General features: G+C 59.3%; 3 protein-coding genes across 4 annotated transcripts; all 3 read left to right on the top strand.

Moving 5' to 3' along the window:
* Positions 1-3,272: 3,272 nt before the first annotated feature.
* On the top strand, positions 3,273-33,141 carry LOC138416198 (immunoglobulin-like and fibronectin type III domain-containing protein 1). Of its 2 annotated transcripts, XM_069545002.1 has the most exons (25): positions 3,273-3,308; positions 5,367-5,403; positions 5,800-5,922; positions 6,959-7,098; positions 8,016-8,115; positions 9,668-9,712; positions 9,985-10,030; positions 10,490-10,667; positions 11,372-11,485; positions 13,223-13,391; positions 14,362-14,634; positions 15,338-15,397; positions 21,698-21,805; positions 22,257-22,381; positions 22,953-23,094; positions 23,384-23,683; positions 24,183-24,482; positions 24,904-25,077; positions 25,847-25,975; positions 27,178-27,480; positions 28,336-28,424; positions 29,740-29,935; positions 30,723-31,031; positions 31,524-31,850; positions 32,596-33,141. In XM_069545002.1, exons 2-25 carry the CDS (start codon positions 5,397-5,399, stop codon positions 32,847-32,849), a joined length of 4,011 nt encoding a protein of 1,336 aa, XP_069401103.1. In that variant the 5' UTR covers positions 3,273-3,308; positions 5,367-5,396; the 3' UTR covers positions 32,850-33,141. The 2 variants fall into 2 exon arrangements, with proteins under 2 accessions (XP_069401103.1, XP_069401102.1); XM_069545001.1 differs by lacking the exons at positions 3,273-3,308; positions 5,367-5,403; positions 5,800-5,922; ... (7 more) ...; positions 14,362-14,634; positions 15,338-15,397 and having other exon boundaries at positions 20,156-21,805.
* LOC138416267 (immunoglobulin-like and fibronectin type III domain-containing protein 1) lies at positions 15,964-17,455 on the top strand. Its single transcript, XM_069545095.1, has 2 exons — positions 15,964-17,235; positions 17,351-17,455. Exons 1-2 carry the CDS (start codon positions 15,964-15,966, stop codon positions 17,453-17,455), a joined length of 1,377 nt encoding a protein of 458 aa, XP_069401196.1.
* LOC138416268 (uncharacterized) lies at positions 18,040-19,951 on the top strand. Its single transcript, XM_069545096.1, has 2 exons — positions 18,040-19,726; positions 19,941-19,951. The coding sequence occupies exons 1-2, from the start codon at positions 18,040-18,042 to the stop codon at positions 19,949-19,951; spliced, it is 1,698 nt and encodes a 565-aa protein (XP_069401197.1).
* Positions 33,142-67,984: the final 34,843 nt, after the last annotated feature.

Here is a 67,984-nt window from a genome sequence, read left to right on the forward strand (position 1 = left end):
AGGTGGGGGATGGAGGAAGGGCATTAAGGGGTTCCATCTCCAGCTGTAAAAAGGCAAGCAGCAGGGCCGGAAAACACAAGGCACCCAGCAAACAGGACAGGGATGACTCTGGGGAAAGCTGGCTTGTCGTGGGGAACGTTTCATGACGGAGCAAATGTCAGGCCCTGGAGAGGCTCAGAGTAGCTATTGTGCGGCGGCCGTGTTCACGTAAAGAAAGACGGTGCAGATCGAGTCGTCAAAGACTCGAGTGTCCCACCAGAAGGGAGCTCGTCTTGTTGCTGCTGGAGGCTCTGGAAGGTTCTGTCCGGCCCCGAGCCCTGGGAGGCCCCACCTGCCCCAGGAGACGGGGCGCGCCGAGGCCTGGAAGCCAGAGAGGGGGCTCTGCCCGCCTGTGGCCTCGGGTCTGCAGGCCCTTTCGCATGACAGCGTGGGCCCAGGCTCACGTCTCCGATGCTGAAAGCTGCCTTTTAAGCATGAAATTGTCCTCGGGGCCGAGGGCTTCATTCCTGGAAGGCCACAGGGGTTCGTCACAAGCAGGAGGTGAGAAAGACGTGAACTGAGCTTGACCGGTGGCGGGCTGGAACTGGGGGGGTCGGGGAGGGGCACAGACAGCTGCGTGCTGGGGGTGGGTATGGACGGGTCCGGAGAGCAGCTGGGGGCTGGAGGGAGGCGGGGCAGGGGTGTACGCCCACGAGCTCTCAGCTGTGCCTCCCCAGGGACGGAGCGGTAGAGTGGAGTCCTAGGTCCGACCCCGGCCCATCCGTGGCCCAGATTCTGGGGCCGTCTCCGCAGGGCTGCGTGTGGCCTTTCCCTTTCTGCAGAGTCCTGTCTTCTGGTGTCACTGTGATATGTGCATGGGGGCACGTGTGTACAGGTCGTCAGTCAGAAGCCTGTCCAGCACATTCGCTTGCACCCCCGGCCGGCAGAGATGGTCCTAACCCAGCCCGCACAGAGGCCCTGGCCTCTGAGTTCAAGTGCTCCCTGGCGTCAGAGGAAGTCACCCGGCCTCCAGATCCATGGGCCTCACCCCAGGAACCCACTCAGGAAGCAGGTCACAGGACTCCAGAAGGTTCCGGAGATCATCCCACTCGCCCCAAGCCATGGGGAGCAAGAGGGGTCCCGTGGGGGCCTGAGCTCTGCACCCTGTGGCGACAGGAGAGCAGTAGTGAGCTGGGCCGTGTCTTCACCCAGAGTCACCGAGGGAGAAAGAACAGCACAGCCCCCGCCCAGAGCGCTTCTGGGGCTGGGGGGAGCCTTCCGCTAATCAAGGGCCCCGCAGGCTTGCGCCTCCATCCCTCAGGAGGGCTGGGAAGGCCATGCTCGGCGAGGGTGTGAGATTCCCTGGCTCACTGGGAAGGGTCCTGGAGGACAGTCAGAACACCGACGTCAGCGAGCGTGGTGGCCAGCAAATACCACGGAGGGCTGGGCTGGGGGCTCGGCGACCACATTTGTGCGCTTTTCTCACCCTGCGCCATCACAGAGGCCCACGCCACTGCCTGGCCCCGGACGGGTGATGCAGGGAACTCTCACCTTCACGGTGTGCGTGGCTGACTTGGCTGCACATCACGTTCCTTTGACAGAGGGCATAGGACGCAGGACAGAGGGTAGAGGACGCGTGAGAGCCGTGGGCCCGACTCATCAGAGTCCTGACATTTCAGCTGCAGCCAGTACAGAGCAGACCGGCTTGTCCCAGCAGGCCTGGGGGCCGCCTCAGGCTCTGGGGAGACTACGAGCTACCCGCGCTAGCCCAGACGACCCAGCACTGCAGTCCAGGAGCCCCTGGAGAAGGGCCGCAGGGCCCCACGAGGCAGAGCACTTGGGGCAACCGGACCCCCTCCTGGGAGCCGGGCTCCTGCCTCTGACTCCCAGCTGCCTCCAGCCCCTTGTCTGCCCTGCGGCAGAGCGGGCTGCTTGAAAACTGCAAACGGATCCTGTCCCCCGCCAGGATACAGATCACGTCTCGCCACGGCCTCCAAAGCTCGCCTGTCCACGCCCACCCCCCTGGTCTTTCCTGGCTCCCGACCTGCTCGGGGTCCCTCTGGAGCAGGCAGGGCACTTTGTCACCGGCTAGATGGCATCTGTCTGCCCGTTAGACCGACATGAGGAGCACCCCGTCTCCACTCACCTGTTTCCCCAGAGCCCACCACAGCGCTAGACCCAGGGTCCCAGGCGTGGGTGGGGCATTCAACACCTATTTGTTGAATAAATAAAGCACCAACTTCTGATACCCAGAGTTAGAAACAGGCAGGAAACACACAACCCGTGTGTACGTCCCCATGCGCACACACACACACACCCCCTGAGTGTGAGAGATCAGACACCTGCCCCCGAGTACACACACGGGCGAGCCCCGGGTCCGCGGTGTGCTGGGGTGTGTGTGACTGCCGTGCCCTCCCCTGAGAGGAACCTTGGCCCCTCTGCCTTCCACTGTGTCCAGATCTGCAATCAAGCCTTGCTTACTGGAGGAGACAAACCGGTTCCCTGTCCTGAAGGAGCAAACGGGTGTTGCCCCCAAGCAGACGGGGCGGCCCTGTGCCCCGGCTCCTTCTGGGCCCACCGGCCCCCCCATCCTAAAGGAACCTATTATCAGCCCCCCACCCCGATGCCTGCCTTCCATCTGCATGTCCCAACACCCAGGAGTCTGCCCTGCGGGCCTCAGCCCCCAGCCCGGCTGGCAGGGCCCGCTCTCCCACCTCAGGAAGCGCACCGCCTCCTGGGAGGCCTCCTGGCTGTAGGCTCCCGGGGTCTCACCCTGCCCCTGGCCCCCTCAGGGGTTACACCCTCTGATCTGTCAGGGGCTGAGACTCGCTCCCCAAGGCTGGGCTTGTTTGGTGCCACTTCAGATGCCGATTCCCGAGGGCAGTGGCTTTGGGTGTCTGCGTGCCTTACGGTGTCAAGGGTCCCCAGGGGTCAGCTTAGTGGAAAGATTAAGGCCCTGGATGATGAGAAGGCGCCCGCTAAGAGGATCATATAAGCGAGGCCACGCGGGGCGGACTTGACCAAGCCAATGTGAGAGGTTAATGCTCCGCGAGGAGTTGGATGAGTCCATGTCACAGGGCCTTCCATCTCTGACCTCCCGGGAGGCGAGGGCGGGAACCCCGGGGGGCCCTGCCCTGCCAAGCCCAGGCTGGAGGAGGAGGAGGAGGGAGGCGGGCTGAGTGGGAGGGGCGGGGGCAGCGGGAGTCTGCCGTGACCTACATCTGTCCCGGCGCCACCGGGCCACCAGCAGTCCATTCAGAGCCTCCGGCAGCAGCTGGCTGCGGGGAGGCGGGAGCGGCTGGGAGGCCGGAGGCCGGCTGTGCACCCAGGTCAGTGGGCCCTGCACACCTGGCTGCCCACCGGGGCGGGGGCAGAGAGGGCGAGGCTGGGATCCCGCTGCCCTTCTCTGCTCAGGAAGGGCAGGCAGGGGGCAGGAACCCAGGAGCCCCCTGGGCGGTGCATCCCCTCCGATGGCTGGGGACACTTGGAGGACGGAGCTGCGGCGAGTCTGTCGGGGCAGTTCTGCTCCAGGCTCAGACTCTCCCGGCGCTGCTCAGCTGGCAACGCCGACCAGCTTAAATACTCTGAGCAGCTGTCCAGAATAAGGACCTCCGGTCTGGAACTCGGCACATCTTGATTAATAACACGGTCAAACAGGGAGAAGAGCCCCGGGTGTCTCTCCCTGCCCTGACTCCTACGCGTTGAGAAGCTGGAGGCAGCAGGAAGCGGGAGGGCTGGATGAAGCTGGGGTGGAGGCGGAGGGCTGAGGGCCTGGGGGAGACCGGGAGACATTTGCAGGGACTCAAGCTGCCGTTTGGTGCAGAGAGTTAAAATTCTTCTCCAAAGTGGGAGAAAGCTTGGAGCAGAGCGTCTCCTCCCCAATGCCTCCTCCCCTCCATGAGGACCACGACCCTCTGGTCTCCAACCAAACGGATCTCTCGCCCTTCGCCTTTGACCTTGCCCCTGATCTGGCTTACTCCTGAAGAGGCAGAGGTCGGAAAGGCGAGCTGGTCAAAGTGGGCCCCAGGGTGCCCGTGGGGGCTCAGTCGCTCTCCCGTCTCAGCTGGGGTCTGGAGGCGGGAGGCTGGAGGGACAGACGCGGGAGGATTATACTTCTTGGCATGTGACGAACCGCTGAGTAAGTAACCGAGAGCCGCTCGAGGGTGATGGAGACACAGGGTGAAGATGCTGACTAAGAGGTCCGCGCTCGCTGCGCCAGGGTGGAGGCGGTGGGCAGGCTAGGGGTGGTGGTCCTGGGCGTGGGTGGGACAGAGCCCCCCACCCTCACCCCCGCCACGGCCAGCTGGGTTCCCCGCCGTCCCCCTCGCCCTGCCCGGCGACTCCCCGCGGAACAGCCGCTGTGGCCCGTGACCGCCCCAGAACGCGGCTGGCGCACTGCGGCATTCCAGCGCGCTGGGGCAGTGGCTGGGCTGGGGGGGACGCCCCGGGGCCGGGGTGCCAGCGGGTGGGCAGTTGTGAAACGGAGGCTCCTTGCTTGGAGGACGGAATGTGCCCTGTCATGTGATTCTATACTGAGGGCTCTTTGGGCAGGAAATGGAATCTCCAAAATGGAACCCTTGGCCACGGGCCAACCGCACCAGGGGTGGGACTGCTGGGAAGTTCTTTCAAGACACCCCTTTCCTGCTCGACTCACAGCTCTCCTTACTACTCTCAGCCCAGCCCAGCCCCAGGCCCCCTGCCCTCTCCTGGCAGCCCGCCCCGTCAGCCTCAATGGATGGCGGTTGGATGCTGTTGAGCGGGAGTCAGAGGGGTGCTGCTGGTGGTGGAGGGGGTCTGGGAGGCACTCTTGCCCACCTGACATTATAACTCACTGGCTTTGGAGGGGGTGGATGGATTTATGGAGATCTGGATGTCCTGGGCTAGAAGACCTTACGGGCAGCCTAGGGATCCTTGCCCACAGGCCTGGTGATCTGGATTCCAGATTGGGTGGGGTGGGAGCTGGAGGGCTGTGGGCCCTGCTCGAAAATCTCCGGGCTGGTGGAGGGGCCCAAAGTCCCAGGGGATGCCGCTGGAGAGTTCTCATCCCCAGTCAAGGGGCCAGGGAGGAAACAGCTGGGAGACCCTGAGGTCTGGAGTTAGCCTTCCTGACTTGGGGATGGCTGTATGCCGCCCTCTGAGCGTCCTCTGGGCCTGGGGCCCCACCAGCAGGCCAGATCTCCAGCACAGCTTGTAGCTCACCCACGGTTTCCTTTCCCTGGATGAGATTCCACGCGGGCAGTGCCCTACCCTCCCTGGTCTCCAGGAGGTGGGCCATGCTGGGTCAGCGAGTGGGGGAGAGGAGCTCCCGGCCGGCCGGGGTGCCGAAGTGTGGGAAGGACCGGGTGGCCAGCCTGGACCTTTCTCAGCAACCCCCCTTCTGTTCTCAGATCAGTCAGCGCCGAAGAGGAGCCGGAACCATGGCAGGTGGGAGAAGCGCGCCCTCCACTCTGCTCACCCCACATGGCGCCCACCAGGAGAGGGCGGGGGGCAGGGCAAAGAGCATGTGCCTCGTTAGTTCCGGATTTGGGTTTGAACTTGTTTTCCTGAATCCGGGGTGCAGAGCCCCCTCATGGGCCCCGATTCCCACCAGGAGCCCTTCTCCACTCTCCCTTCCCCACCCCCCTCTCCTGGGACCCTCCTGGGGTCTCCCCAGGGCACCCATGGCCACTCCCCTGGGGCGGCACTCACACATGGGAAGACCACCGCCACACCCGCTAGAAAACCCCGAAGCCCTTCTCCCCAGAGGAGCTGAGAAGCCAGCTGCCCCTCCGGCGACAGGTCTAAGCTGAGGCCCACCTCCCTTCCCGTCACCTCATCCAGGGAAGTCCCTCAAGAAGTCCTCCACGCCGGGCGTGAACATCTGGCAGCTGGTGGAGGAGGTGCCCAAAGGCTGCAGCACACCCGACTTCGTGCAGAGGCCCATCGCCTTGGCGCTGCAGGAGGGTGAGGCCCGGGAGGGGACTGGAGGGGACGGGGGACCCCGGGCCTGCTCCAGCCCAGCCCCCAACCGGTGTCCGCCACTTCACCCTACACCTGGGGGTGCCGGGTCCCCGCAGGGCACGGGGCCTGAGGAGAAGGGAGGTAAAGGGGTGCAGGCCTACCCCGGGACAGGCATCTGGGAAGGAGGGTGGCGGTGTGGTGAGCCGGGGAGCAGGGGCTCATGAGGCGGCCCTGGGACCCTCCCTCTCCCGGCCCACAAGCAGCTCTGCAGAGGCACCCTCGAAACGAAGTGAAATGGGGCTGCCCTACAGCAGCCCCAGGGCCCACAGCCCGCAGAGAATGGAGCCCGGGAAGCAGAGGGAACGGGCCGTGGGGAGGGGTGAGCGGGCACCCTTTCCCCAGCACGGGCCCCCAGCGGGGTTCAGGGCCCCTTGTTCTCGCCTAAGGAAAATAACGCCCCCTCCCCGACTAGATCTGACTCTGTCTCCAACAACGCTGTCACAAGAAACTGCGTCTCTCATGGGGGAGGGGGGGGACTTGCATCTTTACTCCAAACTGTTCTCTGCTGAGACACTCCCAGCGGGGCTGGGGGCCTGAGGGCAGGAAGCACCCCCCTCCCACTCCCCGCCCCACCGGCTTCCAGGCAGGGACGGAGCTGGGCTCTTTCCCGAGGCTGGAACCTCGGGTTTCAGGACCGGACCCTTCGAGCACCACCACCAGGCTTTTCCAAGGTCATGGTCCTCCCCCCAGAGAGTGGACACAGGACCCACACAGGACTCCCCCTTCCGAGTCCTCGGAGAGTCCTTCAGGCCCCTGCCCCGCCCTGGCCCTCAGGGGCACACACAGACGGGGGGAGGGCGTCCTTGGGGTGCCTGAAACTGCGCTCCTGCCTGGGGACCTCGGGTCCCCAGGACCCAGGGCAGGCACCCCTCTTGGAATGAGCAGCTGAAGTGCCCAGAGCAACACAGAGAGCATGCATTAAAATCCCGTCTGTCCTCCCCCAACCTGTCAAACTGCCCGCCCGCCTCTTCGGTTGCAGGGAAGACCGCCACCTTCCGGGCTGTGGTCTGCGGGGAGCCCAGGCCCAGGGTGCGCTGGCACTGCTCCAAAGGGGACCTCAGCAGCTCCAGCAAGTACCAGGTCTCGTCCAGCACGGGCAGCAGGGAGCACGTGCTGCAGGTAGGGACTGCGGTCCTCCCGGGCGGGGGTCCTCGCTTCTCCTCCCAGAGCCAAGATAGACCAGCAGGCCGGCCAACCTCTGCTGACAGAGAGCTGGAGCTTCCTTTAAGCCCTGGAAGCAAGCTGCCTGGGTTACCACCCCAGCCTTGAAAAGTCACCTTATTCTCTCTCTCTTCCTCTGTGAATTGGGGTGATGATAGCGCCTCCTTCATGGGGCTTTTATGAAAATTGAAGGTTTAGCTAATAAACCTCCTCCAGGCCCGACCTGCAGTGAGCACTCAGTTGATATAGGTCAGTATCAGTAATATTTACAGTTACACATCACAGAACAGCTACTACGAGCTGCTCCCGGGCTAATCGTCTGACCTAGACTGTATATTTTAATCCTGACCACTCGCCGCTTTGGGGTATTATTATTTCAGCCACGCTGCGCAGCACGCAGTATCTTAATTCCCTGACCAGGGTTCAAACCCACACGCCCTGCATTGGGAGCTTGGCGTTTTAACCACTGGACTCCCAGGAAACTGCCAATTTTTTTTGTTTATTTATTTATTTTATTCATATTATTTGCCACACTGCACAGCTTGCAAGATCCTAGCTCACTGACCAGGGTTCTATATGTTCTATTATTATCCTCATTTTATAAGTAAATAAGCTAAGGTCCAGGAAGGTTAGGTAAGGGGCCTGCAGCACACACCAGAGACGGTAGTTAGTCCCGGATCCGCTGGACTCCGGGAAGCCACCCTCTGCCCACCGCAGCCCTGACCTAGGTTTGGTCTCGGGGTCTGCTTTCCTGATGAACACGGTGAGGTCCATGAAGACAAGAGCTTGCCTTGTTCATCTTTATGACGTAGTTATGTCCAGTGACTGGAGGAAGGGGGGCTAGCCCTGTTCCCCTGCCCTCGGCCTCTCTGCAGATCAGTAAGCTGACCGGCGAGGACACGGACGTGTACCGCTGCACTGCCGTGAATGCCTATGGAGAGGCCACGTGCTCAGCGAGGCTCACGGTCATCGAAGGTGGGCCTGCCCGCCCCCCGCCTCTGCCCCCCTCCCTCCTGCCCCACTGGAGCTCAGGGTGTGGGAGAGTCCTAAGGGGGTCAGGCCTCAAGGCTGGGGGGGTGTGGGGGGCCATGGAGGCCGCAGCCCCGCCAGGTGCGGGGCCCCAGGCTTCATCCGCTGCCTGCAGCCTCTGCCCCTGGTTGGGGAGGCTCACGCCCGCAGGCAGCCCTGCAGCTGTTCTGGGTGACATCCTCTCGGCCCTGAGGCGTGAGGTCGAGGTCTGAAAGTTGGTTTCTAGTCCAGTCTTCTGCTAACTTGCTCAGGGGGCTTCGGTTTCCTCTCCTGGCCTCTGCTGCTTTGCACAAGTCTGCGTCGAGTGGGGTGAGATGGGGGGGATGGGTAACACAGAGGCCAGATCCTACCTCAGATATGCTTTGCTTTGGTTTGCTCGTTTCCGAAATTTCAAATTAATTGTCAGCAAGGAATCGAAAGTAAACGTGTCTTGGAAAGTGGATCTCATCTCTCAGTTGGTTATGCTTTTGTGCATGAGTAACAGAAAACCCTCCTCGGTGTGGCTCAAGAAGCAGAGCCACTTTCCCAGGCCCACAATGACAAGTCCCAGGGTGGCATCCAGGCTCCGGCAGAGCTCGGGGCTGCTGGAGGGAGCCAGACGCTTCCCGCGGTGTGCCACCCCGACCTCGCAGGCTGGCTGCTACAGACCCAGCTAACCCACGTGCAGGCAGGAAGCCGGGAAGGAGTGGCCCTGGGACATCTGGTCCTTTTATCAAGAAACAAAAGCTAATATATTACTGTAGATCAACTATACTTCAATAAAGAAGAATCTTACAACTGTGAAAATAGTACTTCCAAGGAAAGAAGCATGAAATTCATATTGTCCTGTACAGTGTAAATTCTTTGTTCTTCAGTAAAAGTTTTAAGGTTTTAGGAAAACTGAGTTAGAGAACTTCTCCCCTGGAGACAGAGGCATAGGTAACTTGTCTTGTTAAGGTAACCAGTGCAAAACTCAGATGGGAAACCTGCAGCAAGCTAGGGTTTTGAGGAGAGATTATTATTTAAACACTCGTTTATTTTGTGTGTTCCTGCTCTCTCAACGTCCACTGCCCAGGTCATGCCTCCTGGCCATCCCCGGTTTCGAGGGCAGCGGGGAAGGCGAGAGGCCTGCCCTCCGGCCTCCCCGGGGGGCGTATTTGATGCCCCCAGGCCGGGGCCCTGAAATGGCAGCTCTCAGGTGGAGGGGGAGGACAGCTGCCCCTTAGATGCCCTTCAGTGTGCAGTCACCAGCGGCTCCCCCCCACATTCACGCCACCCCCAGCCCTGTCGACATGTGAGTGGGCCGCCCTGAAGGATATGGGGAACAAGCTGCTTCCCTGGGTCACGCTCTGAGCGGGAGACAGCCCGACCCTCGGCCGTGTTCTTCCTCTTCCTGGGTGGCCACCAACCTTAGAGAGGACTGGGGGTGGGCTCCGCTGGTTCTCGAAGCCCACCAGGGTTTCTCCTTTCTCTCCCCGCCTGCCCACATTAACCGCCTCCTCTCTTCCTGATGGTCTAGTTGGCTTTCGGAAGAATCGGAAGAGGCCCAAGGAGCCCCAGGAGGGTAGGTGGAAAGTTGTCCCAAACCTCCTTAGGGTTTTTTGGGGAGGGGCTACTCCCTGCCAGCTCCCCGCACCTGGTCAAGCCCTCGGGGTGCTTCACAGGACATCACCAGCCCACAGGAGGGGGCTCTTTTCCAAAGCCCGGTGGTCTGTCACGAACCCCGAACCCTTTCCAGCCCCCTTCCCCCCGCCCCCCGGGGTTCCTACAGAGAAGCCTGTGGGAGCCCCGCGGAGCCCCACCTGAGGCTGGGGCTCCTTCCTCTTCCTTTTCTAGACTTCAGGAAGGAGCTGGTGGACTTCCGCAAGATGTTGAAAAAGAGGTGGGCCTGGGCCTGTCCTGGTGGGGGGTCTGGAGGCCCCGCCCCTGCTGCCAGCCGGGAGCGCTGGCCCCTCCCCCCAGCGCCGGCAGGCAAGCGGGGCTTCTGCTGGCCGTGGGCTTGCTGGGAGCGCTGCCCCTAGGCACCAGTGCTAAGCTCTGTGTCCTTGAGTAAATCATCTCCGCTCTCTGGGTTGTTTGTAAAATGTGCTCCACTCGAGCCACAGAATAATGTCCCCTCAGACACCCTGGTCTGAAAGCCGCAAGACAGTCGTTAGGAGAGAGTTTCTCCTGGGAGCTGGAGCGGCCGCCTCTGGGCCCCTCCAGTGCCGCCGGCGGGCAGTCTCCGCGGCCTCTTCCTCCAGGAGGCCAGCGCAGCGCTCACCCGCTCAGGGCGCCGGCCTGGTGGGTGACCAGCCCCTGGGGGCCCCGCGGCCTCTGACCTGCCCACCCCGCTCCCCAGGGACCCGCCTCCCGCCCCCAAGAAGAAGGTGGACATGGAACAGGTGTGGCAGCTGCTGATGACGGCGGACAGGAAGGACTACGAGCAGATCTGCCTCAAGTACGGCATCGTGGACTTCCGCTGGATGCTGCGGCGGCTGCAGCGGATGAGCAAGGAGCGCGAGGAGAAGCTGGCACCGGTACCGCCCGCCCCGCGGCCCCTGCCGGTGGGGGCGCCCGGGGGGTGGGGTCGGGGGAGCTCACGTCTGGAGCGCCAGCCGCGGAGGGGCTGCCCCCAACCCGTCCCCACGTGGCGTCAGCTTAAGGACCTGCGTCCTGGCTTTGAAGCCTGGCTCGGACACTCGCTGAAATCTGGGGCCTTGGAGAAGTTAGGGCTTCTGGGTCTTGGTTCCCTTCCTTGTAAAGTGGGTGTTGCAGGCCCTTACTGAGCGGTGGTCAGAGAATGTGCTTAAAGCACTGAACTCCGCAAAGGCTTGAGGTCCACCCACTGCCGTCAGCACACCATCACCCGACGCTAGGGGTCTGTCTTATTTCGAAAGGCTTCCGGGGAGACGGCTTCGGCCGCTTACAAACTGAAAGAGAGCCGGGAAGTTTTCCCTGGGTCTAATATAGCCCTAGTAGAAGTCTGCTCTCTCTTCTGGAAACACAAAGCCCCTTGCTTGCATCACCTTGAGAACAGTGTTTTCAGCTTGAAGGCAATTCATCCAACCTTCCATCCAGGGGCCCAGCTTTCCTGCTGAGCAGACAGCCTTGATGCAGGACCCCGCCTCCCCCTTGTAACCCAGCACACGCGGGCTCGGGGGCTGCGGGGGGGCTGGGGCCTGGGGACCCAGAGCCCCGAGGAGCGCACTCAGAGGGCCCCCGACGGGTTCATCTCGCCTAGTACCTCAACACCATCGCCAACCTGAGACATGTCCGAGTCAACAAGGAGGGGATCGCAACCTTTGGCCTGGAGCTGGACCTCAAGAGTCCTGAGAGCAAGATTTACCTGTACAAGGTGAGCGTGGGGCATCACGGAGGGGGCCTGGCAGGGCTGCTGCTGGCCTGGGGAGGATCTGTGCGAGGGATGGTGAGGACACGGGCGGTGGGCCCTGCGCCCCGTGGAGCCCCTTCCGGCTTTGCTGTGGTCAGGTCCAGGGTGTCCAGCCAGGGCACTGGGTCAGAAGAGGGTTCTTAGAAGTGCACCCCTCGCCTCTGAGCTCTCTTCCAGACACACCTCTGCATGGGCCCCACGAGGAGTGACCCAGGTGGGGGTGGGGCAGGGATCTAGAGGGGGTGGGCTGGGGGTCACACTTGCCGGCTGTGTGACCTCAGGCAGGACACTTGCCTCTCTGTGCTGGCTGCCTCATTTGTGGCACCAGCATAATGCAGGACCGGCCAGTCTCTCGGGGAGTCTCGCTGACAGATGAGCGTGTGTGCGCCCTGCCCCCAGCTCCCTCCTCCTGCGCGCCCTTCCCCATCTCTCACCAGCCTCGCCTCCTTCCTCTGTCCCTCTGTCCACCATGGCCTTCCCTGCCATCCACATGGCTAACTCCGCCCTACAGAGACTCCCTGGTCCCCCATGTAGTGCTTTAAAAAAAAATTATTTTATATTGGAGTATAGCTGATAATCGGAGGCACCCCACTCTAGTACTCTTGCCTGGAAAATCCCATGGATGGAGGAGCCTGGTGGGCTGCAGTCCATGGGGTCGCTAAAAGTCAGACACGACTGAGTGACTTCACTTTCACTTTTCACCTTCATGCATTGGAGAAGGAAATGGCACCCCACTCCAGTGTTCTTGCCTGGAGAATCCCAGGGACGGGGGAGCCTGGTGGGCTGCCGTCTACGGGATCGCACAGAGTCGGACACGACTGAAGCGACTTAGCAGCAGCAGCATAGCTGATAATGGTCTTCCCTGGTGGCTTAGATGGTAAAGCGTCTGCCTGCAATGTGGGAGACCTGGATTCGATCCCTGGGTCAGGAAGATCCCCTGGAGAAGGAAATGACAACCCACTCCAGTATTCTTGCCTAGAGAATCCCACGGAGAGAGGAGCCTGGTGGGCTACAGTCCATGGGGTCGCAAAGAGTGGAACACGCCTGAACGACTGAGCAGGCATGCCTGTACCCAAAGTGAAAAACAGACGATGGCCTAGTACAGGGCCGTTCTAAGTGTCTGGGTGGGTCACCTTTGTGACCCGGCCATGGGGCTGCACTGCCTGTCGCTAGCCTGGGAAAGATCAGAATTCCAAGCAGCATTTCTACTGAACGTGCATCGCTTTCGCACCAAAGTCAGAAAATCGCCAGGCGCGCTGTGGTGGGTCAGGATGACCAGCAAGGAGCCAGTCTGTCCAGGGCTTGGCTGAAGTGGGCGTGTGCACGGGCCGCCGGTAGTACTCTGGTTCCTCATGAATGAGAGCGCGGGGGACCAGCCACCGTGCTGCCTCCCTGCCCTGCTCAGGAAGGAGGTCCGCTCCGCCAGCCCACCTGCCGACTCAGCGCTCTCTCGGGTGTCTCTTGCATAATGCCGGCAGATCGTTTACTCAGAGCCATGGATATTCCTAGAGCATGTATTTCCCTCCGCCACACGCTCCGGGCCTCCTCCCCACCCCTCTCTGCCCCACCCCTCGTGGTCCCACGTCGTTTGGTGCCGAGGCCAGTGGGGAGCACGGCTGGTCGTCGGCAAGCAGGATGGGGGCAGGAGGAGCCGTGGTCCCACGGAGGCCTTGCGCCCCCCTTTCCCTCCCCTGGCCCCAGGATGGCAAGATGGTCCCCTGTGGCTTCGACAACCAAACCAAGCACTGTCTGCGGCGTCTGGGGAAGCACTACCAGTTCCAAATTCAGGACCTGCAACCAGAGGACGCCGGCATTTACCAGGTCCGGGTGGAGGATGCCCACGTCTTTTCCACGGAGCTGGAGGCCAGCGGTGAGTGGTCTGCCCTGAGCGTCTGGGTGGGCACACGCACACCTCCCAGCGGGGCTGCTGGATGGTCCAGGAGAGGAGCCCGTGCCCGACGGTTAAATGTTGACGATCCCTTTTCAAAAGCTGCGGTCCGTGTTCTCTTGGTGCTGGGCTGGGCGCTGAGGGTTTCGGATGCGGGCTCTCGCCCTCGCTCACGGTCCGTCCTCAGCATCCACTCCCTCTCAGGCCAGAGCTGCCCAGTTCCACAGCCTCCCTTCTGAGGCATGGCCCCCCAGGACCCCCGGCAAGAAGCCCCTCTGTCTCACCCCTCCCCTCCCTGCCTCCCCCCCCCCCCCCAGGAATGGTACTTCTCTCCATCATCAAACTCTGTCTCTTTCCACCACACCACCCCCCTCCCAGCAGCTGGCAGCTCAGGGGCATTGGAGGGGGCTGACCCTTAGGGTGGGGGAAGCTTTCTGCAGATAAACCGTGGAGGATGAGGCTGAGTCAGGCTGACAGGATGAGACCTCCAGCTGGCCCGGCGCGGTGGACAGGGAAGGGGGCAGGGACCCTGGGCTCAGCCAGGCCTGCCTGTGAATTCTGGCTGGACCACCTCTTAGCTGCAGGAGCCATTTAGCTTGTAAAGCCTCAATTTTCAGACCTCATAGAGGGTAATGGCAACACCTGCCTTGGAGGTGGTCGTGAGGATCGGTCGGACGACAGGTATAAGGCTCCGTACTCAGCCTGTCCGTCTCCTTCCTGAACCTACCTGCCCCCGGAGAGAAGGCTCAGATTTAGAATTCCAGAATCTCACAGCCGCGTCTCACTGTTCACAGCCTAATTATAACTCCTCACTTTATGTGGAGAATCTGACACCTGGGGTGAGGGGTGACCTGTCCGAAGTGAGGCAGGCAGCTGTGGCCCAGCCGGCCTGCCCCGGGCGCCCCGGGCTCCCGGTGCCCCGCGTCGGCTCATGCCCCGCATCTGCCCGCAGCCATCCCGCCCCGCGTGGTGGTCCCGCTGGCCGACGTCCGCTGCGAGGAGCAGGGGGACGCTGTCTTCGAGTGCACCCTGTCCAACCCCTGCCCCAGCGCTGCCTGGAGGTTCCAGCACCAGCCTCTCCACCTCAGTGACAAGTACGAGCTGTTCGTGTCCCCGGACGGGCGGACCCACCGGCTGCTGGTGCGAGGGGTCCGCTTCTCCGACATGGGCCTCTACTCTCTGGGCACCAAGCTCCACGCCTCCAGTGCCTGGCTGGTGGTGGAAGGTGAGCAGGGACCCCGGGCTCTCCCCGCCTCGGCCAAGGCAGGCCCCGAGGCTCAGGGGCCAGGGCTCCCCTCTCAGCGCTCTGCACTGGGGACCCCTTGTCCCCAGAGGACGGGAAGGCCCCCAAGAGCCATTCTCCACGCCTGCAGTGCGGGCCCTCCACAGCAAGCCCACCCTCCCTAGTGGCGTCTGCTCCACTGGGCACAGATCCAAGGTGGCCCTGGGGTCCTGGCCAGGGCTGAGGATAGTGAGCTAGGTCCACTACAGGTGAGGAGCCCCTGGGTCAGGCCAGAGAACATCCTTAAACCCCCTTAGGGTTCTGGATTCAAGGTGACCCCAGGAAACTAAAGTTGACATTCATAAGACAGGCAATAGAACAAGTTGATTCAAAGGGGAAGAAAAAACAGCGAGGCAGCTGCCGGTGGCAAATGGCTTTTGGCTTTTGTATTTTCTCCCAAAGTCCTCCTGAACCACCGAGAAGGGTGGGCTGGGGCCTCGGGTACAGGACCGGGGAGGCGGTGATGGGGTGAGCCACCAGTGAGCTGGCCCGCCTGGCTTCCTCCGGAGATGGCTGGCTTGCTTCTCTGTTGGGGAAACTGAGGGTCAGGCAACTGGGGAAACCGCTGGGGTCTGAGAGGCGCCTCGGCCTGATTTAACAGGGCTTTTCTCTTCTCTCTCTCCGGGGGCGTGACCTCTTACCAAAGCTGGGAAGGATAAGAGCCTTCTGACTGCAGACGCTGACCACCAGAGGCAGGCACAAGAAGGCCAGAGCCCAGAAGATTTCAGGAGCGCCCATGGGGAGGGGGACAGATCCAGAGAGGGGGGCCCCACAGGGAGCTTCCTCCAGAGAGCTGGGCTGGCCTCTGGGGCTACAGCCGGCCCGGACAGGGGCAGCCTGGGAGGGCCTGGTCACTCCTCGACGGGGGACGAGGAGGCAGCTCATGCAGCCTGGGGCCCTGGACAGGCCAGAGAGGGCTTTCTGGAAGAGGAGGGAGGCAGAGTCCCGGGTCTTGGGGTCGACCAGCTCCACGGAGGGAGAGAAGGGGACTGGAGCCTTCCGGGGGGCTTAGGAGGAGGCTGGGAATCCGGGCTGGGACTCACGGGAGGCCAACAGCGAGGTCGCCACAGAGACAGTGCAGAGCCAACGGGAGCCTGGGAGGCGGGGTCCTGGCAGCCTAAGGCTGGAGGGCTGGGGGAGCGGGCCCCGTGGGGAGCCCAGGCTGGTCCTGCGGGGGCTGGCTTAGAAGGGCAAGGGTCAGAGATTCTGCAGGGGGAGAGCCTGGGTGAGCTGAGGGGAGGGCACGGCCTGAGCGGTGGGGTGGGGAGAGGCATGGCAGGCCCAGGGTGGGGCCACAGGGCTGGCCCGGGGGGCGCTGGAGGCGGCCACGGGGCAGGGGATCCCGGAGCGCTGGAGCCTATAGGAGGACGGGGCTCTGGCTCCACGGCAGGCGGGGGCCCTGAGTCCCAGGACTCTGAGAAAGGGAGTGCTGCTGACCACGGGGATGCAAGGGGCTCCTGGGGCTCAGGGGCGTCTGCAGGCCGGCACCTCCAGGAGCCACCTGTATCTGGGGGTGAAAGCTTCCTCCAGGGGCGCGGGGCTCCTGAGGCCAAAACCGGGACAGAGGCAGATGACGGAGGCCCAGGGGGTCCCAGGGGCTGGGGAGGCGGCCCACGGGGGCTCAGGGCAGGGGAGGGCCCAGAGTCAGTGGGGTCCTTGGGTGAGGTGGGCCGCAGCTCCAGTGGGGCCCGGGATCCCCGGGCCTGGACCGCCGGTCGGAGGGCTCCAGGCAAGGCTGTGGGCCCAGGCCCTTGGGATGAGACTGGGTCTGACCCCAGCAAAACCGGGTCCCACGGCAGGCCTGGAGTGCTAGTGTCCGGTGGGGAGCAAGGGGGTGAGGGTGGCCCCCAGGCGGCGGGGCTGACCGGGTCTGATGCCAGAAGCCACAGGCTCAGTGAGTCTTCAGGCCCTGGTGGGACCCTGGAAGACACAGACGGGTTGAGAGGCTCAGGGGCCATGGGGTCTGAGCCAGGTCTCTGGGATGGGTCCCAGAGCTCCAGAGAGAAAGCACCCAGAGGTGGGGTGGGCCACGTGGGTGGCCTCGGAGGCCCAGGGGGGATGGAGTCTGGGCTGGGTGAGGGCTCCGGGTACCCCGGGGGAGCAGGCCCGGCCTATAGAGCTGGTTTCAGTGATGGCTTAGGTGGGCCAGGAGCCGCAGGATTCAGCCATGCTAGGGGCCCGGGAGGAGCGGAGTCTTGGGACAGGGCTGCTGGCAGCTGGGGCTCAGAGGTGCCCGGGGGCATGTGGTCTGGAGGCAGAGATGGTCGTGGTCCTGCAGGAAGGGCGTCTGAGGGACCTGCAAGCCTCAAGGATGGCTCGGGCAGCCCAGACGGGGGCCCCATGGGCGGGAGCGGGGTGTGTGCAGAGGCTGGGGGCACCTCCAGAGGCTGGGGAGACAGCGGCCCTGGGGGCAAGCATCTTCCTGGCGGCCTGGGCCAGCCTGGGACAGCGGGGTCAGTGGGGAGAGGTGGCCTGGGGGCCTCAGCTGCAGCAGAGACTGTTGGGGAGGGACGCGCAGGGGCAGAGCCGGGGGACTGGCGGGGAGTGGGGCCTTGGGGTCAGACTGGAGATGATGGGAGCTGCAGAGCCCTGGGGGGCCTGGGGGCTTCTGGAGAAGGAGCGGGTGAAGACGGCTCTGGGGTGTCCGGGTCTCTGCGAGGGGCAGGCCAAGTGCATGACAGGGGTGGAGCCAGAGGCCTCGGTGTGGGGGTCTCTGGAGCTGGGGCTGGTCCCGGGGGCACTCACGGGGGCCCCCAGGTGGTAGCATCTCACGCTGGGGTGGCCGTTGAGGGCCGGTGGGCTGATGTGTCCGGTGAACCGCTGGGCTGTGGGGATGGGTCAGGCGCTCTAGGGCCTCAGTCGATAGGAGGCGGGTCAGCTTATGGAGGAGGGTCCAGGGGTCTTGGGCCTGGTGGGGTAGAGCTAGTCGGGGAGGCGGCCTTCAGAGATGGTGTGGGGGGCCCTGGAGGAATAGGGGCAGGGGCTAAGGCAGGTCACAGGGGTGGTTTGGGGGGTTCTGGGGAGTCAGGGTCATGGGGTGAGGCAGGCTATAGAGAAGGTTTAGGGGGTTCTGGAGGAATGGGGGCAGGGGCTAAGGCTGGTTATGGAGACGGTTTAGGGGGTTCTGGGGGTTTTGATTCAGGGGCTAAGGCTGGTTATAGGGATGGTTTAGGGGGTTCTGGGGGAGTTGACTCAGGGACTAAGGCTGGTTATGGGGATGGTTTAGGGGGTTCTGGGGGAGTTGACTCAGAGGCTAAGGCTGGTTATGGGGATGGTTTAGGGGGTTCTGGGGGAGTAGATTCAGGAGCTAAGGCTGGTTATAGGGGTGGTTTAGGGGGTTCTGGAGGAATGGGGGTAGGCGCTAAAGCTGGTTATAGGGATGGTTTAGGGGGTTCTGGGGGTGTTGATTCAGGAGCTAAGGCTGGTTATGGGGATGGTTTAGGGGGTTCTGGGGGAGTAGATTCAGGAGCTAAGGCTGGTTATAGGGATGGTTTAGGGGGTTCTGGGGGAGTTGACTCAGGGACTAAGGCTGGTTATGGGGATGGTTTAGGGGGTTCTGGGGGAGTCGACTCAGAGGCTAAGGCTGGTTATGGGGATGGTTTAGGGGGTTCTGGGGGAGTAGATTCAGGAGCTAAGGCTGGTTATAGGGGTGGTTTAGGGGGTTCTGGAGGAATGGGGGTAGGCGCTAAAGCTGGTTATAGGGATGGTTTAGGGGGTTCTGGGGGTATTGATTCAGGAGCTAAGGCTGGTTATGGGGATGGTTTAGGGGGTTCTGGGGGAGTAGATTCAGGAGCTAAGGCTGGTTATAGGGGTGGTTTAGGGGGTTCTGGAGGAATGGGGGCAGGCGCTAAGGCTGGTTATGGGGATGGTTTAGGGGGTTCCAGGGGTGTTGATTCAGGAGGTAAGGCTGGTTATAGGGATGGTTTAGGGGGTTCTGGGGGAGTAGATTCAGGAGCTAAGGCTGGTTATAGGGATGGTTTAGGGGGTTCTGGAGGAATGGGGGCAGGGGCTAAGGCTGGTTATAGGGGTGGTTTAGGGGGTTCTGGAGGAATGGGGGCGGGCACTAAAGCTGGTTATAGGGATGGTTTAGGGGGTTCTGGGGGAGTTGACTCAGAGGCTAAGGCTGGTTATGGGGATGGTTTAGGGGGTTCTGGAGGAATGGGGGCAGGGGCTAAGGCTGGTTATAGGGATGGTTTAGGGGGTTCTGGGGCTGTTGATTCAGGAACTAAGGCTGGTTATGGGGATGGTTTAGGGGGTTCTTGGGGAGTTGACTCAGGGGCTAAGGCTGGTTATGGGGATGGTTTAGGGGGTTCTGGAGGAATGGGGGCAGGCGCTACGGCTGGTTATGGGGATGGTTTAGGGGGTTCTGGGAGAGTTGATTCAGGGGCTAAGGCTGGTTATGGGGATGGTTTAGGGGGTTCTGGAGGAATGGGAGCAGGCGCTAAGGCTGGTTATGGGGATGGTTTAGGGGGTTCCAGGGGTGTTGATTCAGGAGGTAAGGCTGGTTATAGGGATGGCTTAGGGGGTTCTGGGGCTGTTGATTCAGGCACTAAGGCTGGTTATGGGGATGGTTTAGGGGGTTCTGGGGGAGTAGATTCAGGAGCTAAGGCTGGTTATAGGGGTGGTTTAGGGGGTTCTGGAGGAATGGGGGCAGGCGCTAAGGCTGGTTATGGGGATGGTTTAGGGGGTTCCAGGGGCGTTGATTCAGGAGGTAAGGCTGGTTATGGGGATGGTTTAGGGGGTTCTGGAGGAATGGGGGCAGGGGCTAAGGCTGGTTATAGGGATGGTTTAGGGGGTTCTGGGGCTGTTGATTCAGGAACTAAGGCTGGTTATGGGGATGGTTTAGGGCGTTCTGGGGGAGTTGATTCAGGGGCTAAGGCTGGTTATCAGGATGGCTTAGGGGGTTCTGGGGGAGTTGATTCAGAGGCTAAGGCTGGTTATGGGGATGGTTTAGGGGGTTCTGGAGGAATGGGGGCAGGCGCTAAGGCTGGTTATGGGGATGGTTTAGGGGGTTCCAGGGGTGTTGATTCAGGAGGTAAGGCTGGTTATGGGGATGGTTTAGGGGGTTCTGGGGGAATGGGGGCAGGCGCTAAGGCTGGTTATGGGGATGGTTTAGGGGGTTCTGGGGGAATGGGGGCAGAGGATGGTTTTGGGGGTTTTGAGGGAGTTGACTCAGGGGCTAAGGCTGGTTATCAGGATGGTTTAGGGGGTTCTGGGGGAGTTGATTCAGGGGCTAAGGCTGGTTATAGGGATGGTTTAGGGGGTTCTGGAGGAATGGGGTCAGAGGCTAAGGCTGGTTTAGGGGGTTCTGGGGGAGTTGACTCAGGGGCTAGGGTTGGTTATGGGGATGGTTTTGGGGGTTCTGGGGGTGTTGATTCAGGGGCTAAGGCTGGTTATCGGGATGGTTTAGGGGGTTCTGGAGGAATGGGGGCAGGGGCTAGGGGAATGGTGTCAGGGAGTAAGGGAGGTTACAGGGGAGACTCAAAACGACCTGTGGCAATGGGGCCAGAGGATAAGGTGGGCTTCAGGGATGGTTCAGGGGGATTTCGAGGAGTAGGCTCACTGGCTGGGGTGGGAGAGGACGGTGGACGCAGAGGCCAGGAGATCATGGGGCATGGCTCGGGATACTGGGCGGCCTCAGAGGGGCCTTACAGTGGCACGAGCCCCAAGGATGGTCCAGAGGGGGGCAGAGGGACGGGGCTGGTGGGAGGCACAGGTGCAGGGCTGGGCTCTGGCATAGCCGGACGTCCGGGTACCGTGGATGGTGTAGCTCATGGGGACGGCCCCAGGGGCCCAGGGATGCTGGGGGTTCCGGGAGGCCCATCGATGCTTTCAGATGGGTGGGGTTCCGAGAGTGGTTTGAGGGGCTCTGGACGCACAGGCACCCCTGAGGCATGGGGGGCTGTGAGTTCTGAAGGGAAGTCAGGTATCACAGGGCAGCGAGATGGCTCTGGGCTCCCGGGGTACCCCGGGGAAAGAGGGGCTCCCAGTGGGGAGGGCGGGGCTTCCGGGGTCCCTGATGGTCGGGGGGCATTGCAGGGCGAGACCTGGGCAGAGTCAGCTGCTCAGGAATCCACGCGTGACCAGGACTCCTGGAAATCAGGTCCAGGGGCGGCAGGCAGGGGTCCAGCATCTGCCCCGGGAGCACTGGCCCCTCAGGGTGCCGGGGCTGCACAGCTGGGTGGCAAGAGGGCGGGGGCCGGACGAGGGGCCCCTGTGGGCACAGGCCAGGGTCTGGATGGCAGCCAGTTGCCCGCAGAAAGGGGCAGATCCACATCAGGGCCCGCCGGTGGGCGTGGGGAAAGACACGTGTGGGGCCCAGGCAGGGAAGACTGGGGGTCTGGCCAGGACAGCTCTGGAGCCTGGGACCAGCCCCCAGGCCCCTGGGCTTCGAGCTCCCTCCAGGGGGAAGATGTCATTCGCAGGGGGACCCAAGAAAGGCCAGAAGGCTCCTGGGGCTGGGAGGGGGCTCCAGATGGAGAGGAGGCTGGTGGGGGGCAAAGCCCAGGCTTCTGGGATAGCAAAGCTTCAGATCTGGGAAGGAGCAGGGCTAGCGGCCCAGGGGACTCAAGTGTCCCCAGAAAGGGGACTTCTGCTGGTGGGTGGGATGGCTCCTCCCGAAAGCCCGGGGGTTCGGGACGACAGGGAGCCCGGGATGGCTTGGATGGTCGCTATGGCAGAAAAGAGCCTGGCGATGAGTCGTGGGGTCAGGGGCCTGGTGCTCCGCTGGGCGCAGAACACAGGAGAGGAAGGGGCTCCCTGGACGCTGAGGATGACAGGGCCCACGGCCCAGAGGCCCTGGCAGAGTATGAGGCAGTGGATGAGGCCGGCGTGGCAGAGAGGAGGCCGGGCCCGTACAGGAGCAGGACTCAGACCTGGTCCAGGGTTGATCCTGGAGCAGCAAAGCGAGGGGGGGCGGACGAGGCCAGAGACCTGGGGCAGCCGCCTGGCGGAGAGGACACGGGGTACCCTGGGGAGCCCCTCAGCCACCTGGGCAGCGGCAGAGCTGGCAGAGACGGCGGGTCAGATGCCTACGGCCGGAAGAGGGACGCCACCCTGAGCCCCAGATCCAGACGCAAGCCTGGCACTGGCGGCTTCTCTGAGGACGCCCGAGGTAGGTGCCTCTCCGTTGTCCTGGCCCTGGGGGTGGGGGCAGGGGTCTCCCTGGACACTGGGGCGGGGCTGCCCCCAGGCCACCTCTGGGCCCAGGACTTTGCTGCCGTCCGTGAGCCCTGCTTCCAGGGACCTTTTCTCCAATCAGGAAGCTACTTTTCCTCCCTGAGCGGGTGGGGCGCAGGCTTCTCAGGGCTGAGAGCCCTCCTGGTGTCTGTCTTGACCCCTGCGTCCAAGGCACTGGACTTGGTGGGTCACCCAGACGTCCCCTTGGGTGACCTTGGGCCCTTCATCTCCCTGGGCCCCCAGACCCCCTGTACCAGCCTGAGCCCTGCGGAGAACACGGGGTGGTCTGGCCTTGCTGGCGGATGTGTGGCCCCCAGGGTGCAGCAGGAAGCTGGGTGAGGCGATCCCTGGGCACCCAGCCCCCCCCCCCCGCTGTGTCCCTCCAGGCCCTGCTGGCCACTTCTCCCAGGGCCTGGCTGACACAGAGGTGGAGTGTGGGGAGGCCGCCGTGCTCTCCTGCACCCTCACACGCAACCTGGGCCCCGGAGCCTGGTTTAAGGACGGAGTCAAGGTACTGTCCCCCAGCCCTGCTGACCCCCGCTTTGCCAACCAGCCTGCGGGGGAGGGCTGAGCGAAGCAGAGGGGCGCAGACAGCAGCGGCTTTGCAAGAAGGAGATTTCACTCTTTGCTGTAACAGCGCCAACTCTGGGAGAAGTTTACATGGCCAATAACTTTGTGTGTTTGGAAAGGGCTGACTCTTTGAGTGGATGTGTACTCCACCCAGTGCCCCCTGGACAGGCCCCTGGCCCTCCTGCTACCATCCAACCTGCCTTCTTGTCCCAGCACCTGGTGGAGTCTGTACTTGGGGCTCTGGACTCCCTGAGCAGCCCCCACCCCTCTACTAACACCTCAGTGGGGGTAGGCCCAGGACTCTGGAGCTCAGCTTTGTCCTCAGCTGATTTCTGGCCCAGTAGCGCTGCCCACTTCATGGGTCGTTGGACAGCTGAGACGCTAAATGGGGGGCCTGGCTCCTGCCTAGCACGAATGGGCGTTCCCTCTCGCAGCTGCAGTAACAGGCCCTGGCCAGCTTCGGGAGGGGCTGCACGGGGTGGGTGACCCACCTTCTGTGGCCCCGTTCTCAGCTCAGCGCCCAGGACGGAGTCGTTTTCGAGCAGGACGGGCTGGCGCACAGGCTCGTCATCACCCAGGCGGATGGGACGCGGGCCGGGAGGTACAGCTTTGCAGCCGGCGGCCAGCAGAGCGAGGCCACGCTGACCGTCCACGGTGAGGCCCGGCCCCGCCCTCCCAGCCAGCCAGCTCTCAGCCAGTGATGCACGCCAGGGCTGAGAGTTTGGATGTGTCCCTGGCCTGTGGCCCACGTCCCGTCTCGCTCTCCATCGAGAGGTTGATGCTGTTGTAACGAACAGCCCGAACACTCCCCCTCCTCGTGAGCATGTCCTCGGGGAGGTCTGGCCCCCAGGGACCCCCACCCCCGACTCCCGGGCCCTGTGCTATGCAGACCCCCGGGGCCCCTCCTCCCGCAGCTCTGACTCTCGTGCCCTGTGCCCCCCAGACCCCCCAGTCATCACTCCGGACGTCGCCGCGCAGCTGAGGGAGCCGTTGGTGGTCAAGGCTGGGAAGCCAGTGACCATGAAGGTCCCCTTCCAGAGCTGCCTCCCGGTCCAGGCCACCTGGAGGAAGGATGGGGAGGAGGTGGCCGGCGGCAGTGGCCGTGGCGCCCAGGTGGCCGTGGGGGACGGCTTCACGCGGCTGTGCCTCCCCAGCGCCAGCAGGCAGGACCGAGGCCAGTACGGCGTCACCCTGAGGAGCAAGGGCGGCTCCACGCAGGCCGAGCTCACCCTGCAAGTCCTAGGTGCCAGCCTGGCCCTCACCCCATCCTGGGCCCCGCCTAGCCCCCCACAACACTGACCCCCGTGTGTGCACTGCCCATGACCAAACCTGCCCAAGTTGGACGTGCCTTCCTCACGCTGATTGGAAGATGCAGCTTAGACAAACCAGGGGGGCTCCTCGGGGGAGACTGGCCAAGTATCTCCTGGGGGTGTCATGGGGTGGGTGGTGGCCCTTGCCTGGAGTCACGTCAATTGGGCTCCTCGTGGTCCACGTGGAGAGCCCAGGCAGGGAGGCTCCGCTCTGTAGCCCACAGCTACCGGGGGCACTGCCTGTGGCCAGAGCCCCTGCAGGCGGGTGCCTTCCGTGTCATTCCTGAGGGCTGTGCGTGTCAGGGGTGGAGAGCAGGGCCCCTCGAGGTGAAGCCCGCCTAGGCCTTCCACTGCAGGCAAGCGTGTCCACTGAGGGGGGAGTGCGGCCCCCCTGACTGCCCCTCTCTTCCTGCTCCTCTTGGGGGTCCCCAGACAAGCCCCAGCCCCCGCAGGGCCCCCTGGAGGTGCAGGACGGCCATGGGGCTGGAGTCCACCTGCGCTGGCGGCCCCCGAAGGACGATGGCGGCCGGGCCCTGCAGCACTACGAGGTGGAGCGGCGGCAGGCCGGCCGGAGCGCGTGGCTGAAGGTGGGCGAGCCCCGCTCAGACAGCACCACCTTCACGGACGCCCACACGGAGCAGGGCAAGAAGTATGCCTACCGCGTGCGGGCCGTGACTGCGGAGGGGCCCGGGGAGGCCCTGGAGTCCGAGGAGGTGCTGGTGGCACCTGAGGGTGAGTGGACGGGAGGACCGGGGCAGGGACACTGCTGGGCTCCACGCCGTGCCCAGAGGCTGGGAGGTCTCCAGGCTTCTCTGGGACCTGGAGGCTGGATCAGTGGGCAGGACGCAGGGGTCTTGTCCAGCTGTGGCTCTGTGGGGCGGGGTGGATGGCAAAGCCGCTCTCCAAGGCTCCTCCTTCTGGGGCACCTCCCAGGGGCTCGGGGTGGAGGGGCTCAGGGCTGGCTCTTTTCCCCCAGGGCACGGTGCCTCCCTATTTCCGTCACTCCTGCCTCCACTGTGGGCTGACTCCCACCCTGGCTGCCCCCAGAAGGGGCTGCAAGTGGCCTCCCCCAGGGCCCGCTCCTCCTCCAGGCGCCCCCCAGGAGTTGGGGCCTCTCCCGGCCACGGCCAACCAGCACCTCCTCCCCCCACAGCTCGGCCTGGGCCCCCGCCCCCGCCGTCCATCCTATCGGCCTCCAGCCAGGGCGTCACTCTGTCCTGGACGGCGCCCCGGGGCCCCGGCAGCGCCCACATCCTCGGCTACCTGATCGAGAAGCGCAAGAAGGGAAGCAACACCTGGGTGGCTGTGAACCAGGATCCAGTGCCCGGTGAGCGGCCTGGGGTGGTGGGCACCGTCCTGGCCTCCAGAGCCTCACTGGACCCCCGGCCCGGGTCTTTTGTTGGGGCAGCATCAAGCCAGATGACTTAACTGCTTCTTCTCCATTCGCCTGGCCGTGCTGGGCTGGGCTTCGCTCGCTCGGGAGAGCAGGGGCCCCTCTCTGGGCTGGGTGCATGCGCATCACACTGTGAGCGTCCCTTGCGGAGGAGGGGCCCTGGGCCTTCGGCTGCAGCAATTCAGCACGCCTGCCCTACGGAGTCGATTCTGAGAAACTGCTTTCTGGGCCCAGATGAACTTAGAAAAGCCCATGCCCGGGCCCAAGGACACGGGCTCAGAATGCCCGGCAGGCCGTGCTCCTTGGGGCTCAGCCTCCGTGTCTCTGAAAAGAGGGAACCTTGGGCTCCACCACTGACAGGCTCCCTTTAATCGAGGTGGGACAGCAGGTCTAAGGCGCGGGGGCGCCAAGCGCTGGGGGTGCCTGCCCTGGGCTGCCCTGCAAGGCGGTGGGGGGTGCTGAGTGCTGGGGGCGCCTGCCCCAGGCTGCCCTGCAAGGCGGAGGGGGCGGTGCTGAGTGCTGAAGGCCCCTGCCCCAGGCTGCCCTGCAAGGCAGGGGCAGAACCGCACGGGGACCCTGAGACCCTGCACAGTGCCCTCCGCTTTGAGGGGACCGGGCCTCCCGGTGGGGCAGCAGGACGTGCAGAGATGTAGGGCCAGGCCGGCCCGGTTGGGCAGGACTGATGTGCAGGGGCCTCCCACAGAGAAGAAGTGGACGGTGGGGGACCTGCGGCAAGGCTGGCAGTACGAGTTCCGGGTCACGGCCGTGGCCCCCTCCGGCCGGGGAGAGCCTGGACCCCCGTCGGAGGCCGTCTTCGCCCGCGACCCCATGAGTAAGTGGGGTACCAACTCCCGGGGGGCCGGGGTCAGGGGCGGAATGAAGGTGGAAAGGCCTTGAGGGTGAGGAATGATTTAGGGAGCCGTCACTGAGACAGACCCAGGCCAGAGGTGGGGGTTGGCAGAGTCCCCCCCGGAACGTTCCTGGGTCAGCCTCTCCCTGGCTCGATTGCTGCAAGCTCCCACTCTCTCCTGTGAGGAGGCATCATCCCTGGGGGGTGGGGGGTCTCAGAGGAGGCTCACCGCCAATTTTCCATTCGCTCATCACCTACTGGGCGCTGGCATGGTCCCAGGAAGCACGTATGGGCTTGGGAAACTCCCGGTCTAGAGCGGAACTGCCCTACCTGTGGTCCCAGTGCCCACGGCAGGCAGCCGGGACACCAGGAGAGAAAGCTGCCTCGCTTTGTTTGATCCGCATTTTCCAAATTCGAGCACAGAATACCTTTCCCACAAAACACCCATCAAAGCATCTCTCCACAGCACATGGCTGCCCTGTGCACCTCCCCTGAGCTGTTAACCTCAAGGGCCCACTGCTGACAAGCCCCAGGCGTGCAGCAAGCTCCTGGCCGCTATGGATCGGCCGGAGGCGTCCTTCCGTGTCAGCCGGGCCCTGAGCAGGGTGGCTATGGGGCTTGGACAGACTCAAGGAGTCTGGGGGGCTACCCCCAAGTGGTGCCCCAGGCTGGGAGGCCAGAGCCCTGGGCCACTGTGCAGCCCACAAAGCCCTTTATACACATCACAGCTTTGCTATGAAAAGCTCACGGGCAGATGGGCCCCGTTTTACAGGTTAAAAGCACAGAGTGTGGACCAGGCACCGAGGCAGTCTCGACCAGGAGCTCAAAGCTCAGAACAGAAAGACGCAGAATTCTAGCCTTTAGGGATCCTGGGACCCAAGGACGCATCAAAGAACACAGCAGCTTTGGGAATGACGGGTGGAGTTAGGGGAAGGGGGTTGGCAGGCTGGGGAGTGGGTGGAAGGAGTCGGGGGAGGCTTCCTGGAGGAGGAGAGCTGGGGTCGGCGGCGGCGGTGCAGATGCAGGAAGAGCCCAGGACAGTCAGGGTTTGGGCCCAGGCAGGAGCTTCAGCAAAGAGCTTAAGAGAAAGGAACCCCCGGCTGCCCACCCAGGGAGGGTCCACTGAGGGGGGCTTCCCTCAGGAGCGGTGATGCCACTCCTGACGCCCCGTGGTACCCGCCCAGGACCCCCGGGGCCCGTGAGGGATCTCCAGGTCACGGACACGTCGCACACCAGCATCACCCTGAGCTGGGCTCAGCCCGACACCCAGGACGGGGACGAACCGCAGGGCTACATGGTGGAGCTGCGAGCCTCGACCAGCCTGAAGTGGAGCCCGTGCCACGCGGGCACGGTGCAGGGCACCACCTACACGGCCAAGGGGCTGCGGCCCCGGGAGAGCTACCTGCTGCGGGTGACGGCCGTGAACGACGGGGGCCCTGGCCAGCCCACTGCCCTGGGCTCGGCGGTGGAAGCCGCGCCCGCCTCGGGTGAGGCCCCTTCCCTCCTCCAGGCCAGGCCCTTCCTGGGGCCTCTCCCCAGTTCAGAAAAGGGCCACATCCTGGGCGCCTAGCAGGGGCAGGGCGCTGGGCGAGGGAGGCCTTGCGGAAATGCATTTTCATCACGGCTCATGCCAAGTCCTACCAGCTCAGCACTCTCCCCAGATTTCGGATGAGGACACCAAGGTCAGGGGTCAGGGGTGCGCTGCCCTGGGCCTGGCTGCTGGCGCTCAGCAGAGCCTGGGTGACCGACCCCAAGGCCCAGGCTCGCTCCAGCACTCTTTGCTGCTTCCCGAGTGTGGCTCAAGAGGGTCCAGTGCCGCTCAGCTCCTGCCCGGCTCCCATCAGAGCAGAGGGCCCCCAGGCCCTGTTCCTTGGAAGCAGGACCGTCTCTTCCCAGGGGGGCTTTCATTGCTGGAGCAGCTGGCCTGTCTTTGGCCCAAGCTGAAACTGGGCTGTCCCAGTGGAGCCCAGGTGTCCATGTGACGATAAGGGGGACGCACAGAGAAGAGCTCCCCGAGTCTGTGTCCAGAGCCCAGAGCCTTGTCCTGGCCCTGCCCCCACTCCAGGGCTCTCCCGCCACTTCCTGCCTCAAGTGGGTCGTTGTCTCATCACAAGACACAGGAGTGTTTCCATGCAGGCCTGACCCCGAGGCTGCCCAGCACAGCTCCCCTGCAGGAATCCCCTCCAGCCCCCTCTCCAGGTCCTGCAGGGGCCCCCATCCCATGTCCCACAGGGTCTCGGCGTCCCAGGGCAGCCCAGCGTCCCCCTGCAGCCCCGCCCGGCCGTGACCAGGGCTGGGGCCCAAGTGCAGAGGGAGCTGACAGGCCACCCCGTGTGTTCCAGTCCGCCCCAAGTTCCGCACAGATGCCGGCATGAAGGACTTGCTGACGGTCAGAGCTGGGGACACGGTCCGTGTGCCCATCTACTTTGAGGTGAGCACACGTACTGAGCTTCGGGGGACAGTGTCAGCCCTGAGGGTCTCCTCTCTTCCCTGCTCGTTGGGGACCTGGGCTCGTGCTGGAAGTCCGGTGGCGGAGAGGAGTGTGGGGGTCCCGCAGACAGCCCTGTGCTGAGCCCCGGCTCTCGCTCCGCCCCCATCTGCAAGCCCCTCTGGTGGTGGCTCCCGGGACTGCGTCTCTAAGCCCACCCCACATCACCTTGGTCTGGGAAGGGGGTCCTTGACTTCAGAAAGTGTTGTGTGAGCACGCAGCCTGCCTCTGACTCAGGACGACCTCCAGCAGCAGCACCTGTCTGTGGGCACGTGGTTGAGCAGCCAGAGTGGTTAGAAGCCTGGGTGGCCTGGATTCAAATTCTGACCCCAGCCTGCACTGACCGACTTTGGACACATATCTCAACGTCTGTGCCCACATCCTCTGTCAAACGTGTTTAACAGTAGTAACATCTCAAAGAGTTGTTCTGAGGATTCAAGGAATCTGTAATTGAAAGCACATAAACAGTGCTGGGCAAGTGGCAAGTACCCAGGATGAATCACCTATCATTATTACTGTTGCTATTGCTGTTGTTAAAACCATCATCATCTGTGTAGGAAGCTCACAGGTGGCAGAGCCAGATTCAAACCCCAGCCTATCTCTAAATCACGTGTTCTTAACTAAGACCACGATGATCACAGTGGTAATGATGTCAAAACGTGGAAGACGCACCGAGTGTCTGCTCTGAGCTTCCCGTCTATCAGTCATTTCTCGGTTTCTCAGACAAGCCCGTGAGGTCGGTCACTGTTCGTGGCCCCAGGTGACTCACGCCCAGTGCTGAGAGAGGGGGCCCGGCCATCAGGCAGGGTCAGGCCTCCATCCTCTCCCTGCTGGACCCCTGCAGGGACCCCCGAGCCACTGGCCTTTTGGGCCTGGGCACCAGCTGGTCAGCACACTCCTCCCATGAGTCCTCCCCTCCCACGAGTGCTCCCCACTCCCCCCTGCCCTTGCGCCCCCTCGTCCGGTGAACCCAGAGCCAATCACGCTTTCCTGGTCAAACCTCACAACAGCAGCTCATGGCTCATAAAACGAAGCCCAGGTGTCTGCACGTGTGAGGCGTGCAAGGCCCTTACCCCCTCGGCCACCCTGCCTCTCCCTCACCCGCTCATTTCCCCTCAACCCCACTGTGCCCACCTGTCCACCAGCCTCTCCCGGGCCAGCTCCGCCCCAGGGCCTCTCCTCGAACCCACACACCAGCCCAGCGCAAAGCCGTCCCTCCCACCAAACTCCCCTCTCGCCCCCTCTCCTCCGTGTCCAGGCCACGCCCATCCCGGAGGTGACCTGGCTGAAGGATGGCTTGCCCTTGCCTAAGCGGAGTGTGGTCACCGTCAAGGACGGCCTCACCCAGCTCCTGGTCCCGTCGGCCAGCCTCGACGACAGTGGCGTCTACACTGTGGTGCTGAGGAGCCTGCGCGGGGAGGAGGCCACCTATAGCTTCCGCCTCAGGGTGACAGGTGAGGCTGGCCTGCCCTGGGCTGGACTCAGACGGGCCACTCTCAGACCCTCGCTGCGCGCCCACCCAGAGGGAGAGAGCAGGAGGGGCCGAGGGAGCGGGGCTTCACTGTCCTCCTGCTCTGGGTGCCTGGGGACAGTTGAGCACAGTCTTCAGGACCTGGCTGTCCTTCCTCTGGGTCAGTGAGCAGGGACAGTCACTGCCATCCCATCGGCCCAAGGAACGCTGGGAAGAACTGTCTGTGGTCCTCACCTGGGATGAAGGTGGTCCCCCGGCCCGGCCCCGAGGGGTTTTCTCAAACCCAGAACTAGCCACCAGCCGACAGTGGGGGCTCTGTAACTTGGCCTTAGGAAGCCCCACTCTGTTCCCGTGTGCTGTGTCACTGACGAGGTGGATCCAAATGAGCCTCTTCAGAGGCGTTCAGCCCTCCAGCAGTAACTGCGGGGCTGGCCCAGTTCTCTCCGGTTCCCCTGCCTGGGGAGACGATGTCTTCCAGGGCCTTGGAAGAAGAGGGGCCCTGGGAAGGACTTGGGAACCCAGGCAGGATTCGGGGACCCAGGGTAGAACTTGGGGACTTAGGCAGGACTCAGGCCCTGGGGCGGGACACGGGGAGGCGGGGCAGTTCTCAGGGACTCAGGTCGGGCAGGACTCGGGGACTTGGGCCAGGACTTAGGCCCTGGCAGGATATGGGAACCTGGGCAGGACTGGAGCCCCGGGCAGGGCTCACCACGGGCCCCCGGCCCAGTCAGGCGCACCCGAGCCCCAGCCTTCGCGCTCTGTCCCCACAGCGCGCCCGCGGGCGCCAGGGCCCATCGTGCTGCGGGAGGGCACGCTGGGCTCCGTGGCCATCGAGTGGGAGCCTTCCCCGGACGAGGCGGAGGCGGGCGCCGCGCCGCTGCACTACGCGGTGCTGATGCGCACCTCGGCCCACGCGCCCTGGTGTCCGGCGGCCGAGCGCCTGCACAACTGCCGCTTCACCCTGGTGGGCGTCCTCCCGGGCCACGAGTACCACTTCCGCGTGGTGGCCAAGAACGAGCTGGGCGCCAGCGAGCCCTCGGACACGCGCCAGCCCTGGGTCGTCCCGCGCCAGCCGCCTGGTGAGCTCGGCGTCCAGGGCGCCAGGGGCGGGGTTGGAGGCGGGTCCCCGTCCCTGTCCTCAGGCTCCGCCTCTGCGGGGAGAACGCGAGGGCCCGGTGCCTGCGGGGCCCTGGGGCTTCTCAAGTCAGAGGCGGGCGATGCAGTAGACAGAGGTCAGTGCTTCTCTGAAAATACTCCTTTGCGGCCAGATAGATAGATTTGAAACTTCAAAGTAGTCGCCCGAAAAATCAGGCGCTAAAATCAGATGTACCTTTTCACGATTTTCTAAAATGGAAAAGCGTCTGAAGGTTCCACATCAGATGCTAGCTATGGTCATCCGTAGGTTTATGTCCTGCTCAGTTTTCATTTCTTCTTTTGATTTCGTGTATGTTCCAATTTGCCCACAGTACGTGTGTTAGCTTGTAGTACAGGGGGAAAAAATCCACCAGGAGCTTCTCACCCCCGGCTCCCCACCACCCTTCCTGCTCTCTGACCTTCGATTTCCGCCACAGACAAGGTCGCGGCGAGGGCCCCGAGCTACCGGGAGCCCGACCTGAGCCAGAAGCCGCGCTTCCTGGTGGGCCTGCGCCCCCACCTGCTGCCCCTGGGCAGCGAGTGCTGCATGACCTGCGCCGTGCAGGGCCAGCCACGCCCGCACGTCTCCTGGTTCAAGAACGACCAGAGCCTGGCCAACCACCCTGCCGCGTACACCACCGACGTGATGGGTGTGTGCTCCCTAGTCATCCCCAGCGTCTCTGCCACGGACGGCGGCCAGTACAAGGCGGTGGCCGAGAACACGCTGGGCCAGGCGGTCAGCACCGCCACGCTCATCGTCGTGGGTGAGGCTGCCCGGCTGGGGCTTGCGCTGGCTGTGGGGAGGAGGGGCCAGGGGAGAGCCAGGGGGCAGCCCCAGCTGTCTTCAGGGAGTCCCCTGGGAGGGTGGGCTGGGGCCAGGAGGGCAGGTTCGCAGCCTGGTTCTCTGTGAACTCCCTTACTTAACGTCTGCCTCTGGTCTTCCTGGGGCCCTGGTTTGCTCACCTGTAAGATGCAGTGGGCAAGATCACAGGTGAGCAGCTCTTGGTTTGAGGGCTGCATGCCACCCACCTAAGTGTCCCAGAACAGCCTTGCCCTTGCCCCTGTTTTGAATGAGAGAAAGCTGCTACCCGCCTTTGTGAACATGCCCAGCGACGGACACGTAGTGCCCCCAGGCCACGAGGCTCTCTTGTCAATAGTCTCCTTTTCAGTAAGACAAATAATATGTGTTAATAGAAAACATTTTGCCCTGATAACATCTTATATTTTGAAAAGCAAGAAGGAAAAGTAACTCCTAACATTCTGAATTATTCAGAATTGACTTTTGTGCAGTGATGACCCTTTCAACCCTGGGGAGGAACATTTTGAAGTTCCTGGCTCATGCGCACACTAGTGTCTGGGGACCCTAGGGGCCGGGGAAGAAGAACCTGACCCAAACTCAGAGAGCATCTGGTGGCTGTGACCCCATAGCAGAGCCCCCAGGCCTGGCCCCCTGTGGGGTTGTGTTCACCTTGGGACAAGCCCAGCACCCTGGTCCTCTGTGTTTTGCAGAGCCCAGCGATGAGCCCCGCCGCACCCTGGAATGGCCCTGCCCGGCCCCTCAGCCGCCGGATGACCGCGGATCCCTGAAGCTCCACTCCTCACACCACACCCGCCTGGGGAGCCCATCCAAGGGGGTGGAGGATGCTGGCCATGCCCAGAGCCTCAGGGGGAGGCGAGCGAGGGGGAAGCTCCTTCAGGGGGGTGTGGAGGCTTCGGGGAAGACACAGAGGAAGCAGGCGTTCAGACTCCCAGCCTTGAGCTGAGTCGCTGGACAGCACGGCCACAAGGCTCCCGCTTGGGGATCAGAAGGCAGGGGTCTGTCTGCAGGATGGAGCCTAAGTCCATACCTGGGCTGGGCTGTTAGAGGGAGGGCGGGAAGAGCTGGGTCCGTGTGCCCATGGTGAGGGGAAAGCGAGGGGTCAGAGGACCTGGGCGGGGCCGGGGCTGGATGGCATGTGTGTGTGTGTGTGTGTGTGTGTGTGTATGCATGCACGCTAGGGGGAGACGCTTTCTGTATGCTGTTTCTTCATTAAAACACTGGCTAACACAGACAAACCCTCTGCAAATGAATTTGGGGTCTGCATACTGGGGAAAGGTTGATTTCCTGTGCGGAGTCTCTGTGCCAGCCTCCAGGGTGATAGGGGGTGGGGGGAGTGGGGGGTTTGGGGGGTGGGAGGGTGATGGGGGTGTGGTGAGTGGGGGGAGGGCGGGTTTCTGGCTGGAGGGAAGAGTTTGATTGGAACTGGGCTCTTCTGCAGTTAGTTCCAAGGCTGTGAAAGCTGAGCCTGTCCTGAGGGTCTGCGTGGTGGAGAGACCTCCCTGAGCCCCAGCCTGTGTCTCCGGCCCACCTCTGTCTGACCAAATCCTGTGCAAATCCTGGGGATCCTAGTTTCCCAACCAGGGATGGAATTCGGGCCTCTTGGCAGTGAGAGCGAGGGTCCTAACCACCGGACAGCCAGGGAATTCCCTAATAAATGAAACAACTTTTTGAAAAATAGAGCAATTTTTTTTAAGCTTTGAATAACTTAGAAGGAAACAATGAATAGCAGGAACCAGTGAATTAAAGCACACGTTTTTCAACAGGAAAATCAAATTCAAAGACTGTCTTTTTGAAATGGTTAAATACTGACAAACTTCTGTTATGATTTAATCAAGTGAAACAAGCAATAGCAAAAATAAACATTAGGAATGAAGAAGAGAGCACATCAAGGATTCAGTAGAGACAAAAGGTGTTTTTTAACATGACGTTTAGACATTTGAAAATTTCAACAATGTGTGAATTCCTAGATAAAACCATTGACCAAAACAGACTCAAGGAGAGACAGAAAGCCTGAGTAGTCCTATACCGTTGAAGAAATTCAGTTGGTTGCTAAGCATTTTCCCGCAAAGAAGAGCCCAGAAGTCTGATAGGTGGGAATGTTTCAGGAACATTTTCAATCTTAACAATCTTCCCCAGAGACTAGAAAAAGAAGGGTTTTTTCACCTTATTAAATAAGATTAGTCTAATCTGATGCCAGAACCACAAGGACAGTTCTTGTGGTTCAGTTGCTAAGTCACATCCAACTCTCTCACCCATGGACTATAGCCTGCCAGGCTCCTTTGTTCATGGGATTTCCCAGGCAAGAATATTGGAGTGGGTTGCCATCTCCTTCTGCAGGGGATCTTCTCGACCCAGGGATCAAACCCGGGTCTCCTGTGTCTCCTGTGCTGGCAGGCAGATTCTTTTCCACTGAGCCCCCAGGGAAGCCATCATTCAGAACAGCAGCAAGTAGAATACCTAGGAGCAGGTCTAATGTGCACAGTGAAGAAACTATAAAGCTCTCCTGAAGGAAATTTTAAATGGCATGAGTAAATGGACAGACTACATCACTGGCCAGGAAGGTAATATCACAAAGACATCGATCAGCTGTCCCCAAATGCATTTATAGATTCAATGCATTTCAATAAAAATTCCAACAGGACATTTCACACAAATTACACGGAAGATCAGGAAGAATAAATCCAGTCCTGTTTGGTAACTTGATTCATGACACAGTGGGTGTTACAGATCAGCAGGAAGGGATGAGGTGTTTACTGTCTGTTCCCGGACAACTGGTCTACCAACTGAGACTGAGTCCCTGCCTTAGTCTAAACATGGAAATGAATTCCAGGTGTATGAAAAATGTATGTGTAAGCGGCAAAGCTAAATCTTAGGAAATGCTAGAATAGGCAAATATTACTTCGAGGTAGGGAAGGTTTTTCTTAAGATTCCAAAAGCAAAGCCATAAAAGAAAAAAAATAATTTGTATGTATGAAAATTAAACACATTTTATCAAAAGTGAACAAAGAACATGAAAGAATAAGCCACAGAATGGACTAGAGATCTGCTGCCCAGTCACATCAGAGAGACTGTCCGTGATTCGTGGCTATAAAGACCCCTTCAGGGGCTTCCCAGGTGACTCAGTGGTAAAGAACCCGCCTGCCAATGCAGGAGACGTGGGTTCAATCCCTGGGCTGGGAAACACCTGTGGAGCAACAAAGCTTGTGCATCGCAGCTCCTGAGCCTGCACTCTAGAGCGCAGAATCCACAATTACGGAAACCCTCGCACCCGAGAGCCCGTGCTCAGCAACAAGAGAACCCACCACAGTGAGAAGCCCCACAGTGAGCAACTAGAGAAAAGCCCCCGAGGAGCCCGTATAGCAATGGAGACCCAGCCAAGCTGAAAATGAATAAATATAATTATTTTTTAAAAGACTCCTTCAAATCAATGCGAAAAAGATAAACATTTCAAGAGGAAAATGAACAGAAGACACAAACAGACCTTCCCAAGAAGAGGTAACACAATTATAGGCTCAGAAATACATGGAAAAATGTTCAACCTCATGTGAAACCCTAAACTCTAAACCCTAATTTGTAATATTTAAATCACAGTTGTATAACACATCACCTTTATCCGACTGGCTAAAATGAATGGCCTGCCCCAGTTCTGGTGACTGTTGGACTCTGGCCCACAGCTGGTAGAGAAAGTCCACCGTTACCTGAGCGGGTGAAGCGTGGCAATCACATGGGTGAGGGTCTCCAGAGAAACAGAACCAGGAGGTTACATATGGATGGACAGAAAGAGGCTTACCCTGTGGGATTGGGGAGGCTCATTGTGGAGGCCCAGGGGAGCCGGGTGAGTTCCAGCCCAGACTGGAATTCCCAGGAGCTGGACCCTGGGAGTCAACAGTATACATCCTGGTGTGACTGCAAAAGCCCAGGAGCCTGCACCCTGGATGACTGAGAGCAGAAGGTGGAGGCCCAGCTCGGACACATAGCTGACTCACCCACCTCCACCTCCCTGTTCTGTTCAGACCTCCCCGATGAGAACTGTCTGCAGTGTTTGCAGATTTCAATGGCGATGTCTTCTGGAAACAACCTCACAGACACACCAGAAGCCATGTTTCACCAGCCATCAGGGCCTCCCTGATCCCAGCCAACTCACACATAAAACTGACCATCCCAGGAAGGATACCTCCTGACCCAGCAGTTCCACCCCCAGGTGTATAGTCTAGACCAGAAATGTTCCATATGCATGCCTCCCGGAAAAGATTTCACGGCGGCACTGTGACTGTTACAAGAGCCACAGGCTGGAAACAACCCAGTATCCACATCGGTAGAGTATGGACGGGAAGAGAAACATAATGCTGTTGTTCAGCCTCTAAGCTGTGGTCCAGTTCTTTTCACCTCCATGGACTGCAGCATGAAGGGCTTCCCTGTCCTTCACTATCTTCCAGAGTGCTCAAACTCACGTCCATCGAGTCGGTGATGTCATCCAGCCACTCATCCTCTGTCGCCCCCTTCTCCTCCTGCCTTCAATCTTTCCCAGCATCAGGGTCTTTTCCATTGAGTTGGTCTTCACATCAGGTGGCCAAAGTGTTGGAGCTTCAGCTTCAGCATCAGTCCTTCCAATGAATATTCAGGGTTGATGTTCTTTAGGATGGACTGGTTTGATCTCCTTGCAGTCCAAGGGACTCTCAAGAGTCTTCTGCAGCACCGCAATTCAAAAGCATCAGTTCTTGAGTGTTCGGCCTTCTTCATGGTCCAACTTTTCCATCCGTTCACTGGAAAAACTTTTACTAATCAACATGGATTTACCTCAAAAGCAACTTGATAGCAAGAAACAAATGATGCATGCATACACACTTGTGTCCATCCATTTATGTCTGGGTCAATGCCAGGCACACTAAACAGGCTGCTGTTTAAAGATGTGCACACAAGTGGCACAGCTATAAAGAGATATAGGTGATTAATCCACACAGGTGTCAGCCAGTGGTTACCCTCGGGGTGGGGGTGCAGAGCTAGAGGAAAAGGAAACAATTGCAGCTTGGCCAAGGGGAGGCCTTTAGGGAACCTACCAAGATCTTTTTCTTTCATTTGTGCAAGTATCGTGAAATTTTCTGTTAGTCATTCTTTAAAACAGAAAAAAATACTTTTTTTACACTCGTGTGTAACTGTTGCATAAAACACTTGAATAGAATTCCTCTCTTTCTCTGAACACACATACACAAAAACCCCTCTCATTTCTCCCCTTCCTCTCCCAATTCATTTTAAGAAGTTTTTAAATGTAAAATATCTTACTCAAAAGAGTGGTATTGAATGCACGAATTCAGGTCACAAACATTGCAGATTTATTCAACTGAGTTTCGTGTCTTCAGTTCCAAATTTTAAAGCGGGGGAGATGTTTCCCATGTCCGTCTCTTAAGCTACATGATACTGCCTTTTATTTGTACATAATTTCCAAAGCACATCTGCATTGAGTCATAGAAGATAAGATAGGCTTGCTGGGGGACGTCTGCAGTGGTGAGAGGAAATGAAAAAGAGAACCAAACAATGGTAACTTTCCTCCTGTGAGCGCACGTGCGGCGGACACCTGCCCTCGCAGCCTAGGCGCGCTAGCCTCGCCGCCCCGCAGCGCCCAGTGCCCCTTAGCCCCGCCCCTCCTCCCGGGCACGCCCACGCCTCCCTCTCTCATTGGCTGCGAAAACGTGGCAGCAGCCAACCAATGACAATGAAATGTGACTTGGGGCTACCATCTGGGTTCCATCCCTGGGTCGGGAAGATCCCCTGGAGAAGGGGTAGGATACCCACTCCAGTATTCTTGGGCTTCCTCTGCGGCTTGGCTGGTAAATAATCCACACGCAATGCAGGAGACCTTGGTTCGATCCCTGGGTTGGGAAGATCCCCTGGAGACAGGAGAGGCTACCCACCCAGTATTCTGGCCTGGAGAGTTCCATGAACTGTATGGCCCACGGGGTCGCAGAGTGGGACACGACCGAGCAACTCTCACTTCCGCCTTTCTGGAGTCCTTGGAACCTCCTGCTGAGAACAGTGGTGAGCCCACGGGGTGGTGTGGGGGTGGAAGATGGGACTCCTGGGTCTTAGAATGAGTTTAGGGACAGCTCCGGTTGTGGCTGGGAGAGCCCGCACTTGCACGGGCTCTCACTTGGCTTAAGGTTCTGCTCTTGCTATCTTGAAATTCATAATCATTTTTAAACAAGAGGCTTCACATTTTCAGTTCGCTGGGGCTTGTACATTATGTCCCATTCCCCGGTGAGGGTAGTTCCCAAACTTCAATACATGTCAAAATTACTCTGAGGGCCCACCACTAATATTAGCACTGATAGTAATAATGTTGTGATGTTGGCTGTGATAATAAATGGCAGGAGTTTGGCATTTCTCAACAGGAAAGAGACCCACTGTCTTGGGTTAGAGGGCCGTGTGTGGCCTGGGCCTCCTGGAGTAGGAGCTGACCGAGCTTCAGGGGACACAGCTCTGGCCACAGGGTGACCAACGTACTGGTTGTGGTCTCTCCTGAGACCTGGTGCAGCTTCTCCAGGCCCATAACGGGCTGCTTGGCCCAGGGCTGGACCAGGCCCAGGCATCAGGCTCCCGCCTGGAGTGTCCTGTCTAGTCCCTGGCCACCAGCCTCTGGGAGATACTCCAGCCCCAGGGGAAAGGGCTGTGGGAGGCCCAGGAGGTTGGAGCCGAGCCTGGGCATCGTGGTCCATGAACCTCAGAGGCAGAGAGGCCAGGGCGGCAGCTCTCCCAGGCTCCGCAGCTGCAGTGACAGGACCCCGGGGAGGTGGGGTGAAGGAGAGAGTGACATCCCCAAGCAGTGGTCCCGGGGCGTGGCAGGCAGAGGACATCTGGCTGCCCACCGGGGCACCTTGGGCAGCTCACCCAGCCACCTGAGTTTCGGACTTCCCCCAGACTGGCTGGCACGGTGGTCTTGCCTGCCTCCGGGGTCCTGAGCGGGAATGCACTCTGAGCCCTGCCGGAACTCGATGGTGTCATCCCCGGCTCCTGGACCGGCCTCCTTCACCCCAGCTGCTGGGACAGAGGGGACAAGAGGCCCGGCTCCCCTGCTCCCTGCAGTGGAAGGGGGAGGGGTTACCACCCTCACCTGCAGCCTGAGGCCCATTCCAGACATTGGATGAATGCACTCGGGCACCCAAGAAGCTAAGGCCGGGACCCCAGCCCATGGAAATCATCTGGCGGGACTTCCTGTAGGACCAGCAAGGCCCAGAGAGGGAGACGGCCTTGCTCAGAGCCCTACAGCCAGTTAGGGCAGGGCTAGCTTAAATTCTAACTCCCAGTTTAGTGTTCTCTTCACTGTCCCCCCAACCGCCCGGGGAGGGCCTGTCCCAGGCTGCAGGCTACTGGGGCTCCGCCGGGCCCCTACACCGCGCCCCCCCACCCCACCAGGGAGCTCTGGGCGTCCTGCGGGTGTCCTCCCATCCCAGCACTGTCGTTTACCGGAAATGTGGCCTTGAGCAAGTTACTCACTGTCCTTCAGCCCAGGCTTTGATTGGCACGGTGGAGTGATCACAGACCCTCCCCCAGACCCCTCCCCAGACCCCCCACCCTGTGCTCACACCAGGGGGCCAGGCTGTGAGCCAGGAGCGGCTGGAGGAGGAGGAGGAAGAGGCAAGCGGGCAGTGGGGTCTGGTAGCGTGGGGGCCAGGAGTGGGGAGGGTGTGGGCAGGGCAGGGCTTGGAGGGGGAGGGGCTGGTGGGGCACTGGGGAACCCCTCAGTTCAGTTCAGCCGCTCAGTCATGTCCAACTCTTTGGGACCCCATGGACTGCAGCACGCCAGGCCTCTCTGTCCATCACTAACTCCTGGAGTTTACTAAAACTCATGTCCATCGAGTCAGGGATGTCATACAACCATCTCATCCTCTGTCATCCTCTTCTCCTCCCACCTTCAATCTTTCCCAGCATCAGGATCTTTTCCAATGAGTCACTTCTTTGCATCAGGTGGCCAAAGGATTGGAGTTTCAGCTTCAGCATCAGTCCTTCCGATGAATATTCAGGACTGATTTCCTTTAGGATGGACTGGTTGGATCTCCTAGCAGTCCAAGGGACTCTCAAGAGTCTTCTCCAGCACCATAGTTCGAAAGCATCAATTCTTTGGCGCTCAGCTTTCTTTATGGTCCAACTCTCACATCTATTCATGACTACTGGAAAAACCATAGCTTTGACTGGATGGACCTTTGTCGGCAAAGTAACATCTCAGCTTTTTAATATGCTGTCTAGGCTGGTCATAGCTTTTCTTCCAAGGAACAAGCATCTTTTAATTTCATGGCTGCAGTCACTATCTGCAGTGATTTTGGAGCCCCAAAATAAAGTCTGTCACTGTTTCCACTGTTTCCCCATCTAGTTGCCATTGAACTGATGGGACCGGATGCCATGAGCTTCGTTTTCTGAATCTTGAGTTTTAAGCCAACTTTTTCACTCTCTTTCACTTTCATCAAGAGGCTTTTTTTTTTTTTTTAATGAAAGTTCTTCTTCGCTTTCTGTCAGAAAGGTGGTGTTACCTGCTTATCTGAGGTTATTGATATTTCTCCTGGCAATCTTGATTCCAGCTTGCGCTTCTTCCAGCCCAGCGTTTCTCGTGATGTACTCTGCATGTAAGTTAAATAAGCAGGGTGACAATATACAGCCTTGACATACTCCTTTCCCAATTTGGAACCAGTCTGTTGTTCCATGTCCAGTTCTAACTGTTGCTTCCTGATCTGCACATAGATTTCTCAGGAGGCAAGTCAGGTGGTCTGGTATTCCCATCTCTTGAAGAATTTTCCAGTTTGTTGTGAATCACATAGTCAAAGGCTTTGGCATAGTCAATAAAGCAGAAATAGATGTTTCTGTAATATTCTCTTGCTTTTTCGATGATCCAGCGAATGTTGGCAATTTGATCTCTGGTTCCTCTGCCTTTTCTAAATCCAGCTTGAACATCTGGAAGCTCACGGTTCACATACTATTGAAGCTTGGCTTGGAGCATTTTGAGTATTACTTTACTAGCGTGTGAGATGAGTGCAATTGTGTGGTAGTCTGAGCATTCTTTGGCCTTGCCTTTCTTTGGGATTGGAATAAGAACTGACTTTTCCAGTCCTGTGGTCACTGCTGAGTTTTCCAAATTTGCTGGCATATTGAGTGCAGCACTTTCACAGCATTATCTTTTAGGATTTGAAATAGCTCAACTGGAATTCCATCACCTCCACTAGCTTTGTTTGTAGTGATGCTTCCTAAGGCCCACTTGACTTCTCATTCCAGAATGTCTGGCTATAAGTGAGTGATCACACAATCGTGGTTATCTGGATCATGAAGATCTTTTTTATATAGTTTTTCTGTGTATCCTTGCCACCTCTTCTTAATATCTTCTGCTTCTGTTAGGTCCATACCTAACCCTAAGCTAAGTCACTTCAGTCGTGTCCGACTCTGTGCAACCCCATAGACGGCAGCACACCAGGCTCCCCCGTCCCTGGGATTCTCCAGGCAAGAACACTAGCACCCTCCCGAGTCCCGGGCCTGGCGGCCTGCCATCGCAGAGGTAACCACCAGGTGGCGCCACAGGCTTTGCAGCGGGCCCAGCAAACCGTCCCTTCAGTGAAGGGGGCTGCGTGGGGCGGAGCAGGTGTCTGGAGCCGGAACCACAGGGTGGGCTCCAGCAGGTCCTCCCTCTCCCTCCTCGGGGTCCTCTGGGAGACCTTCATGCTGCACCAGGGGCTCTGTCCCCAGCGTGGCGGAGGGGGGTCTCCCCCAGCCCCCACCCCCCACCCTCCGCCATCCTTAGCCTGGGGTCTTCAGTGTCGGGGCTCGGGCACCGGGTGTCACCAGGAGGGGCTTCCCAGGGGTGGTCGGGAGGCAGGCCCCTGAGGTCTGGGTGTCCTTCACGGCCTGTGGGGGTGGGCGGTGGGCAGGGCCAGCAGGACCCAGCCAGATGCCACCTTCTCTCTGGCACTGCCACCTGGACCCGCTTAGATGTCCTCAGCACCTTCCCCCCAGGACTCAGGAAGACAGGCAGACCCGTCCCTTTTCCCCGGGCCGCGAGCCGGGGTCCCTCTGAGGGTCAGGGAGTGCTGCCAGGGGCCTTGCGAGCGTGGAGCCCCCAGGGCCTGGCTCAGCGGCCCAGGCAGGACTGCAGACTGGCCCGTCGAGGACAGAGCATGGCCTTGGCCAAGGAGAGTGGACAGGGCGCTGGCAGAGGACACCACGGCAGGCATGGGCAGAAGCTCACACGGGACACCCTAGCTGGCGGTGGGGGCCCCTCCTGTCCAGCCAGGAGCAGGCGGGTGGGTGCCCGGAAGAGGGCGTGGTCGGAGGAGGGCGTGGTCGGGGAGGGCGTGGCCGGAGGATGGCGTGGCCGGGGAGGGCGTGGTCAGAGGAGGGCGTGGTCGGAGGAGGGCGTGGCCGAGGGCAGCCTGCTTTGCTGTCTCCTGGGACATGATGACCGTGATGTGGGGGCAGGCTGGGCACAGGCCCCGGGAGGGTGACCCCTGGGCAGGCGTGCTCTTCTCAGTATCTCCCAGGGCAGCGACCTTCTCACCTACCTGGGTCTGTGGCCGGCCAGCACCAACCTTCCTTGGGGGTGACCGCCCTGCCTAGCAAAGCCCCAGACCTACGGCCAGGGTGGAGCCGGGCCAGCCTGCACCCCACCCCTGGCCATCCTCTGCGGGGCTCTCCTCTGTGTTGTCTGCCCCTCACATCCTCCTCCTGGGGGAGCTGGGATGCCCTCCTAGCTCAGGGCCAGCTGCTGGGGGACGTGGGAGTCCCTGTTGGATGGGAGCCCAGCCCGCGCCGCCCCTGAGGCTGAGCCCCGCTCACAGCTCAGGCAGGCGCCCACAGGGCCGTGGACTCAGGGAGCCTGTAGCCGGCGCTGAGAGCCACCGCCGTCCGTTGTCCTGTCCCACTGCTGCAGCTGTCCCAGGACAGCGGGCTGGAATGACCGTGCGTGCTTGCGACCCGCGGAGCCGGGGGCGGGGGTTAGGGCCGCAGGGCAGGAGGGATGGGGGCAGGCGAGCTCCTCCCACCGTTCCTGGGTTTTCCCCGTGCTGCCGAGCTTTCCGTTTTCAAACTTCCTGAGAGGTGTCTTTTGTGTTTAAATGATTAGGGAGTTGGTCCGTGTTGGCGCATCCCGACAGCATCTCAGGCACCGCCAAGCTCCCTGTCAGCCCCTGGGCGGGCGCCTGCGGAACTCCTCTTCTTTCTCCGGCAGGACGCGGCTGGTCTCCCCCCGCAGTTGTGGAAGCCAGGCTTGCTCCTGCTTCCATAGGGCCAGGGCCGGTCAGACCATATCATGGCGGGGAGGCTGGAGTGGGTTTGGTCCCGGGAGGTGGGATGAGGCGCTCCCACTGTTCTAGGCGGCGGGGGTGCGGCTCTGTCGATCCCTGGGCACTGTGGCTAGTGGACCCGCCCGGCCCCGAGGCCCGGCCTCGCCCAGGGAGCTGCCACCCTGGAGCCTCCTCTTCCAGATGTAGGCAAGGCCGCCCGGCCCCACCAGGAGGCCAGGCCCAGGGTGTGGGCTCCGGACTCCCAGGAAGCGTGCACTGGGTGCGCAGGACGCCGGCCGGAGGGCCTCCCCTCCCCGGTCCCGGCGCGGCTCTCGGGTGGGGGCTGGCGCGGCACCTGCCCCCCCCTCCCCGCCTGCGTCAGGGGAGCTGCCCGAGCTTGCACCCCGCTTCCCAAGCGCTGAGACGCGGCTCCCAGCCTGCCGCCCCAAGCCGCCGGCAGCTCACGCCCTGTGATCTGCGTGCTCCCAGCCCTTCTCCGCGAGGACCGCGACGGCCCCCACCCCTCCCGGCCGTCGGTGTACCGGCCCTGGCCGAGGGAGGAGGGCGGCGGGCAGTAGACGCAGGGAGATGAGGCCGCGGGCAGGCAGAGCCTCCTGGGACTCAGCAGGACCCTGCCCGCCCCGCAGAGGAGCTGAGGACCAGAAGGAGGCAAGAACTTGCGGCCTGCGCCGGCGGGTGAGGCCTGGAAGCTCCGAACGCAGCGCGGCGTGCGGGGCGGGGCCTGATGGGCAGTCACTCAGCAGCGTCGGGCGGGGACCCTCCCGTGGCCCCGGCCCCTACATCCCCACTGCCCGCGCTGGCCTGTTTCCCCCTACCCCCCGCTGCTCCAGGTGCCAGTTTGTGTGTGCAAAGCCTTTACTCGACGGCCTTGCCCTCCTGGACACAGGGCCCCTCAGAGTGTCCTCAGTGGAGGGCCCCTGGGTGCCTCCAGCCCGATTTGGTGACTTCGCTGAGCTAGCAGGGTCCAGGCTGAGTCCACTCGTGCCTCTGAGCTCTCCGCTTGCCCAAGTGTGGTGCCCACCGGGGCCCCAGGAAGCTGGGCGCTTGGGGCTGGCGCTCTGCCCCTTGGGTGTTGACAGACGAGGGTGAGTCTGAGCTGCCGGGGAGGCCGGCCCCCACCCTGGCCTGGGGAAGGGCAGTGGGGCCTGCAGGTGTTGGCAGCCCCCTGCTGCAGACCTGCCCCCCCCATCCCGCCCCCCCCCCCCACCATAGTCATGAGAGCCTCAGCCTCAGCGCCCAGCCGGCATCTCGCTATGTGTGATGGCGCCTCCGTGTCCCAGTCCATCAGGCGAGAGGCTGTAAATGTGAGACTTACACATTTAGGGGCCCCAGAAGTCTCCTTCCAAATATCAGTACTTGGGGACCCCCCCCCCAGGTGGTCCAGTGGCTAAGACTCCACACTCCCAGTGCAGGGGCCCCAGGTTTGATCCCTGGTCGGGGAACTAGATCCCACAGCCACAGCTAGAGATTCCAGACGCTGCAATGAAATATCCCCCGTGCTGCAGCTGAGACCCGGCACAGCCAGATGAGCAAATGGATATTCAAATAACAGTATTTGAAACCTTAATACCAAAAGCAAATACAGAGTGGGAGCCACCAGGAGCAGCCCTGCTCTGCGCCCAGGTCCAGGGGCCCGGGGGCTCTGTGGGCTCTGAGAGACCCACTTTGAGGGCCTGACACCGGGCCTGGTCCAGAGAAGGGTGCGGTCAGGTCACCGGGGACACCCCTTCACTGTGAAGGGGGCTGGTAGGAGGACCTCATGGGGCAGTATCCCAGAAGGAGGGGCCGGAGGAAGTGACCAGGCACTCAGCAAGGACGTCTGTGTGCCCTGGGTCTTTACCCGCGACCTTGTATGTTTCTCGTGCCCTATAAGGGGTGTCCCTGCCAGTTGTACAGATGAAGAGGGGGCCCTGCCAGGACCCACAGCTGCCCCGGGGAGGGGGCCAGGTTGAGGTGAGGAGTGGGCACAAGGGAGAGTGCGCCCAGTGGGTGTCTCTGCTGGGCTGGGAGTTCCCATCACCCAACAAGCACCCACAGACGTGCCAGGATTGAGGTGGGCAATGTGTGCTGGCTGAAGTGAGGGGGTGTCACCATGAGGTGTGGTTATGCCCCACCCCCCCAGGATCCCAAGCCCGACCGGCCGCCCGGTGGGCAAGACCAGGCAGGAGGCCAGGGCCTCTCAGGCCTCCCCAGGGGCAGGGGTTCTGGCTCCTTCCAGGGAAGCACCAAGCCTGGGCCCGGGTGTCTGCTCCCCTCTGAAGTGGAGCTGGGAGAGTGGGTCCACCCTGGGACTCACACCCCTCCCAGGCTGTCACTGATGTGTGGGGTGAAGTGGGGAGAAACCTTGGGGCCAGTCTGAAGAAATACTTCATAGGAGAAAAAGAATGTAAAAATATTAGAACAATTTTTGTATTGATTACATACTGAAGTGATAATATTTTGGACGAAAGTGAGAGTCATTCAGTCGTGTCCGACTCTTTGCGACCCCATGGACTATACGGTCCATGGAATTCTCCTGGCCAGAATACTGGAGTGGGTAGCCTTTCCCTTCTCCAGGGGCTCTTCCCAACCCAGGGATCGAACCCAGGTCTCCGACATTACAGGCGGATTCTTTACCAGCTGAGCCACAAGGGAAGCCCAAGAATACTGGAGTGGGTAGCCTATCCCTTCTCCAGCAGATCTTCCCGACCCAGGAATCAAACCAGGGTCTCCTGCATTGCAGACGGATTCTTTACCAGCTGAGCCACCAGGGAAGCCCTAATATTTTGGGTATGTTGTGTTAAATAAAAATATTATTAAAATTAATTTCACTTGTTTCTTTTCACTTCTTTAAATGCAGCTGCTCAAAGACTTAAATTGCATGTGGGGTCTCGTCGCACTGGGCAGCCGTGATCACCAGGTGTCCAGCCCACAGCCTGCCCTGCCCTCCCCCAGACCCGAGAGGGTCGACCATTGTCCTCGGCTGCCTGCTGCTGGAGACAAGGCCCAGCCTGCCCAAGGCCGTTAGCTGAGTGGGATCAGGTGGGAAGGAAGCCGTGGATGTGGCTCGGAGGCGGGGCCGGCAGGAGGGGCCTCTGCTGTGTGCAGGCCCCTTACCTGTGACAGAGACACATGTGGATAATATCGTCTCCATCTTACGTCTGAGGAGCCCAGGGCTCTGAGAGGTTAGTGCACTCAGCCTGGGTCAAAGGTGGTGAGTGGCAGAGCTGTGATTCAGATAAAGTTTATGGGACTTCAAAGCCTGCACTGTTTACTCCCAGCTTGTCCTGTGGGGTGGTTTCTGAGTCCTGGAGGGTGGAGTGGGGTTTGGGAATTCCATCCGCGGGGAGGGAGGGGGGAGTTTCAGAGGTCCACGTGAGGAGGGGCAGGACTGATGTTCTTGGTAGGTGTCCTGGGCCCTGTGCGGGTCTGGGCCTGGATGGTGAGAAGGCTGACCCGCTGGGCCAAGGCCACCCAGCGGCAGGCTGGACTCGGGGGCCAGACCTCTGGGAGGTGGCCTCTCTGCTATCTAGGCGGTGACCACCTCCCAGACGGTCAGACGTGGCCAGACAGGGGGTCCAAAGCCCAGTCCTGAGCTGCAGGTCCCAGGCCCTGGGCTGGGGAGGACGAGGAAGCAGCAGCCAGTCCTGCCACTCGCTGCGTAACTGATGACTCTGGAGGCGACGGAGCCCTCCTGGCCTCCTGGAGGGTGGCAAGGTTGAGAGCTGGGTGTGGCCGCGGTCACACAGGGACTTTGCTGCACTGGGGCTTCAGTCTCCCTGGCCCCTCCTCTCTGGGCCTGGGGGTCCCCACTGGGTCGTGCCGCCTAGCCCCTCACTGCCCACTGCTGCGGGCAGCCCAGGTCTGCAGGGGGTGGGTCGGCCCTCACCGCCGCCCCCTCCTCATGCAGCCTCTTTCTCTAGTCAGAGGACATCCCCACTGTGCCCCCAGGTCCGCCCTCAGCACCTCTGTGAGTGACCTCCCTCCCCCCGCCCGGGACACTCGCCCTCGGGGTCCCACTCAACTGCTGTCCAGACCCCCGCTCTGAGCTCTGTTGTCAGCTTTCTGCACCAGGCTCCTGTCCAGCCTGTGCTGTGCGCCCGTGGTCTGGGCTCTGCCATGCCCTGCCCCTGCTCTCTCTCTTTCTGGCCTCAGTTTCCCCACCCATAAGATGGGGTGACACCACCTACCTATCTACCTCGCAGACCCAGGAAGTTTAGATCCTTGGAACGCCTGGCAAGACAGAGGCTCCAAGCCTGCCCGTCAAGGTCCAGCGAGACTCATCTGCTCCCAGAAGCCTCCTCCCGTGTCCACTGGCCCGTGATTGGAGGTGGGCTGAGCCCAGGACAGGCCACGGAGCCCCCCTGCTCCAGGCTGGTTGGTGTTGGCTACACTCACTATAACATTCTCTTCAGTGTTTCTGAGTAGTGATTTTGATTTTTTTGGTTAACATGGTACATGCTTATCATAAAAATCCAAACGGCACATAAGTCCGCAAAGGAGAAAGTCGCAAACCACCCTAGATGCCACCGCCCACAAATAACCAGCATGAACATTTGCTGAATGTCAGTGTTGACAGATCTCTAACCCTAAATACAAGTGAAATGGTAGGCAGGTGATTGGCAAACAGAAATAACAGGGTAAGAATGGAGTCGTGTTACACACTTGGAAAATATGAGAAGGCTGTTTATTTTGCGCTTAGATATGATAGAAAAAGGAAGCTGGAGGCATTATTTGACCTTCGATAAATGCTTCAGAACCACAAGAGATATCTGTACCTGTAGGATCCCTCTATAGACAAGGAAGTAAATTATTTTTTGAAACCATCTCAAAAGGCTGTAGCTGTTGGTGTTTCTGCATTAATCTTTCATTGGAGTCAGTCAGTCAGTTCAGTCACTCAGTCGTGTCCGACTCTTTGGGACCCCATGGACTGCAGCACGCCAGGCCTCCCTGTCCATCACCAACTCCCGGAGCTTGCTCAGACTCATGTCCACCGAGCTGCTGAAGCCATCCAACCATCCAGCCATGTCACTATAGACAGCATGCCAACCCCCTGCACTCCGTCCCTCCGCTTCTCGCACACCCACCTCTGCTCTTTCGCAGGGCTCTCATTTTGCTGGGAGTTCCACATGCTCCTATTCTGCTCTGAGCGTGAATGGACGCACCGCTCGCCACCAGGTCTTCTTGTCTGGGTTCCTTAGCTTGAATTACTCCCAGTTTTCTGCCTTTCCTCTTCGGATAGTATTTTCAAGACAGGCTCACACATCTGAAGGCCCGTCTGCTGCCTTTAGACTTTGACCACACTTTTTTTCCCTCCGAGTGCTGAGGGCATTTCTTCGTGGTCTCCTGGTGTTTAACATGGAGAAGTCTGATGCTACCCCAACTTTCCCTCTTGTATTGATTTGGTTTTTTTCTGCCTGGGCACCTGAAAACTTCTTCATGATTTGAAGTTTGGTAACCTAAGCAGGGGTGGCGGCCGAGAGGAGTTACCACACATCCAAGGAGCAGCAGCTGCGCGGGCGCAGGAGGGCTGAGAGGAGCTACTCCATGTTCAAGGTCAGGAGGGCTGGCCGTGAGGAAATGCCCCTCGTCCAAGGTAAGGAGCAGCAGCTGTGCTTTGCTGGAGCAGCCGTGAAGAGATACCCCACGCCCAAGGTAAGAGAAACCCAAGTAAGAGGGTAGGTGTTGCAAGAGGGCATCAGGGTAGACACACTGAAACCATACTCACAGAAATCTAGTCAGTCTAATCACACTAGGACCACAGCCTTGTCTAGCTCAACGAAACCAAGCCATGCCCATGGGGCAACCCAAGATGGGAGGGTCATGGTGGAGAGGTCTGACAGAATGTGCTCCACTGGAGAAGGGAATGGCAAACCACTTCAGTGTTCTTGCCTTGAGAACCCCATGAACAGTAGGAAAAGGCAAAATGATAGGATACTGAAAGAGGAACTCCCCAGGTCAGTAGGTGCCCAATATGCTACTGGAGGTCAGTGGAGAAATAACTCCAGAAAGAATGAAGGGATGGAGCCAAAGCAAAAACAATACCTAGTTGTGGATGGGACTGGTGATAGAAGCAAGGTCCGATGCTGTAAAGAGCAATATTGCATAGGAACCTGGAATGTCAGGTCCATGAATCAAGGCAAATTGGAAGTGGTCAAACAAGAGATGGCAAGGGTGAACGTCGACATTCTAGGAATCAGCGAACTAAAATGGACTGGAATGGGTGAATTTAACTCAGATGACCATTGTATCTACTACTGCGGGCAGGAATCCCTCAGAAGAAATGGAGTAGCCGTCATGGTCAACAAGAGTCCAAAATGCAGTACTTGGATGCAATCTCAAAAATGACAGAATGATCTCTGTTTGTTTCCAAGGCAAACCATTCAATATCACGGTAATCCAAGTCTATGCCCCGACCACTAATGCTGAAGAAGCTGAAGTTGAATGGTTCTATGAACACCTACAAGACCTTTTAGAACTAACACCCAAAAAAGACGTCCTTTTCATTTAGGGGACTGGAATGCAAAAGTAGGAAGTCAAGAAACACCTGGAGTAAGAGGCAAATTTGGCTTTGGAATACGGAATGAAGCAGGGCAAAGGCTAATAGAGTTTTGCCAAGAAAATGCACTGGTCATAGCAAACACCCTCTTCCAACAACACAAGAGAAAACTCTACACATGGACATCACCAGATGGTCAACACTGAAATCAGACTGATTATATTCTTTGCAGCCAAAGATGGAGAAGCTCTATACAGTCAGCAAAAACAAGACCAGAAGCTGACTGTGGCTCAGATCATGAACTCCTTATTGCCAAATTCAAACTTAAATTGAAGAAAGTAGGGAAAACCACTAGATCATTCAGGTATGACCTAAATCAAATCCCTTATGATTATATAGTGGAAGTGAGAAATAGATTTAAGGGACTAGATCAGATAGATAAGAATGCCTGATGAACTATGGACAGAGGTTTGTGACATTGTACAGGAGACAGGGATCAAGACCATCCCCATGGAAAAGAAATGCAAAAAAGTAAAATGGCTGTCTGGGGAGGCCTTACAAATAGCTGTGAAAGGAAGAGAAGTGAAAAGCAAAGGAGAAAAGGAAAGATATAAGCATCTGAATGCAGAGTTCCAAAGAATAGCAAGAAGAGATAAGAAGCCTTCTTTAGCTATCAATGCAAAGAAATAGAGGAAAAGAACAGAATGGGAAAGACTAGAGATCTCTTCAAGAAAATTAGAGATACCAAGGGAATATTTCATGCAAAGATGGGCTCAATAAAGGACAGAAATGGTCTGGACCTAACAGAAGCAGAAGATATTAAGAAGAGGTGGCAAGAATACACAGAAGAAATGTACAAAAAAGATCTTCATGACCAAGAAAATCACGGTGGTGTGATCACTCATCTAGAGCCAGACATCCTGGAATGTGAAGTCAAGTGGGCCTTAGAAAGCATCACTATGAACAAAGCTAGTGGAGGTGATGGAATTCCAGTTGAGCTGTTTCAAATCCTGAAAGATGATGCTGTGAAAGTGCTGCACTCAATATGCCAGTAAATTTGGAAAACTCAGCAGTGGCCACAGGACTGGAAAAGGTCAGTTCTTATTCCAATCCCAAAGAAAGGCAATGCCAAAGAATTCTCAAACTACTGCACAATTACACTCATCTCACATGCTAGTAAAGTAATGCTCAAAATGCTCTAAGCCAGGCTTCAGCAATATGTGAACTGTGAACTTCCAGATGTTCAGGCTGGTTTTAGAAAAGGCAAAGGAACCAGAGATCCAATTGCCAACATCTGCTGGATCATGGAAAAACCAAGAAAGTTCCAGAAAAACATCTATTTCTGCTTTATTGACTGTGCCAAAGCCTTTGATTGTGTGGATCACAATAAACTGAAAAATTCTGAAAGGGATGGGAATACCAGACCACCTGACCTGCCTCTTGAGAAACCCATATGCAGGTCAGGAAGCAACAGTTAGAACTGGACATGGAAAAACAGACTGGTTCCAAATAGGAAAAGGAGTACATCAAGACTGTATATTGTCACTCTGCTTATTTAACTTATATGCAGAGTACATCATGAGAAACGCTGGGCTGGAAGAAGCACAAGCTGGACTCAAGATTGCCGGGAGAAATATCAATAACCCCAGATATGCAGATGACACCACCCTTATGGCAGAAAGTGAAGAGGAACTAAAAAGCCTCTTGATGAAAGGGAAAGAAGAGAGTGAAAAAGTTGGCTTAAAGCTCAACATTCAGAAAACTAAGATCATGGTGTCTGGTCTCATCAGATCATGGTCTCATCACTCCATGGGAAATAGATGGGAAAACAGTGGAAACAGTGTCAGACTTTATTTTGGGGGGGCTCCAAAATCACTGCAGATGGTGACTGCAGCCATGAAATTAAAAGACACTTGCTCCTTGGAAGGAAAGTCATGACCAACCTAGACAGCATGTTGAAAAGCAGAGACATTACTTTGCCGGACAAAGGTCCGTCTAGTCAAGGCTATGGTTTTCCCTGTGGTCATGTATGGATGTGACAGTTGGACTATGAAGAAAGCTGAGTGCCGAAGAATTGATGCTTTTGAACTGTGGTGTTGGAGAAGACTCTTGAGAGTCCCTTGGACTGCAAGGAGATCCAACCAGTCCATCTTAAAGAAAATCAGTCCTGAGTGTTCATTGGAAGGACTGATGCTAAAGCTGAAACTCCAATACTTTGGCCACCTCATGTGAAGAGTTGACTCATTGGAAAAGACTCTGATGCTGGGAGGGATTGGGGGCAGGAGGAGAAGGGGACAACAGAGGATGAGATGGCTGGATGGCATCAGCGACTCAATGGACATGGGTTTGGGTGGACTCCAGGAGTTGGTGATGGACCGGGAGGCCTGGCGTGCTGTGATTCATAGGGTCACAAGGAGTCGGACACGCCTGAGCGACTGAACTGAACTAAAGTGAAAGGGACTGAACCTAAGCACGTTACCCCTCTGTCAGCCATTGTCTATCTCTCCCTGGGGTTTTTCCTGGTGCCCTTTCTGCTGGTAAATCCAGCTTTCCTTTAAGGTAAACTTTTCTGTACAGTGCCCTCAAATATGTTTTCTATTTCGTTTGTGTGATTGTCTACTTTAGGGATATTACTCTTGCATTAACTGATCTGCATTTATTTTTGTCTCTCTGAAGACTGCTTTTCTTTGCATTGATTGGGATCGTTTCAAGCCTCTCCTTCGAGCCGTTCTATTCCTAGGTTTGTTTGTGGTGCTTCCCAAATCATGTATCGGGTTTGTAACTGCCTCTCAGTCTGTTTTCCTAACCCTGTGATCTCTTTCCATCTTTTTCAGTCTGATCATCCAGTCTTCGAACACGGCGGTGGCGCCTTCTCTGAGAGAGGAAGCGCGGGGGAGGAGTCTGCTGCTGCTCCGGCTGGCTTAGGTTTTCTTCCAGGCCGACTCTCCCGTCTCTGGCAGGCTCCTCCCTGGCCCCGCCCCCGCCCCGCCCCGCCCCGCCCCGCTCCGCTCCCCCCCGGCCCGCGCTCCCTCCCTCGCCCCGCTCTCCCCCCCCCGCCCCGCCCCCCCCGCCCCGCTCCCCCCCCCGCCCCGCTCCCCCCCCCCCGCCCGCCCCGCGCTCCCTCCCCCTCCCTCCACCATGGCAGATTTGCAGAGTTGCTGTGCTATTTCTTTTCCACGTTGCTTCTGCTGACACGGCGGCCCCGTCCACACCCTCTATTAGCTGTGATATAAAGCGGATGAATCACACCTGTCTTGTATTGTTCCCCGGATTGCCTCATCCATGTAAATCTCGCCCTCCTGCCTTGGGCGCCCCAGACAAGAGCCGTGATCCCTGGGCTCTGCTCCCTGAGGGCCGGGCCGCAGAGGACGCTGCTGAGCTCGGGCTCCCGCGAGCCGGGTGGGGGCCGCACCAGGTTCTCAAGCCCCAAGAGACATCTCTATAGTCACAGGGGACTCTCCACAGCAGTTCTGGGAGCTTAGGGAAGATAAAAATGAGAAAATGTGCTTAAATTACACAAGAGAAGTTGAGGTTACTCCAAAAACATAACTTGCTCAATTCCAAGAATCTGCCTGATGCTAATTTCACAGGAGCAAAAAAAAAAAAAAAAAACCCTGAGTTTATATCTTCTGGGGAGGAGGTTTTGTTTTCCCATCTTCTCTGGGTGCAGAGTGTGCTCGAGAAGCTCCCACACCTCACATCCACCCTGCTGGGTAGTTTTTTCTTGAACAGCTCCAGCACCACCGTCGTTTATTACATCCCTACTCTGTGCCGGCGCTGTGTTTACCTTCCCACTGAACCCTCTCAAGCTATCCTGCACGTTGTTGGATGGCTTCTTTTCAGAGACGAGAACACAAGTTCAAAGAAGTTAGGTGACTAGTCCAAGGACATAGACAAGTGCCCTTCCCAGACAGGAACACGAACCACCCTGTGCCCCCAAAGCCTGCCTCTCACCACCGCCTCCCAAGCTGGCCTCCGGGAAGGGTGGGTAGAGCTAGAAAAGGCGCGGGAAATAGGATGGAGCTGGGAAGACAGAAGTCAAGAAGGTGTCCTAAGTCATGGAGAGAAAGGGTGAAGAGTCAGAGACAGAAGCGACAGTGTGGGTCTGTCCCTGAAAGAACCGAAAGCAGGGGCTTGAGCAGGCACATGCGCACACATTCACAGCAGCGTCGCCCACACGAGCCAGACCAGCGTGCACCGGCGGACCAGCAGCGTAGTGCAGCGCAGCCCACGGCACAGAGAGCGTTACTCGGCTCTGAAAAGGAAGGGGGTTCTGACACCTGCTACACACGGGTGAACCTGGAAGGCATTAGGCTCAGTGAGACAAGCCAGACAGAGCAGCACGAGGACCACGAGCCTCCAGACGCTCAGGCTGGATTCAGAAAAGGCAGAGGAACCAGAGATCAAACTGCCTACATCCGCTGGATCATCGAAAAAGCAAGAGAGTTCCGGAAAGACATCTACTTCTGCTTTATTGACTATGCCAAAGCCTTTGACTGTGTGAATCACAACAAACTGTGGAAAATTCTTCAAGAGATGAGAATACCAGACCACCTGACCTGAATCCTGAGAAACCTGTATGCAGGTCAGGAAGCAACAGTTAGAACCGGACATGGAACAGACTAGTTCCAAATTGGGAAAGGAGTACGTCAAGGCTGTATATTGTCACCGTGCTTATTTAACTTATATGCAGAGTATATCATGGGAAATGCCGGGCTGGATGAAGTAAAAACTGAAATCAAGATCGCTGGGAGAAATATCAATAACCTCAGATACGCAGATGACACCACCCTTATGGCAGAAAGCAAAGAAGAACTAAAGAGCCTCTTGATGAAAGTGAAAGAGGAGAGTGAAAAAGCTGGCTTAAAACTTAACATTCAAAAAACTAACATGGCATTCAGTCCCATCACTTCATGGCAAATAGATGTGAAACAATGGAAAAAGTGAAAAACTTTATTTTGGGGGGGCTCCAAAATCACTGCAGATGGTGACTGCAGCCATGAAATTAAAAGACACTTGCTCCTTGGAAGAAAAGCTATGACCAACCTAGGCAGCATATTAAAAAGCAGAGGCAACACTTTGTCGAAAAAGGTCCATCTCGTCAAGGCTATGGTTTTTCCTGTGGTCATGTATGGATGTGAGAGCTGGACCATAAAGAAAGCTGAGCACTGAAGAACTGATGCTTTTGAACTGTGGTTTTAGAGAAGACTCTTGAGAGTCCGTTGAACTACAAGGAGATCCAACCAGTCCATTCTAAAGGAGATCAGTCCTGGATGTTCATTGGAAGGACTGATGCTGGAGCTGAAACTCCTATACTTTGGCCACCTGATGGGAAGAACTGACTCACTGGAAAAGACTCTGATGCTGGGAGGCATTGGGAGCAGGAGGAGAAGGGGACGACAGAGGATGAGATGGTTGGATGGCATCACCGACTCGATGGACATGAGCTTGAGCAAGCCCCGGGAGTTGGTGATGAACAGGGAGGCCCGGCGTGCTGCAGTCCATGGGGTCAGAGTCGGACATGACTGAGCGACTGAACTGAGCTGAGCTGAGCAGGAGAATGTTGTGTTATTCCACTTACACGACCTGGAATAGTCAAGCTCATAGACGAAGCAGAAGAGCGGTGCCGGGGGTTGGCGTGTGGGGTGGGGAGTTGTTTTTAAGAGGTGCAGCGCTTCTGTTTGGGAAGATGAGACAGTGCTGGAGATGGATGGCGGTGGTGGTCGGACAGTGTGACGCCCTTAATGCCGCTGAACTGAGCACGTGAATCACTCAATTTCATGTTATTTAATCGCAGTTTGTAAATTAGCTGGATCTTTAAATGTTCTTTAAAAACTCAGTTTCCTCAGCCTCACCCCAGACTTGGGTGGCTTCCTAAAGTGTGCCTTTTAAAAGGGGCACTCAGATGGTTCCCATGCTCTCTAGTTTAAAGACCACTGGCCAGGACTTCCCTGGTGGTCCAGGGCTTAGGGCTCTGAGTTTCCAATGCAGGGGGCCTGTGTTCGATCCCTGTTTGAGGAACTAAGATCTTGCATGCTGCACAGTGCAGCCAAAAAATAAAACAATAAATAAAGTTAGATTGTTATATTAAAAAAATAAGATCACGGGCCAGAACAGAGGCCTGGTGGGCGAGATGTCACCAGCTCGAGGAGTGTGTGGAACCCGTCTTCCCAAGGCCAGGGCCGTGCCCAGGAGATTCACTCTTCCCTCTGGTGCAAGACCTCCTTGTGGGCAGCCAGGCACCTCTGGGAGAAGCCTGGGGGCAGCAGCTCCAGGGAGCCCCAGGGCAGGGAGACTAATGCTCCTCCACCCCTTGGCACCCCCGCCAGGGCTGTTCCCTTAGGACAGAGGCTCTCGAGAGGGGAGGGCCCAGCAGGCATCTGGTTCCTCCCCATCACTACAGACCCCCTGGCACTGTGACCACCCACCCCTGGGTCCAGCGTGACTCACTGTCCACAGTTTCATCCATGGAGAAGCGTCTACAGGAGCTGTCTGGGAGCGAGTGGGCACCAGCTGGCAGCCGGAGGGCTGTGATCGGGTGAGCCGGATCAAGTGGGGTCACCCGTTTGCAGGGGCGCTGTCACAGCTGTGTTGTTCCCCGTGGATCCAGCCCCTCCCCTGACAGAACAGCCCGTTCTCAGTTATCACAGGGCCCAAACAGGAGGGCCAGGCCAGGCCCCGGAATCAGGGGCTGGGGATCCCTTCCCTCCTCCCCTCTCTCCCCCGGGCCTGCCTCACCCTTGGTCCCTGCACCCCGGTTCTCTGCCTGCCAGGCAGCGAGGTTGACAGGTGGGTCCCCAGCACCCAGAGCACCCACGCCCCACTTTCAGGCTTCCTCTGCTTGGACCAGCCCACCACCGGTGAACAGGCTCTGGGACCCCTGGGGATTGAGGAGGGGGTCATCGTCCCACAAGCAGGAGCAGGACGCTCCAAGAGCCCCAACCCACGTGCGACCCAGGGGGGCCCCAGGCTCTGCCGCCCCGCCGCCATCTCCAAATGCCCCCCAGTCCGTGTCTGTGCCAAGCTCTCCTGCCCAGAGAAGGCAGCGCCGGGCAGAGCAGCCCAGACACCAGCAGTCCTCCGGGCGCCAGGCCCCCTCCTGCCCCCCGGGTTCTGTGGGAGGCGGCGGCGGGTCCCCCCTCCTCCCCTCCCGGGCTCTGGCTGTCTCTCCTTCTCCCTTCAGGTCCCCTGTGATTGGACGGACGCAGGAGGCTTCCTGCCCACGTAGAGGAGGATGATGCAGAGATGCTCCTGACCGACAGGAGGAAGAGGACGGCCCTCCCGAGACCTGGGGTCCGCCAGAGGCGTGAGGGGCCTGCCTTCCTCTCCCGCTAGCCGGCTCTAGGCTGGAGGAGGGAAGAAGCCTTCCATTAAGGGTGGGGATGCCCAGGGACTGGTGGCAGTCCCCATGCAGGAGCCTCCTTCCCTTCCCCGCATCCTGTACAGGCCCCTTAGGAAAGCCCAGCGGTCCCCTTGGGGCCCCGTCCACCCGGGACAGGGCAGTAGATGGGGAGTCTGGAGAGGAGGCGGTCCTGGGCACTCGCCTCCCCCAACCACCCCTCCCCCTCCTCCCCTCCCCCATCCCTCCACCCCTTCCCCATCCCCCCTCCCCCCATGCCTCCAGGGCCTCCCCTGCCCCTCCTCCCCAAGCTGCAGGCGGGGCTGAGAGTGCTGACTGGCAGGTCCGAGGAGGCTGCGGGGGCACACCCAGGTTGGGACGGAGTGTGTGTCACGACCAGGGCTGGGCCTCTTCAGGGCCAGGAGGGCTGGGGTGGGAGACGGCGCTGTGCCCCCAGGAGCAGCCCCAGGGCCTCGCCTTGATGCGGCGTGGGGCCTGCAAACCCAGGGCAAGGGCAGACCCCACTACCCACCACCAGGAAGGTGCCCTCGGGCGATCCTGGGGCGGCAGGAGCAGCCGTGACGCGGAGTTTCGATGCTGAGTTCATCACTCACCAGAGACTGAGGGACAAGGAGGGATTGTTGAGAACCGGCCTCCCTCGACCTCCCGTGGTGGGGCGCTCATTTCCTGCTTGGGTTCTGCACCGTCATCAGAATCAGAAAGGGGCTCATGCCTTCCTGGGGTCGGGTCTGGACAACAAGGTAGCTTACCTTTTTTTTTTTTTTTTTTGCATATTTAGCTGTATTATGTAAACACCGCACATCTGCAAACCTAAAGCTCCGCACCCAGAAACAGACACCCGAGTGTGGTCAGAGAGCCCCTCCCGAGCGCGGGGCGGGCATTTGGGCGGGTTGGGCGGGCGGGCCCCTCCGCAGGGGCCCGTCTCTGGCCCGCAGCCGGCTCTGCTCTGCACGGCCGGTGGGGTGAGTAATGCCTGTCCCACTGTCAGACCCAAGCTGATGGGAGAAGCAAGAATCAGCACAAACAGCAATTAGGGTAATCGTTCTGTTGAGAGAGTTCGCAGATCTCACCACACGGGTGAGGGCATCTTCACGGGCAGCCTGGGGAGGAGGCCGCAGGGCCACCACGGCGGCCACTCCGGGCCCGCGGAGGGGGCAGGGTGATGCAAGGCGGGGTGGGGAAATGGGGCGCCCCGCTGGGGGTCTCTGAGCTTGCCCCCCACACTCACGGGGGCTGCTTTGCCACGGAGACTGATCGTGAACTCCGAGCACCTCCAGGCAGAGGGCTATCTCCCAAGGGAAACGCTCTCCCTCCCACCCCCGCCTCCCCAGGCCCCGCGCAGGCTCCCCAATTACTTCCAAGAGGTTTGACGCACTCAGGGGGCCCTGCCTTCAGGACACCAGGGATAGCGGAGCTGCTGGGACTTCGGGGCACCCCGGGGGCCGTCACCTGGCAACTGGACTCCAGGATGAGATTTCTGCCACGGCAGCTCCCCGGCTGTGCCCTCCACAAAGGGGACTGGGCTCGAGAGGGGCTGGCGGCCAGGCCCCTGCTCTGTAGCCCTGCCCAGAGCCATCTTGCTCTGCTTAATCCTCATAACAAGCCCACCAGGGGATGCTGTGGCCCCCACTTCACAGGGTTACCCACAGGGCCCTGCTGAGGGAAGCCTTCGTCTCCCACACGGAGGAGTCCTGATCACACTGCCGCGGGCTTCTAAAGACACACACATGTGCCCTGGACGTTGCAGCCAACAAGCACTCACACCAGGAACCTGTCTCTTCTTCAAGCAGCGCCCCGGGAGGGCGGTGACCAGGGGACCACAGTGTTGGCCGCAGCCCGTCAGGCGGCCTGTCCTGAGAGCCGTCAGTCTAAGCACCCGCACCGTCGGAAATGCAGAGCCCCGGGTGTGCCCCAGACCTGCGTCATAAGGAGACTCCCAGGGCGTTCGACGCACGTTCAGATTTGAGAAGCTCCGACTTAGGGCAGAGCTTATATGGTAAACAGTTTCCAAAGTAGAAATGATTATACCGATATACAGATATGTCTATTGCAATCCATATCACTTTCTCCATTATTCTCAAATCTAAGTTATGTCTGTTTCTTTTAGCTGAAGGGGAAAATTTAAATGATGAAAACTTGCATAATCCAGGTAGGGGACTAGAAGAAGAAAAACTCAGACCTTTGTGGTATTTCTCCAGTGACTCAGAAAGTGCGAAAGTGTTAGTGGCTCAGCTGTGTCCGATTCTCTGCTACCCATGGACTGTAGCCCACCAGGCTCCTTCATTCCACAGGCCAGGAAACTGAAGCCCAGAGACGCAGTGACTTGTCCACAGTCACACGGGGGCCTGGCCAGGCAGCTGGGGGGCAAGGACCCCCAGGCCAGGGCTCTTTCCCCCTGGAAACCCATCCTCCTTTCTCCCACCACGTCCCATTGCTTATTAAACTAAGCTGGTCGAGCCCAATCTGACATCTCTGAGCAGTTCCAGCAAATTGTGTAGGGATTTCTGAAAAAAGAAGGACTGCGCTTCCTGTTGAAGGCTGGTAGACCATCCCACCGTGAGGATGGACCTTCGGGACCAAGGACTTGGCCGGTGTCATGAACCAGTGACTGAACCGGAGCCCTGCTCTGGTTCCCCTCCCAGACACACGCCTCAGTTTACCCGCATAAAAGAAGGCATCATGCCTCCCAGGGCACGTGAGGCTGTGTAAGCTCTCGGGGTGACCGCCCCCTCGGAGACAGGGCCCCATTGTGTTTCCCTGTTGGGCCTGTTGGGCTTAATTGCGGCCGCATCCCCTCGCTGCTTGAAGACATCCCATTAAGTGGGGTGCATGAAGCCACAGGCCTGGGGAGGGGGCGGCAGGGGCGGGGTGTGGAGACTGACTTCCCGCAGAGGTGTAGCTGGCCTCGTAAATTCCTCCCGGGGAGGTGACTCCCTGGCTAATTTTCCCAGAGCCCTTGGAGCACATTCTTTTCTGGGGACGAGTGAAACCAAAGCCGGCTGGCAGAGGGGAGAGAGGCAGGCGGTGGGCAGGTGCTGGGCAGGAGCAGCGGGCCTGTGTGGGGTGCCAGGCCACGGGGCCGCACCATGCCGGGGCCCCCTCCCCTGGTCGAGGTCTTACGCCACGCTGTCCCCCAGCCTTGGGTCTCACACCCTCACCGCGTCAGGCTCCCCTGGGGCTGGCCAGGAGGCCAACAGCTCAGGCCAGGTGACCGAGAGCGTTCGGGGTTTGAGTCTGTTTCCCAGGGCAGCCGCACAGGTGGGCAGCCGCACAGGTTGGCACCCATCCGATGTCTTCACACCACAGGGTCCCGTCTCATGGTCTAGGGGCTCTGCAGGAGAGCCCAACCCGTGGTCTGGCCTCCGGGGCCCAGATGTCCTCAGCGCTGGTGGCACGGCCACCCCTACTGCTGACTCCATGCCCTTCCTCCCTGGCTACATCGCTCTCTGCCTCCTCCAAGAAGGACACTGGTCATGGGCTTCAGGCACACCCGCAGCCCAGGGTGACCTCATCTCCAGATCATTCGCTTGATTGTATCTGCAAGGACCCCTTCCCAACAAGGTCCCTTCCCCAGGTTCTGGGGGCAGGATATGGACACATCCTTTGGGGGGTGCCCCAGTGCCCCCCATGATGACTGTGCTCTCCAGCAGCTCAGTCCACCCCAGACTGCCCTGTGCTGGGTGGGGGGTGGGTGTGGAGGGAAGACCCCCACTGAGGGCTGCAGGGATGACCTCACAGGCTCAGCTCAGCCACTGAGTCCCACAGTCGTTCTGAGTCCTGGCTGCACAGTGGGGGCACTAACAGGGCGACACTTTTCCCTGAAGGGAAACGGATGGGCAGATGCCAGACCACTCTGGAGACTGAAGACCTGGACAGACAGGAAGCAGGGTCACGAAGCCTTGTGCAAAAACCAGAGGTGAACCACGCCAGCGAGTGCTCCCTCCCCCAGGACAGCCCCTCTCAGGACTCCTCACATGGACCGCACACTTGCCTCCCACCGCCCTCAGCCCCCAGCGGCCCGTTCTCAAAAGGCCGCGAATTTTACCACCACGTCACTGTGCCCACCCTCGCCAGCCCAAGGTCTGAGCTGAGGGCAGTGAGGTGGGCAGATGTGTCTGGCTTCAGCGGAGTTCAAAGTCACCAGTTCCCAGGCCAGCAGGGTGGGGGCAGAATCCTCCGTGACAAGCCACCCTGGCCTCCTGGGGGCAGAAGGCCAGCACAGGTGGCCCTGCAGGGCGAGGAGAGGCCCCCCGGCCCCTCCAGAGCTTAGCGGCCAGTGCAGGGCCAAGGCTGCAGATGGCGGCATCAGAGGACCCCCCGTTTCTCTCCGGCCCCTGTAAAAATGGGCCCGGTCCAGCACACCCCAAGCAGGGCCTCTGGGATGACAGCACCTCCTGGAAGGTGGGAGGAGGGCAGTTGGGCAGAGCGGTGCCACTGGCCATAGAATGTCCTAACAGAACACACCAATGGGACGTCTGAGCACTGCTTTACCGGGCCCTGTCTCAGGCATGCTGGTGCCGCGGATGCCCCACCGTGCGCTGGGGAAGGCAAGCTGTCCAGCTCAGGATGCCATGGGGAGGGGGTGCCTGCGGGTGGGGAGGTGAGGGCAGGGTGGGATGAGGCTGAATCAGGAGGAGGAGCAGCCGCCCCACCGGGCAGAGGGGCCACAAATCACACCCCTGTGGGCCCCGACGCAGGCAGGGTCAGCAGGAGACGGCAGACCTTTGGGAGCAGCCTGAAGCCCAGCGCCCACAGGGCCCAGGAGCGGGGGCACCTGACCTGCTGGCTGTCTGGACTCCTGCTAAGAAAGCACTTGGCTCCCAGCCAAGGCGGGGGGGTGGGGGGGGTGGGGGGGTGGGGGGGGGGGGGGGTGGGGGGGTGGGGGGGTGGGGGGGTGGGGGGTGGGGGGGTGGATGCAGACAGGGCTCCGCCCCCAGCGGGACTTAGCCCAGCCCCACTGGTGCCCATCTGCGGCTGGCAGGCTGCCAGGAAGCAGCTCAGAGCAGAAACACCGTGGGGTGCCAGCTGGCCTGGGTGTGGCCCCCGTCTGGGGTGCGGACAGGTGACTCATCCTATTACCAGGAGGCTGTGAGGGCTGGGGCAGGTGACTGTGGGACCCAGGGGAGCACAGAGCCCCAGGCGAGGGGGGGGCGGCTCATACCTCAGCCCTGCCAGCTCCCGGCTCCCACGGCCTCCAAATACCAGGACTCTCCCAGCAAGGCCTGGTCTCAGTCTCCCTGCGGTTTCACCACTCGGCCTGCCCCCCACTCTCCCCCAAAGGGAGCCGCGGCCCAGCCTCTGGGGTGCAGGAGGCCTGTGCGAGGTGGGGTCCCATCGTCTCTGCCCTCAGATGTCTCCTCTGACGGATCCAGGGCTTGAGCAGATGGTCTCCGAGACCCCCTCCACCTGTGATGTTCTGAGGTCTCCAAAGTCAATGACGCCAGAGTCAGGACCGCAGAGGACGGTTCTGGCCGGGAGGGGGAGGGGAGAGGATGGAGGGGGAAGGGGCCGGGCGGGCCTCAAAGCCTGGGAGGGGCAGCAGTGGCCGGCAGTGCAGGGGGCTCTGGGGGGTGGACAGGAGGCCTCGGGGAGGAGGGAAGGATGCTCCGCTTATCATTAAGCTCCTGCAGGGCGCCTGGCACGGGGCTAGACGGGTGGTAAACGTTTTATGCGTGTTTATGGTTACAAGAAGCCTGTGAGCTAGGTGTGACTAACCTAACAAAGGAGGAAACTGAGGCAGAGAGGTCAAGCGGCTGGTTCAAGGTCACACAGCTAGTAGTGGCTGCATTGTTCCCCAGGCCGCCTTCTGGGGACCCCCTGGAGCCTGTGCTCCAGGGTCTTCAGTCCTGCAGGGAGCCACGTGCCCCTGCCCTCTCCCCACCCCCCCACCCCGATCCTGAGGCCCAGGCCTCGCCCGGAGCCCAGTCCTGTCACAGGTTTGCAAAACAGCAGCGCTGGCCCGGGGCGGGCACTGGGTTTGGCCGCGTGGGGAGGACAGAACTGGAATTTTGGGTTGGCAGCGGGGCGGGGCGGAGCAGATCCCGCGCTGACAGCAGCCAGTTGGGCGGGGCCGGCCGCCGCTGTTATTCATCACCCGCCCAGCCCCCCGCCCGGACATCGCCATCCAACCCCCCGGCGCCCCGCCCCGCCCCGCACCCCCCCAGGGAGACCAGAGCGGCAGCTCCCGGAGAGTCCCGGGGTGTCGGGGGCCGCGTGCACAGCCCGGCCTGGGCCCTGAGCCGGACCCGCCCAGACTCGCCGGCTCCGCAGGCCCCCGCTCCCCGCCCCACTCGGCCGGAGCTGGCCCCCGGCCCCTGCTGGTAGCATGGATCAAGGGGCACAGCCGCCCCCGGGTCCCGCGCGGCCTCGGGAACCGGGCCCCGGGTCACGTGCTCCCGTCGTCCAACCAGGACCCCCGCGAGGGGCTTGGGGCGTGGCCTCTGCCGCCCCAGGTCCCCCTCGAGGGCGGAGAGCCGCTCTCAGGCCCCTGGGACTCTCCAGGCGCCATGGCCCGGGACGACAGGGCTGTGTGTGCGGGCACCCACACCTAGGGTGGCATGAGGTCACACCAGGACTGAAGTCCAGGGTCTGTCCAGTCCTACCCTGGTCCCCCGAGCGCAGCAGGGGTCCAGAACCCTGCGAGGGGCCACACAGAGTTCATTCGTTCAGATCCTTGGGAGGACACTTCCTTAGACTGGTCTTCCCCAAGATGACCCGGAAGGGCAGAGGGGCAGGGCACTCTGACTTCCCAGGGCGGGCTTCTCTCAGGAGGTGTGCAGAGAGGGTCCCTGCGCTCCCTGGAGGTGGAGAGGCGGGCTGGGGCCGCGTGCCTCCTGGGGGTACCCCCGCCAGCAGGCGGTGAGAGGAATAGAAAGGTGCAGGGAGAAGCCAGCCTTTAGGAAATCGAAGGCTGGGCCTCCATTGTCCCAGAGACCTGGCCCCAGAGCAGGCAGGTGCAGCAAGCATTTACTGAGCATGCAGCGTGTGCCAGTGTGAGCAGCGGGGAGAGGAAGGACGCTCTCAGCCCTCCCTCAGGCTCATACAGTGCCAGGGGCTGCCAGGCAGGTGCCAGGCACACTGCCCCCTGGAGGGGGCACGGAATTCACTCGTTTTGGGGGAATTCCTCCGCAAACAGGGCTGATTAGGTGGCAGGAGGCGGCTGTGGAGAGACTCGTCCCTCCTGCTTCAGGTCCTCCAGTGGCCTTTCAACTCTCTTAGAACAAATCCAATCCCCAGACAGAAGCCTAGAGAGGCCGGCAAGGTCTAGTGCTGGTGGCCCCCGGGCCTGTGGTCGTCTTAGTCTCTCAGCTGTGTCTGACGCTGTGACCTCGTGGTATTCTCTGGTTAAGAATACTGGAGTGGATAGCCATTCCCTTCTCCAGGACACCTTCCTGACCCAGGGATAGAACTTGGGTCTCCTGCATTGCAGGCAGATTCCTTACCTTCTGAGCTAAAGTGCTATTAATAACTGCTATTAATAAAGTGCCTCAGACATACCGGCCACATTTCAAATGCCTCAGTGCATGAGTGGACACGACTGAGCGACTGGACTGAACGGAACTGAGCAGAATTGATCTAGCTATAGACCTGTGCTATAGACCTAGCGACACTGTCTAGTGCCCTGAGCTAGACAGCACTCGCTTGTCACTTATCTATTTTATGTATAGTAGTATCAGTTCAGTCGTGTCCGACTCTTTTCGACCCCATGGACTGCAGAACGCCAGGCCTCCCTGTCCATCACCAACTCCAGGAGTTTACTCAAACTCATGTCCATCAAGTTGGTGATGCCGTCCAACCATCTCATCCTCTGTCGTCCCCTTCTCCTCCCGCCTTCAGTCTTTCCCAGCATCAGGGTCTTTTCCAATGAGTCAGCTTGTTGCAAAGTATTGGAGTTTCAGCTTCAGCATCAGTCCTTCCAATGAACACCCAGGACTGATCTGCTTTAGGGTGGACTGGTTGGATCTCTTTGCAGTTCAAGGGACTCTCAAGAGTCTTCTCCAACACCACAGTTCAAAAGCATCAGTTCTTCAGCACACAGCTTTCTTTATGGTCCAGCTCTCACATCCATACATGACTACAGGAAAAAACATAGCTTTGACTAGATGGGTCTTTATCGGCAAAATGATGTCTCTGCTTTTTTTTTTTTTTTTAGTTTTTTATTTTTTTAATTTTAAAATCTTTAATTCTTACATGCGTTCCCAAACATAAACCCTCCTCCCACCTCCCTCCCCATAACATCTCTCTGGGTCATCCCCATGCACCAGCCCCAAGCATGCTGTATCCTGCGTCAGACATAGACTGGCGATTTGATTCTTACATGATAGTATACATGTTAGAATGCCATTCTCCTGTCTCTGCTTTTTAATATGCTGTCTAGGTTGGTCATAGCTTTTCTTCCAAGGAGCAAGCGCCTTTTAATTTCTTGGCTGCAGTCACCATCTGTGGTGATTTTGGAGCCAAGAAAATAAAGTCTGTCACTATTTCCATTGTTCCCCCATCTGTTTGCCATGAAATGATGGGACCAGATGCCATGATCTTAGTTTTTTGAATGTTGAGTTTTAAGCCAGCTTTTTCATCTCTTCTTTCACTTTCATCAAGAGGCTCTTTAGTTCTTCTTCACTTTCTGCCATGAGGGTGGTGTCATCTGCATATCTGAGGTTATTGATATTTCTCCCGGCAATCTGGATTCCAGCTTGTGGATGATGTACTCTGCATATAAGTTAAATAAACAGGGTGACAATAAATAGCCTTGATTTCCCAATTTTAAACCAGTCTGTTGTTCCATGTCAGGTTCTAAGTGCTGCTTCTTGACCTACATACAGATTTCTCAGGAGGCAGGTCAGGTGGTCTGGTATTGCCATCTCTTGAAGAATTTTCCACAGTTTGTTGTGCTTTACATAGTCAAAGGCTTTGGTGTAATCAATAAAGCAGAAGTAGATGTTTTTTCTGGAACTCTCTTGCTTTTTCCAATGGATGATCCAGTGGATGTTGGCAACTTGATCTCCGGTTCCTCTGCCTTTTCTAAATCCAGCTTGAACATCTCGAAGTTCACGATTCACATACTGATGAAGCCTGGCTTGGAGAATTTTGAGCATTACTTTACTAGCGTGTGAAATGAGTGCAATTGTGTGGTAGTTTCAGCATTCTTTGGCATTGCCTTTCTTTGGGATTGGAATGAAAACTGACCTTTTCCAGTCCTGTGGCCACTGCTGAATTGTCCAAATTTGCTGGCATATTGAGTGCAGCACTTTCACAACATCATCTTATAGGATTTGAAATAGCTCAACTGGAATTCCATCGCCTCCACTAGCTTTGTTCATAGTGATGCTTCCGAAGGCCCACTTGACTTCACATTCCAGGATGTCTGGCTCTAGGTGAGTGATCACACCATGGTGATTATCTGGGTCTTGAAGATCTTTTTTGTATAGTTCTTCTGTGTATTCTTGCCACCTCTTTTTAATATCTTCAGCTTCTGTTAGGTCCATACCATTTCTGTCCTTTATCGAGTCCATCTTTGTATGAAATGTTCCCTTGGTATCTCTAATTTTGTTGAAGAGATCTCTAGTCTTTCCCATTCTACTGTTCTCCTCTGTTTCTTTGCACTGATCGCTGAGGAAGGCTTTCTCATCTCTCCTTGCAATTCTTCGGAGCTCTGCCCTCCCTGGGAGACCCACAGGCATAGGAGCGCGCGTGTCTATTGGTCCCGGCTCTTGTTTTACCCGCCCCTCGTTGTGCTGTAGCTGGCGCAGTCAGCACAGACACAGGGCACTCCCATCACCACACAGAGCCGTGCGGGACCCCGCCTGCCTGTGCCCACCTGTGCGCATCTCCCCTACACACCCCGAGGCCACCCTGGTCTATGGGTCCTGAGGACATGGCCAGGTTTGTGGCCTTTACACCCATGGTTCACACGGCTGAGACCGATCGCCTGAGCGCCGGCCTCTGACTCTCCCAGACCGCCTCAGAGGGTGAAGGCCACCCTTCACAGTGCTGTCCGCGGGCACTGGCCCGCAGTGCAGCCCTTCAGCCCCGGGACGGCTCACAGGACAGCCTGGGCAAGCTGCACACGGAGTGACAGCCGCACAAAGACAGGGAGTGGGCACTGGGCACCAGGAGAGCGGGCAGGGCTGGGAGGGGAGAGAGCGAGAGGAGGCTGTGAGAGGCTGGGGAGGGCAGCGGGGTCCCCCGGGAAGGTTCTGTCTCCCGAGTTGGGGAGCCCACTAGCTGACCAGGGACTCAGCTAGAGCAGCTGGGCAGGCGTCATGGGAGGCCCACGGCTGCCTGCAGCGGAGGGCAGGTGCGGGTGGACAAGGCAGGCGCCGGAGGCCTGGGCTGCACCAGGTGGGCCGTGCCTTCCAGCTCGGGGTCCACCTGGGAGCCGCCAGCTCTGGCTGCATCTGGGGTTCAGGTGGAGGTGGCCCCCTTACCCGGGGGACTGAAACAGGAGCCCCAGGGGCCTGCTCTCAGCCTCCTCCCGGGCCAGGGCTCCGGCCTGGATCGGCTGCTGCTGCCTCCCCTGCCTCCAGGAGGTGAGCTGGATGCAGGGGAACTTGGTCTCTTTGAGCATCATGTCCTGGGACAGGGCCTGCCAAGCGGGTGGTCCTCACGGAACACCGTCAAATGAAGGAACCCGTCGTCCACTTCTTGGTCACAAAGGTGCGAGCCTGAGCATTGGGAGTGGTGGACTCGGGGTCACAGGCGGCCTGCAGGGCAGGGAGAGGGTGAGACCCCCATTCGTACTCGTCATGGCGACATCTTTGAGGATGAAATCGACTCTTGTTTCCGAATCAAGTCAGAGTTAACTTCTTCCAAGATGCTTTCTCCCTAGACCACCCCACACCCTCACGACTCAAGTCACCCACACCCTCCAAGGTATCTTCACCATCTACAGGCATGCTCATCTCAGGGGCCCTCGTGACCTCTGCTCTCTCCTTGGGGACCGTGGCCCTCTCAGCCTGTTTCTGAGC

Source organism: Ovis canadensis, chromosome 12, assembly GCF_042477335.2.
Source record: "Ovis canadensis isolate MfBH-ARS-UI-01 breed Bighorn chromosome 12, ARS-UI_OviCan_v2, whole genome shotgun sequence".
Classification (NCBI taxonomy): domain Eukaryota; kingdom Metazoa; phylum Chordata; class Mammalia; order Artiodactyla; family Bovidae; genus Ovis; species Ovis canadensis.

What these genes read in the sequence shown, in the direction of transcription:
- LOC138416267 (XM_069545095.1), top strand. Translation starts at nt 15,964, where the DNA reads ATGGCAGGCCCAGGGTGGGGCCACAGGGCTGGCCCGGGGGGCGCTGGA. An exon ending in AGCCGGGGGACTGGCGGGGA is followed by an intron (nt 17,236 to 17,350) that starts GTGGGGCCTTGG and finishes GGTCTCTGCGAG; the next exon opens with GGGCAGGCCAAGTGCATGAC.
- LOC138416268 (XM_069545096.1), top strand. Translation starts at nt 18,040, where the DNA reads ATGGGGGTAGGCGCTAAAGCTGGTTATAGGGATGGTTTAGGGGGTTCT.
- LOC138416198 (XM_069545001.1), top strand. Translation starts at nt 20,191, where the DNA reads ATGGGGCCAGAGGATAAGGTGGGCTTCAGGGATGGTTCAGGGGGATTT. An exon ending in GGCCACGCTGACCGTCCACG is followed by an intron (nt 23,095 to 23,383) that starts GTGAGGCCCGGC and finishes TGTGCCCCCCAG; the next exon opens with ACCCCCCAGTCATCACTCCG. An exon ending in GGTGCTGGTGGCACCTGAGG is followed by an intron (nt 24,483 to 24,903) that starts GTGAGTGGACGG and finishes CTCCCCCCACAG; the next exon opens with CTCGGCCTGGGCCCCCGCCC.